The 72,089-nt window shown below is 18.6% G+C and overlaps 17 protein-coding genes across 17 annotated transcripts in view; 9 read left to right on the top strand and 8 right to left on the bottom strand.

The window, feature by feature from the left end:
- PRELSG_1457000 (tetratricopeptide repeat protein, putative) overlaps positions 1-296 on the bottom strand; it is a gene marked incomplete at both ends in the record, with an annotated part of 1,854 nt that extends 1,558 nt beyond the window's left edge. The window contains one exon of the mRNA XM_028679664.1: positions 1-296. This exon is cut by the window's left edge and continues 1,558 nt beyond it. Within this exon, the coding sequence (XP_028535356.1) occupies positions 1-296 (296 nt within the window).
- An 878-nt stretch (positions 297-1,174) lies between these two features.
- On the top strand, positions 1,175-3,349 carry PRELSG_1456900 (DEAD/DEAH box ATP-dependent RNA helicase, putative; the record flags this gene model as incomplete). The annotated part of the gene is made up of 1 exon (XM_028679663.1): positions 1,175-3,349. One exon carries the CDS (start codon positions 1,175-1,177, stop codon positions 3,347-3,349), a length of 2,175 nt encoding a protein of 724 aa, XP_028535355.1.
- Positions 3,350-4,043: 694 nt separating this feature from the next.
- Positions 4,044-5,402, bottom strand: PRELSG_1456800 (replication factor C subunit 4, putative; the record flags this gene model as incomplete). The annotated part of the gene is made up of 2 exons (XM_028679662.1): positions 4,044-4,889; positions 5,238-5,402. The coding sequence occupies 2 exons, from the start codon at positions 5,400-5,402 to the stop codon at positions 4,044-4,046; spliced, it is 1,011 nt and encodes a 336-aa protein (XP_028535354.1).
- Positions 5,403-7,161: 1,759 nt separating this feature from the next.
- PRELSG_1456700 (mitochondrial carrier protein, putative) lies at positions 7,162-8,922 on the bottom strand (the record flags this gene model as incomplete). Its single annotated transcript, XM_028679661.1, has 7 exons — positions 7,162-7,326; positions 7,450-7,511; positions 7,611-7,673; positions 7,743-7,942; positions 8,019-8,097; positions 8,508-8,720; positions 8,910-8,922. 7 exons carry the CDS (start codon positions 8,920-8,922, stop codon positions 7,162-7,164), a joined length of 795 nt encoding a protein of 264 aa, XP_028535353.1.
- Positions 8,923-9,837: 915 nt separating this feature from the next.
- On the top strand, positions 9,838-11,196 carry PRELSG_1456600 (conserved Plasmodium protein, unknown function; the record flags this gene model as incomplete). The annotated part of the gene is made up of 1 exon (XM_028679660.1): positions 9,838-11,196. One exon carries the CDS (start codon positions 9,838-9,840, stop codon positions 11,194-11,196), a length of 1,359 nt encoding a protein of 452 aa, XP_028535352.1.
- Positions 11,197-16,776: 5,580 nt separating this feature from the next.
- Positions 16,777-22,200, top strand: PRELSG_1456500 (RNA-binding protein, putative; the record flags this gene model as incomplete). Its single annotated transcript, XM_028679659.1, has 1 exon — positions 16,777-22,200. The coding sequence occupies one exon, from the start codon at positions 16,777-16,779 to the stop codon at positions 22,198-22,200; it is 5,424 nt and encodes a 1,807-aa protein (XP_028535351.1).
- Positions 22,201-23,563: 1,363 nt separating this feature from the next.
- On the top strand, positions 23,564-25,243 carry PRELSG_1456400 (conserved Plasmodium protein, unknown function; the record flags this gene model as incomplete). Its single annotated transcript, XM_028679658.1, has 1 exon — positions 23,564-25,243. The coding sequence occupies one exon, from the start codon at positions 23,564-23,566 to the stop codon at positions 25,241-25,243; it is 1,680 nt and encodes a 559-aa protein (XP_028535350.1).
- A 963-nt stretch (positions 25,244-26,206) lies between these two features.
- Positions 26,207-32,313, top strand: PRELSG_1456300 (conserved Plasmodium protein, unknown function; the record flags this gene model as incomplete). Its single annotated transcript, XM_028679657.1, has 3 exons — positions 26,207-26,261; positions 26,381-26,483; positions 26,745-32,313. The coding sequence occupies 3 exons, from the start codon at positions 26,207-26,209 to the stop codon at positions 32,311-32,313; spliced, it is 5,727 nt and encodes a 1,908-aa protein (XP_028535349.1).
- An 893-nt stretch (positions 32,314-33,206) lies between these two features.
- PRELSG_1456200 (conserved Plasmodium protein, unknown function) lies at positions 33,207-34,905 on the top strand (the record flags this gene model as incomplete). Its single annotated transcript, XM_028679656.1, has 2 exons — positions 33,207-33,291; positions 33,575-34,905. The coding sequence occupies 2 exons, from the start codon at positions 33,207-33,209 to the stop codon at positions 34,903-34,905; spliced, it is 1,416 nt and encodes a 471-aa protein (XP_028535348.1).
- Positions 34,906-35,591: 686 nt separating this feature from the next.
- Positions 35,592-37,037, bottom strand: PRELSG_1456100 (3-hydroxyisobutyryl-coenzyme A hydrolase, putative; the record flags this gene model as incomplete). Its single annotated transcript, XM_028679654.1, has 1 exon — positions 35,592-37,037. One exon carries the CDS (start codon positions 37,035-37,037, stop codon positions 35,592-35,594), a length of 1,446 nt encoding a protein of 481 aa, XP_028535347.1.
- A 1,078-nt stretch (positions 37,038-38,115) lies between these two features.
- On the top strand, positions 38,116-40,926 carry VPS16 (vacuolar protein sorting-associated protein 16, putative; the record flags this gene model as incomplete). Its single annotated transcript, XM_028679653.1, has 1 exon — positions 38,116-40,926. One exon carries the CDS (start codon positions 38,116-38,118, stop codon positions 40,924-40,926), a length of 2,811 nt encoding a protein of 936 aa, XP_028535346.1.
- Positions 40,927-41,890: 964 nt separating this feature from the next.
- PRELSG_1455900 (conserved Plasmodium protein, unknown function) lies at positions 41,891-57,631 on the bottom strand (the record flags this gene model as incomplete). The annotated part of the gene is made up of 1 exon (XM_028679652.1): positions 41,891-57,631. One exon carries the CDS (start codon positions 57,629-57,631, stop codon positions 41,891-41,893), a length of 15,741 nt encoding a protein of 5,246 aa, XP_028535345.1.
- Positions 57,632-60,079: 2,448 nt separating this feature from the next.
- Positions 60,080-62,887, bottom strand: FTSH1 (ATP-dependent zinc metalloprotease FTSH 1, putative; the record flags this gene model as incomplete). The annotated part of the gene is made up of 1 exon (XM_028679651.1): positions 60,080-62,887. The coding sequence occupies one exon, from the start codon at positions 62,885-62,887 to the stop codon at positions 60,080-60,082; it is 2,808 nt and encodes a 935-aa protein (XP_028535344.1).
- Positions 62,888-64,313: 1,426 nt separating this feature from the next.
- Positions 64,314-65,240, top strand: PRELSG_1455700 (hydroxyethylthiazole kinase, putative; the record flags this gene model as incomplete). The annotated part of the gene is made up of 1 exon (XM_028679650.1): positions 64,314-65,240. One exon carries the CDS (start codon positions 64,314-64,316, stop codon positions 65,238-65,240), a length of 927 nt encoding a protein of 308 aa, XP_028535343.1.
- An 837-nt stretch (positions 65,241-66,077) lies between these two features.
- GyrB (DNA gyrase subunit B, putative) lies at positions 66,078-69,041 on the bottom strand (the record flags this gene model as incomplete). Its single annotated transcript, XM_028679649.1, has 1 exon — positions 66,078-69,041. The coding sequence occupies one exon, from the start codon at positions 69,039-69,041 to the stop codon at positions 66,078-66,080; it is 2,964 nt and encodes a 987-aa protein (XP_028535342.1).
- Positions 69,042-70,311: 1,270 nt separating this feature from the next.
- On the top strand, positions 70,312-70,842 carry PRELSG_1455500 (conserved Plasmodium protein, unknown function; the record flags this gene model as incomplete). The annotated part of the gene is made up of 1 exon (XM_028679648.1): positions 70,312-70,842. One exon carries the CDS (start codon positions 70,312-70,314, stop codon positions 70,840-70,842), a length of 531 nt encoding a protein of 176 aa, XP_028535341.1.
- An 827-nt stretch (positions 70,843-71,669) lies between these two features.
- The window catches only part of PRELSG_1455400 (conserved Plasmodium protein, unknown function), a gene marked incomplete at both ends in the record, with an annotated part of 621 nt that continues 201 nt past the window's right edge, over positions 71,670-72,089 (bottom strand). Inside the window, one exon of the mRNA XM_028679647.1 lies at positions 71,670-72,089. This exon is cut by the window's right edge and continues 201 nt beyond it. Within this exon, the coding sequence (XP_028535340.1) occupies positions 71,670-72,089 (420 nt within the window).

Raw genomic sequence — 72,089 nt, 5'->3', positions numbered from 1 at the left:
GTACTTTCATTTTTAGATAAGTTATTCATATATTTTTCATTATTTGTTTCATTTATATTTGAACTTATATCCATTTTATTAAAAGATATATCTATTTTTTCTTTTCTTTTAATCAAATTTTTATTTTCACTTGATAATAAATAACACTTTTCATCAAAAAATATTTCTTCTTTTTTCATAAAATTATTATTTTTTCCTTTTACTATATTTTTTTTTTTTGTATATTTTTTTTCTTTTTTTAAATATAGCCATGTGCCTAAAATTATCAAAAAAAAAAGTAAAATGTAACACAACATTTTTATTTTTTCAATGTTATAATACAATTGTTAAAAATCACCAAAAATTATAAAAAAAAAAAAAAATCAAAAATAATATTTTTATAAATATAAAAAGTATTTATGCCTTTAAGAAAAGAATAAAAATTAAATTTTATATGTTTGTATTTGTGTACTTATAAAATATTTAGGGTTCAAATAAAAATAAAAAAAATTATATATATATATATGTATAATGCAATTAATAAAAAGAATAATACAAATTAAAAAGCAAAAATTAAATATTGCAAATAAGAAAAATGTAATCATTCAATTTCATTGTCTTTAACTATTTTAACTATATAAAAAAAAAAAAATAAAATAATAAAATTAAGAATAATTTATAGAATATTTGTTATAAATCTAATAACTAAAATGAAGTAGCAAAAGTAAAAATTATACTAAAAAAAAAAACGAAAGAAAAAAAAAAAAATATTTTAAATTCAGTAAACTTTTTTATGAAATAAATTTCTTTTTTTTTTTTTTTTTATTGTATCGTGAAATTATTTGTATTTAAATAAATTACAAATATATTTTTTAATTCATTTTTGATTTTAAATAAAATTAAAAGAAAAATATTCTATACAATTTTTCTTTTATATTTTAAATAATTTTGTAGTTTTCAAATAGAAATTTATAATATATTCATTAATAATAATATAAATAACAAAGGAAATAATACAAACTTAGTGACAAAGGATGAATTAAAAAGAATATATCTATTAATATTTAAAAAGTTATGGAATATATATATATATATATATATTTTTTTTTTTTTAATTAAACAGAATTATACATGCTAAAAAATTCTTTGTAATAATTAACAAAAGATAAAAAACCTATTAAAAAAAAAAAAAAAGATGAATATGAAAAAAGATAATAAAGAGAAAATGAAGTTAAAGAATAAAGTGATAGATAAAAGCGAAATGAAAGTGAAAGAGGAAAAAAAAAAAAAAGGAATAAGGAAAAGCCTGATGAAAGATGAAAATTACGATGAATTATTTGATAAAAGTAACAACTTTTTAAATTTTGATAATGTATTATTAGATGTAAGATTGAGAAAATCCTTATTATATTTATTTAAATTCAAGCATCCAACAAAAATTCAGAAATTATCAATTCCACCTATATTAAAAGGAAATGATGTTATTTTAAATTCAAAAACAGGATCAGGTAAAACAATGGCTTATTTAATTCCATCACTTCAAAATTTAATTAAATTAAATCTAAATGAAAAAGAGCATTTAAAATTTTTTTATAAATGTATTATTATATCTCCAACAGAAGAATTATGTTTACAAATCTATGAAGTAGCACAAAAATTATGTATTTATCTTAAAGATATAATATCAATTAATCATAATATAAATAAAAAGTTTTATGAACATCCTACTATATTGGTAAGTACACCAAAAAATTTATGCGATTATATTTTAGAAAAAAAAAAAAAAAACTTAGATGTATTAATGAATTTAAAAATACTAATTATTGATGAAGCTGATGTTTTGCACACTGAAGAATTCAAAAAAATTATGAATAAATTAATAACTTATTTACCAAAAAATTTCTCAAAAAAATATCAAATCATCATGGCATCAGCTACATTAAAAAAAAGTATTATAAAAGAAACAAAACTTTTTTTACATAAACCAATATATTTGAGTATAGAAAATCAAATTGAAAACGTGATTGAAAATAAAGAAAAAAAACAGAAATTTAATGGGAAATCCTTTTATTATATATATGAAGATAATTTAACAAAATACATATATCTATATAACTTAATAAAAGATAAAAAGATTCAATATAAATCTATTATATTTACTAATACTGTGCATGATGCTTATAAAATAAAAATATTTTTAACTTACTTCAATATTTCTTCTTCAATACTTAATCCAAATCATCCTATTTTAATAAGGCAAAACATTATTGTAGCATTTAATAACTCGAAATTTTACTTTTTAATATGTCCTCAATATGAAAAAAATACATTTGAAAACAAAAAAAATAAGAATAATTTAAACGAACAAATTAAATTAAGTGAAGGAAATTATTTAGAAGATAATGATGATACAAATGAGATTGCTTCAAATGATGAAACTAATTCTAATGATAAGATTAATTCAGACGACGAAATTAATTCAGACGATGAAATTAATTCAAATGATGAAATTAATTCAAATGATGAAATTAATTCAAATGATGAAGGTGAATATAATGATGAAAATGAAATTAATAATAAAAATAGTTCACGTAATGAAGAAAAAGATTTTTTATATAGCAGAGGATTAGATTTTTATGGTATAAAATGTGTTGTCAATTTTGATATGCCTTTAGATGAAGAAACATTTTTACATAGAATAGGAAGAACATGCAGATTAAATAATAAAGGAATAATTATTTCTTTTATAAATGAAAACAGTACTTCAGAAAAAGACATTTTACGGAAAATAGTTGATAAAAACATTTGTCTTATGATTAAAAAAGATATGAAATTCATTAATGTAGAAAAATATAGATATAGAGTGGAATCTACTTTAAATAAGTGCACAAATAAAAAAATAAAACTATATGTACAAAAAGAAATATTATATCAATCATTAAAATCGAAACAACTAAAAGAGTTTTTTAATTCACATGCAAATGAAAAAAAAAAAATTAGTAAAATTGTAAGGCAATTTAACAAAACAATTGTACCACAAAAATTAATCAAAGATAGAAATGAAAGTTTATTTTTAAATAAAAATAAAACAAACAGTAAATTAATAAAAAAAAATAATAAAGAACAAATTAAATCGTACGTTTTAAAAAAAAATAGTGGATTTATAATTACTGAGAAAGGGTATGAAGAACAATTAAGTAAAGAACCTGAAACGGAAGTAGCCGATCCATCCAAATTACCACCATTATGCGGAAGAAAATTAAAAAAATATATATATGTAAAATACATTAAAAAAAATAAAAACAAAAATGATAATACCTCTAAAAATAAAAAGCGTAAAAAAATGAACAAAAAATTTCATAAAAAATAAAAAATAAATTACATATTTATTTGTATAAATTAGTAAAATTATAAAACTTCAAAACATATCATAGTTAAAGAAGAATACTACTACAATAAACTATATATGAAAACAATTTATTTTTAGTACACTTTATTCTTAAAAAAAAAAATTCATTATTTAATTTTTTCTCATAATTTTTGTATTTGTTATATATAGATTAATTTTATTTTACTTTTTCTCATAATTTTTGGATTTGCTATATATAGATTTATTTTATTTTGTTTTTTTCATTTTTTTTTTTAATATTATTATAACAGTTTTTAACCTTTAAAAAAAAGAAAAAAGCCAAAAAATTAAATTATTAAAAATTATAAAAACATATAGAAACATAAAAATTTAATAATAATAAATTATCAAAATTTCATATATTTTTTAAAATCATATATCCTGAAAAATTAAAGTTAAATCATGAGCAAAAAAATATATAAAATAAATAAATAAATAAATAAATAAATAAATATATATATATATATATATTTAATGTTGATAAGAATACTGATAAAAGATATTATATACTATAAAATATTTCAAATTAAAGTATTTTTTATGTAATATAAAGAATTTTTTTTAGTTACAGAAAATTTTAATATTTTTTTAAAACATATTTTTAGATAATTCTTCAATATAAGTATTCTTAACATTATTTATTTGTGTTTTAATATTAACATTTTGTTCTAAAAGTTTTAGCAGCTGTACACCAATCTGCGAGTAATTTATCTAATTGTATTACAGTTGCTAATCCACTAGCCATTGTATTGCAAGCCATTGCACCTATCTTTAAAAATTCAATTTGAACAGATTCAGAACCCAAATCATATCTTCTTAAAACATTTGATGAAGTTAATGCAATATCATAAGGGGTATGTCCTTCTGTAATCATCTCATATGCAACATCATGAGCTTTCTTCCATTCACTATTAATACAATGCTTTAATAATTTCTCAATTCTTTCAGGAGAAGGAATATCACATATATTTAAAACATTTTCTTTATTTATAATTTCCAATCCTGCATGAGTAGATTGTAAACAGTTAACAGCTTTTCGTAAATCTCCATCTGCTATAAATAGTAGTGCTTCTAATCCATCATCAGTATATTTTATATTTTCAAGCTCACATATTTTTAATATTCTTTTTAAAACTTGATCATCACTTAACTTGAAATATCTTATAATTGCACACCTACTTTGAAGTGCATCAATTATTTTTTCTGACTGATTGCAAGCTAATGCAAATCTTGTTGTATCAGAATACAACTCCATAATTCTTCTTAAGGATTGTTGAGCTGCAGTTGTCATTGAATCAACCTCATCTAAAATAATAATTTTATGTCTGCCTGGCGGTAAGCTTATAATTTCTTTAGCAAAACTTTTTATTCTGTCTCTTATTACGTTTATTCCTCTATCATCTGATGCGTTTAACTCAAGAACAGCTTTTTTTGCTTGATCTCCCAGCATTTCGCTAGCTAGACATAAAATACTTGTAGTCTTTCCAGTTCCAGGTGCTCCCTTAAGAAATAATAAAATTCAATTAAGAAATAATATTATTAAAATAAAAAAAAGTAAACAAAAAAATAAAAAAAAAATAAAAAAAACACATTTACCAAAAAAGGTATAAACTTTTACATTAAAACAAAACAATAATTTTAAACAATAAAAGAAAAAAAGATTATATAAAGTAACAAATAAAAGTTAAAACATAAAATTTACTAAAAAAATAATTATACATATAAAAAAATATTCAGGAGAAAGATACATACAAAAAAAAAAAAAAAAAAAGTTAGTAAAAAAACATCCTCACGAAGAAACAGATAAAATATAATTAAATATTGTTTTTATATAGAGTAAAATAGTTACAGCTAAAAGCAAATTAGGCATATTTCCTGAATTAATAATACTTTTTAATGTATTTATAACAAAAGGATTTCCTACTACCTCATCTAAATATTCTGGTCTATATTTTTCTATCCATATATCAATATCTCTTTTCAACAATCTATTTTTAAATGATTCTTCCTCCATTTTTATTATAATTTTGTTATAATTTAAATATTTTTTTTTTTATTTTTAAATACATAAATTATAAATGTATGCATAAAAGTATTTTTTTTTTTTTTTGAAGTATCAATAAAAAAATTTTTAATTTTTATAATAAAAAAAAAAAATCTAAAAATGTTTAAAAAATGTAAAATTAAATTCTTTCATAATTTAAGATTGATTTATTCAAATTTTATTTTAAATAAAAAAGAAAAATATATAAGTTATAACTTAATGCTTTATTTTCTTCTTTATTCAAATATATGTACATATATATATATATATTTTATAGATATTTTAATGTCTACATTGTTTTTTTTTTTCTCTAACGAAAATAATCTTTATATTATGCAATATGTATAATTAACATAATCATACATCTTATTAACCAAAAGAATAATATATATTTTAATTTTTATTTATTTATTTTATGATTTCAGTATTTTAAAAAATAAGAATTATTTTAATCAATAAATAAAATGTTTTTTTTGTTTTATTTTTTTTTTTTTTTTTTCCCCATTTAATAGAAAAACTGATAAAATTTTTGTTTCATTTATTTTTAATTGAACAATGCAAAATATCTTTTTATTTACATATATATATTTTACATGTGTTTATTTACCTGTTTTTAATTTATTAGATATATAAAAAGAAAATTAATTTCCCTTACTATTTAATATTAAAAAGATATATTTTTTTTTTAATTTTTCATTGCACAAAAAAGTAAATTTTTATTATAAAAACATATTTTCTAATATTATTAATACGTTTCTTTAAAGAATTCTTTTAATTTTTATGTTTTTTTTTTTTTTTTTTTTGAATTAGATGTTGTGTTTTACACTTTTTTACATCCAAGATTATAATATACATAAATTTAATTCAAATGAAATTGAATGTCTCACATAAAAAATATATATATTTAAAAATATGTTTCAATACAGAGTTCTTTAGATACAAACTCATATTTTTATATAGCAAACTTCCTTTTTTTTTTTTATTTAAATTGATTTACATTTAATAGAAAAGAAAAAGGAGTAAACAAAAAAAATAAATTGAAAATAATATTGAAGAATTAAATAACAGCTAAATTAACAATTAAAAAAAAAAATTAACCAATAACATAATGGGTTAGAGAGGAAATAAATATGTTAATAATGGAATATGTGATTTAACAAGATAAACATAATAATATAGTTAAAATAAAATTGAATATTATTCCCTTTTAATTTTTGTCTTAATTGAAATGAAACATAAGTATTATTTTTAACCATAAGGAATTTTTTGGAAATTGATATAAACCAAAAATATAAATCATATTTAATGTATTAACTAAAATTTAAAGAAAAATATGAAAAATTATATATAATAATACATCGTTTTCCATTTTAATTTTATGTTTAAAACTTACATTTAATATAAAATGATAGTAAAAGCAATGAACAAATGTAATTACAAAAAATTTTAAGTTAAAGAAATAAAACTATTTAATTAAAAAAATATTAAAATATTATAAAAATTAGGATTTATTATAATGTAATAAAGAAAAAAAAAATGCAATTAAAGAGAAATTTTCTGAAAGTTACAAAAATTATATAAAAAAATTATTTCCTAAATTCTTCACAAAATATAGATTTTGTCAAACAGTTTTTATATAATTAATAAAAATGTAATATATTATATTATATTATAATAATAGTACAAATATTTTAAAAAAAAGTAATAAATTTTAATAAGTGAATAAATGTCAAAAGCATATTTTATTCTCTAAAAGTAAAGAAAAAAAGTTTAAAGACCCAAAAAATAAAATACCACCAAAAAATAAATAACTTGTTCTAAAATAGCATCCTTTATAAAATGATAAATACCCTTCACTTGCTATTTCTCTAATAGTTTCTTTTAAATGTTTTCCCTATTATTTTATTAGATATAAAAAATAGATAATATTTTTGAAGTTCATTTTAAGATAATATCTTTTATAAAAAAAAATATTAAATACATTTTAAACTTGCATTTGTTTTTATTTTTGTTTTACATATATCATCTGTCTAGATTTTATAACGTCTATTGGTGTAGTAAGGAACCCAGCTATTCCACCTAAATAATAAAATGTAAATATATATAAATGTAATAAAATATTATTTAATCAAAATGATATGCTTATAAACTTATTATTTCCTTTCTTTTTTTTTAAACCTGCCAAACCACCACACATGGAGGACATAACAGTGGGATATTTATCAGAGAATTTACCAAAATCTTTAAAAAAAAAAATAAAAGATTCAATACATTTTTATTTTTTAATTATTATTATTTTTTTTTAATTACCTTTTTTTGCTTTTTCCTTAAACGTTTCCCATAAAAAAAATTGAATACAATCAAAGGGAATTTCTCTTACTATCATAATTAAATAACTTTTAAATAAATATTTGCCTAAACCTTCTTTTTTTGAAATATCATATATTATATTCATCATAGAATTATTAGAAGATATTTGCATTTTTTGTTTCACTACCTCAAATGGTAATCTATTAAAAAAAAGGAATTATTTTTTTTAAAACCCTTTATATTAGCTAATCTTTTTTTTTTTTTTTTTTCATATACCTCACTATACATGATGTAATTTCTGCTGCACTTGTCGAAATTAGGTATAAGTGACTTTTGTTAATATGTTCATTGTATTCTGTATATAAAAAAAGTATGTATTTATTTAATTAAAAAAATTATCTCAAAATAAATCATTCTTTTTTTTCATTTTTATTTGTTATAAATATATGACTACATTATATTATAAACTAGTTTCTCATTTTAAAAGGTATAGGTTCTAATTATAATTTGTTAATAATTTTACAACATTTTATCATTATAAAAAGATATTTATTTCTAGTTGATAAAAAGAAAACCTTGTAAATAATTTATAATAATATAAATATAAGATTAAAAGTAATTTTATTATTTTAAAAATATAATATTCGATGATATAACTTTATTTTAAATTAATTTTAATTTATTTACTACAATTTCAAATAAATATCTTATTGTCATAAGTGAAAACAATTATATAATATTAAAAATATAAAAAAAAAAAAATACCTGTTAACAATTTTTTAGACAATTCATAAAAACAGTAAAAAAAAGCACTTGCTGGAACAGTACCTATTAGGGTTGGTAAAATTCCACTATATAATTTTTTTGTTTCAAAAATGGAAAAAGAATTTTTAACTTGTGCTTTTGTTTTTAAATTATCAATTGGAAATAACACACTATCAACTACTACACCTGATAAAGCACCTGCTATTAAATTTTCTTTTAAAAAAAAGGAATAAAAAAAAAAAATGAACATAAATAGCCAAAGGAAAATCACTAATTTTTATTAAAAATTTCTTTTTATAAAATTGTATTTTTGTAAAATTGATACTTTTTATAAAGTTTTTATTTTTTTATTAAAAAACTCCTAATCTTATTATATATAGATATTCTTTTTTTTTTTTTTACTTAAATGATCCATATTTATTTGTAAAAAATTGAAAAAAAATCATTTAAAAGGGACTAAAAAAAGTTTATATTTTATTTTTTCCTTCAATAGTTGTAAAATATATTTCTTTCATATAAAAAAAAATAAAAAATATATATTACCTAAAATATATACTACAATATAAATATGGCATTAAAAATATTTTTAATGTTAATATCATTTTTTTATGTTTTTCATATTAAATTTTATCATTCAACAATTTTTTTCTATTTTGAACTTTATGCTAAAAATTTTATGTTAAAAATGATATAAAAAATAATACTATTTCTTTATTTTCTGAATAGCTTTTAAATATTCTACTATATGTTAATTTGTTCTTTTTACATTATTCATGATATATTTTAACATGTTTATATGAATTATTCTATCTTAGTAAGTATTTCAAGATTCTTGATGGAAAATGTAGATTAATCTAACATAATTCTCAATTTTTACCATATTTTTTCCAACTTTTTTTTTTTTTTTTTTTTATTTCAATAGTTCCTTATAGAAAAAAATAAAATAAATAACTTTTTACTTAAATTATCATAAATTAGTAAAAAAAGATAAATCAAATACATGCAATGAAAATCATAGTAAAATTTTACAAAAAGAAATTGAATAAAAAGTGAAATATTGATTTAAAAAAACATTTTTTTTTTAAAAAAAAAGAAAAAAAAGTAAAAAAAAAAAAAAACAAATTTTATCAATCTTAAAAATATACCAATATATAAATAAAAAAAAAAAAAAGTAAAATAAGAATATTAATATTTTCTTTTTTACAAAATGACTTAAGATATTTCGGAAAAAAAAAAAATTTAATAAAATAATTCGTAACTTCAGCATTAATACTTATATAAATATTAAAATTAATAATTTATATGAAACTTCAAATATGTAAAAAAAAAAATGGATAAGAAACTAAAAAGGGGAATTTCATTAATTCGAAAATTTGCTGAAAAATATAAAAATGCCATTTTGCAAACTTTAAAATTAAAATCTAGAAAAACAATTGAAAAAAAAAAGTTAAAAAGAAAGAAAACATTTAAAACCATTGAAAAAAATAGTAACAAAAAATATATAGAAGAAAAAAAAAGAAAACTAGATATTTATTTAATTAATCAAGAAAAGGAATTAGATTTTCAGGAAAATTACGCTTTTTTTAATAAGTTTCATGACAAATCAGATAACATATTTTATAAGAATGAAATTGATAATATTCAAGACCCCTTAAAAGTAAAGACAGAGGAAAAAAAGAACGAAGAACAAACTTTTAACTCAATTAATGACAACTTTCTTAATTCATTGAATTCTCTTCATTTTAAAATTAAACAAGAAATCGAAGAGAATAATGATCTGCTATCAATGAAAGAACTTACTAAAAGTAACAAATATACTGAAGTAGAATCAAAAGAAAAAAATGTTGTTAATTTAAAAAAAATATCTCATGCCAATAAAGATTTAAAAACAATTTTCAAAGAAGAAAAAAATTTCAATGAGAGACAATTAGTTGACTCAAGTAAAAAAATTAAAAAAAGAAAAAAAGATTCCGCACATATACAAAATAGCAATTGTGAAAAGAAAATTAACAATAGTTCCAGTACTGAATTAAATGAAAATTATGAATCTATTTATTTAAAAAAAAAAGATTTAAAGATACTTGAAAATAAAGATGAAACAGAAAATAAAAAAACAATTAGCAACTACAATATAAGCCAAAAAAAGATTATTGATGATATTATACACAAAAATAATGAAATAGTTACAGAAAAAAAAAAAAATGATTTAGTGTTCGGAAAAAATAAATTTGAAAATATAAATGAAATTTTTCAAAAAGTATTAGAAGAAAGTGAATATGATAAAAATAATATAAATGAAATAATTAAGCATAATAATCAAGAAAATTCTGAAAATAATATAATAAACAATGAATACAGTAAGGAAAATGTGAATATATGCGATAATATTTTAAATAAAATAGATGGAACTCGTGTAAATGAGTATTTTAAAGATAAAATAATTTTCCTAGAAAATAAAATTATTTCGGAAGAAAATGATAAAAATTGTAACGATAACGAATATAATTTAAATTACGTAGAGAAAGGCAGATCTAAAGATAACCAAGCAGATATTAACTTTGCTTGTGATCAAAATAACTCAGAAGAAATTAAAAAATATTATAATATATTAACACCATTAAAAGAAGACAATTCTTTCGATTTCTTTTTTAATGAATCATTGGGTACACCATCTATATTTCAAATGTAAATATTATAATTTTTATTAGAATAACTTTATATATTTATCCTTTTTCTTTATATATATAAATTTTTTTTTTTTTTAATATAACAAAAAATGAAGAAAAATATAGCAATTAAAAATTATTATTAATTGCAAAATTTTTGTTTATATTTCATTAAAAAAATTTTTTTTTTTAAATTACTAATATATATATTTATAAAGCTTTAATTATTACATATTTTTGATGAATTATTACACTCTTAATTTTTAAATTAAACAAAAAAAATAAAATATATATATATAATTTTTTTATACATAATATTATGTAATAAATAATATATAAATATCAAATTTGAAAATCTTTAAGATATTATTAGGGAATGCTTTTAATTAAAAGTAATTGCACTATTTTTGATATAGCATATAATGCATAAGCCAGTAAATAAGAAAAGTATTACATATTATAATGTGTAAGTAAAAAAAGAAAATGCCTATATAGAATATTTAAAAATTGTTACGATTTTAGATGAATTGTTTTATTTCGAAATTAGTATTACATATATATATATTTATATTTCTTTTATTTTTTATTTTTATTTTTTTTTAATTATTCCGTATAAATTCTTTGTAAATTATTTAAATAATAACTTTCTATTAAAAAATTCATAGAAGATTCACTATTTTATTACATTATTTAAAAAAATATATTTGATATACTTTTAAATATTTTATATTTACATTTTTTCTGATTCTTCCTGATATGAATCTTCATATGTGTTTGATACTATGAAAATAATTAATATAGTTTTAATTATTATATAATATTTATTTTTTTTTTTTTTATATTAAAAAACGTAGGTTTGTTTTCCTCAAAATATTTTATTAAAAAATGATGAAAAAAGTAAAATTATCTATAGTAATAATTAGATTAATAATATCACCCAAAATAAATTGTAACTCATATATCATATATTTTAAATATAATAACAATATTAAATGGAACGATAATAGTGGAAAATATTTATGATATTATTAATACGTATTAAATATTGCAGTAAGAATAATGAAGACATAATGATACATATATTTCTTAAAAATACAGTTTTAGTTAATAATATAAACAATACGAATATAAGTTGAATGAATAAGTATAAATTCAATATAACAAATGATACTTTTTTTCAATTAAATAATATCTTAATAATATTTTTAAAAAAATAATAGCAATACCATCAACAAAATTTATGTATATATTATAATTTCTTAAATTTCCCAATTTTCTAATTTTGTCTTATATTACTTTCCTTTTCATAATAAAATTTGTAATTTTAACTATCTTATATTTATAAAAAACCAGTAAATTGAAGAAATATATTTATATATAAATCATTAACATTTTCAATTTTTTTCTATAGTTTAGCATCATCTATATATTAATATCTAAAAAAAATTAAGAATATTAGAAAACTATAGTTAACATATTTTTTTCCTACATTTTGCTTTTATTTTATTAATTTATATACCCATTTTTATTAGTGTTTATTCATAAAAATTAAGTTTTATGATTAGTTTTTTTTATATTTTTTCATAATATATTCTCATTCATTTTAATTGAACAATTGCAAATTTAAATTTGGTTTTTTCTTTTTTTTAACTCAAATTTTACTTTTTAATAAATATTTTAATTTATTATTTTCAAAATATATATATATATTATATATCATAAATTTTTTTACGTATACAAGAACTAGATCTTCACCAAAAAAAAGCTTTAATTTTCAAAGCCCAAAATTAGGGCTTGTACACAAAAAAATGATATTTTTTAATGAAAAAAAAATAATAAAATAAAAATAAAATAAACAAAACAAAATAAAACAAAACAAAAACAAAACAAAACCATTATAAATGTATAATTTCTTATCAAATTATGCACATTATAATATACACACAAAAAATGAAAGAAAAAAAAATACTGTGTAGCTAGATATTTTTGTGAAATTATTTGTGAGCATGTTCATAACTTTTTTTTTTTTTTTACATTCTTATGCAAAATAAGTAAATATGCTAGCTAATATTTATAACATGTTTGCTATGCGTATGTACTTTTTTTTTCCCTTTCCCCATATAATTTTATATTCAGCTGTACTTCTGATCATTAAAAAATTAAAATTGAGAGCAATAGCTCTAAAAATAAGTAAACGTTTTTTTTCAAAAATTTTGTTTTCGACATTTTTATAATTATCATTGAGCGACGTTATTTTAAAAAAAAAATTTTAACATCAATGTTATAGTTTTATTTTATTTCATTTTTTATAATTTTTTATATTTCATTTTTTTTTATTTTTTATTTTTTATCATATTTAAATAACTCCTCAATTCATATGGAACTTTATAAATTTAAAATTATAATTTTAATTTTTTTTTTTTCATGAACACAATACCACATTCTTTTTATTGTCGTTTGTATTTTTTTTTATTTTTATATAAGTTATCATAAACTTTTATATTATTGTATCTTTATAGGATTAATAAATCTTTTTACAATTTTTTATTTTAGTAATAATATTTAACATTTGACCTTTTAAGTAGAGGTATTTTTCATTTATAAATTTTAAACATTGAATTGTTTAAAGTTATGTGTTTATATTTTTAAATCTATATTCTTTAAATCGAAATAATTTTATATTTCATAACTTTTTGTCAAATAACATTATTGTAATATATCAGAATATCACATGTATAACATAAATTATTTATCTTTAATTATAAAATTCATTAGAACAGTATTTAATGAAAAATGCTAAAGTTTTGTATTTTATAAATGAATATCTAAAAAATAGAAGAAACATTTTATATAACAAATACAAAGCACAATTCTATAATATTAAAAGTTAATATTGAAACCAGGAAGTATATATATATATTTTTATTTTATTCATATTTCTATTAATATATTTATTTATCTCTTAATTTTTTTTTAATTTATTGTAACGTAATTGATAACAGATACTTTTTCTATTTTATAAAAACCTGTATATTTTTCACCTTACACTTGAGAAGTTCTTTTATAACTTATACTTCATTATATATATGTATATGCATACATATTTAAGTATATATGTATATACTTAAAATTTTAATATACCTTGGCTCTACGTAAAACATAACATGCACAAAAATATAAAAAATGTTTGCATGAACAAGATTTATGAATGCTATTTATATTTGTAAATATTGTAATCTAATTTTTTCTTTTTCATTTAACTTAAAAATACATATAAAATTTTTGTACTATAAAAAATTATTTAAAAGAATATGTACATAGAAAAAAAATACAAAAAAATTTGCATAAAATAAATTATAACCATATCAGAAACTCGAATATACATTTTATATATCATCCTTATATTTATTTTTATATAAAGTTGCATATATGTAGAAAAAGTTTTTATAATTATTCTTCTGTTTTATTCATATAATATAGCAACAAAGATTATATATATATATATATATATGAGCATGTACATAAATTTTCTTTTTATTTTTTCGTGTAGTATAATTTTTTTTTTTTTAGCAATTATATTATTTATATTTAAAATATTTAATATTTTTTGAATAATAAAATAATTATTCATTCTTTTATAATTTTTTGTATTTGCATATGTATAAATTATTTATATGTGAATGATGAAATATTTTTTTCTATACATATATACTTAGAAGAATGTATTTTATATATTTATCGAATCATTGATATATTCTTTTCTTTTTTTTTATACCTTTTTTGTTCATTAAAAAATAAACTTGAAGTTTCTAATTTTTATACACATTTTTTTTTTGTCCATTTTTTTTGCGTTTTAACATTTTTTATATATTTCATAATTTTGTTTAAAAATAATACCTAGATTAAATCTAACATTTTAGATTAATTCATAACACTAAATGGTAATTTTAAAATAATTGGATACTTTTATTTTTGCATTGTGTAAATAATACAGTTTGATATTATATTAAAAAATTTTTTTTTGTTTTTTTTTTCTTCATTTTTTTTTTTTCTTTCTCTATAAAAATACATTTATGTATATTTAAAATCCTAAAAAAATTTTTTTTTTATTTCACTTATTAGTATGTACTATATATGTAATAGTTTTGTATTTATTATGCAATAAATGTGTTTAGCTTTAACACTTTTCATCTTAATTTATATTTTATTTATTTTTAAAAATAATTAATAGGATATAGGTCATATTTTACATAAAAAAAATGTAATACATTTTTATTTAAAAATATTATTTTTACAACTATTTTTTTTAAAGATTTATTTTATTATGAATTTTTTATTTTACTTGAATAATTTGATTCATTTCACTTTTTTTTGAATAGTTATGTTTTATGGCTATTTTATATATGTCAATTATTTTTGTTTAAGTTATTTTTTTTTTTATCTTAGCTACCCATTTTTAACAATATACATAGATTTTTTTTTATATTATTATTATGTTTTAATAACATTAATAATTAATAAAAAAAAAATTTTTTTTCTTTAATTTTTTATTGCCCTCTATTTTGTTTAATTACTACTTTAAATTAAATTAAAAAGAAAAAATTTTTGTAATAAGCATACTTTTAAGGAATTTTAGCTTTATTTAAATGATTTTATTCTATAAAAATGCATTCATATATATATATGGATAGATATTTTATGTGTAAAATAAAATAATATATGAAATTATTTTTAATTATAATTTAAAATTTATATGTTGCAACAAAATTATTTAATTTTTATTTTTAAATATAGTTTCATTTACATAAAACATTCTTATATTTCTTTTTTTTTTTGAATACTATAATTTGTATATATAATATCATTTTATTTCTGAACAAGGATTTTTTTTTCTCCATTATTTTAATTATTCCTATTTTACACTTCATCTATATATTGCGTTTAAAATGTATTTATATTTTATACTCTCTTTATATTTTTACTACCATTTTTTTTAATTAAATTTGAAAGAAGTTATTTATCAATGTTGTATTATTTCATTTACATATAACTAATAAAGCTAAATATTGTAAATTAAGAATTTTGATTAATAAAAAAAAAAAAAAAAACAGAAAAGTGAGTGTTGTCTAGAATTAAAAAAAATTATATATACATTCATATAATTGTGTATAGTAAGTAAAAAAAGAAAAAAATATGGGATATAATTGAAAGAGGACAACAATAATAAAATAACAAAAAATACATTTTATATTTTTATCATATGCTAATTTTTTTTTTTTTTTACTTCTCAAGTATTTTGTAACAATTAAATTTTTTATCTTTATATTATTATGATATAAATATAAACAAATATATATGTTAATAGAAAAATCATGAAAAATTGTCTATATACATATATTAAATGCATTAATTTTTTTTACATTTATTTACTTATTTTCTATTTTTTATCTAAATTTATATAATGAATAAGAGTTCTGTAGTATATTTAAATAAATAAAAAAAAAATTTAATCATAGAATAATATGATTTTTTTAGATAAAAAAAAATAAATTATAATATATATGTTTTTTTAAAATTATCATTTCATTAACAAAGAAGAAAAAATGAATAAAATTACTACAGCCAATAATTTTTACAATCACAATTTTTATTATATAAATAATAGATTAATGAATAATGAAGATTCTCCTTATTATAAATGCGAAGAAATCCACATAAACACAAATATTGATAATAATATTTCTTTAAATGAAAACATTAATATAAATTTATTTAATTTAGTCGATCAAAATAAAAATGATTCATTATTAAATAAGCCTGTAAATAAATTACATATAAATAGAACTAATGAAAATGGATCCTTTGTAAATGAAAAAAATAACATTACTTCAATGGATAACATAATAAATAAAAGAAACATCCAAAAAAATAGAAATAACAATACCATTAATAGCAATACACATGAAAACAATAATATTAACATAAATGATAATATCATCAGTAGCATAATAAGTAACACTTTGAATAATAAAAATGGAATAGATGGCCATTTAAATAATTCGAGAACAAATAATAATAGTAAAGAAGAAAATACGAATACTATAGCTAATAAAAATAATATAAATAATAGCAGAAACATTATTATTAGTAATAATAATATGAATAATAATAGTATTAATAGTAAAAGTTATAAAGATATAAATAATAATGATAGTAATAGTATAATTAATAATAACTCTAATAGTAATACATATAATAATAATACAAATAACAACAGTAAATATTCTAATTATAATTATAGTATTAATAACAACAAAATAAATTTTTTTGATGAAAAAAATAATAATTTTTACTATAAAGAAAGAAATATAAGCGGCTTAAATAGTGATTTTCCATATAACTTAAATGAAAATAGTAAAATAAACAATAATAATGTTAGGAAAAAAATAGAAAATGAAAATAATATCACAAATATATTTAATGACTTAAATGCACAAAAACAAAATGGACAAATATATGAAGTAGAAAATACCAAATTTTTACATAACTTTTTAAATAATTTTAATTCTATAACGAATAATTCAAACAATGAATTAGAAATAAACACAAATAATGATGCAAAGTATCCCAGTAATTGTGAAAATAGTGAACAAATTAACATAATAAATGATAATTATAAAAAATGCCTAAATAGAAATTATGATGAAGTATATAAAATTATTGAAAATCAAATAATTTTAAATTCAAATAAAATTTCTGATTATAACAATAATCGTAATACGGATATCAATTATATAAAAAATATTAATAATAATTATAATAATGGTAATAATGATAATTGTAATTATAATGACAATAATAATAATGAAAATAATCATTGTAATAATAATAATGAAGATAATGATCATAATAATAATAATGAAATAAATAATTATAATAAAAATAGAAATAATGATCATAATAATAACAGTAAGGATAATTATAACGATAATAAGAATAATTTTGACAATACTAATAATAATGATAATACTAACAACAATAATAATGATGATAATACTAATAACAATAATGATAATAGCAATAATAATAATGATAATAATGATAATACTAACAACAATAATAATGATGATAATACTAATAACAATAATGATAATAACAATAATAATAATGATAATAATGATAATAATGACAATAACAATAATAATAATAATGACAATAACAATAATAATAACAATGAAAATAACAATAATAATAACAATGATAATAACAATAATAATAACAATGATAATAATAATAATAATAACAATGATAATAATAATAATAATAATAATAATAATAATAATAATAATAATAATAATAATAATAATAATAATAATAATAATAATGATCATACTAATGCAAATAGCAATAATGAAGAAGATAATGAAAATAGTAATGAAGAGGATGATGACAATAATAAGATTGATAATGACAATAATAATGATAGTGTAAATAACAATAATGAAGAAGATAATGAAAATAATAATGAAGAGGCTGATAACAATGATAATAAAAATAATAAAAATAATAAGAATAACAGAAACAAAAATATAAATAAAAAGAATAATAAAAATAGAAATAGCGTTAACAAAAATATGAATAACAAAAATGAAAACAAGAATAATATAAAAAATAATAATGATGTAAAAACGAAAAATTTGCATTTAGGCTTGAATAACATTAATAATGCAAATTTTAAAAATAATATAGAAATAAATAGCAACAATTTTTTGAAAAATATTATTAATAACACTGCTTTAATTAAAAATAATGTAAATAATAAAAATAATTTGAACATTTCAAAAAATTATTTAACTGGCAAAAACCATGATTCAGATAACTTAAACATTCTGAAAAATAATACTCATAATAATGAAATGGATATACTTCTTAATGAAACTAATATTCCATTAGATGAAAATTACGTATTATTCAACGGGATAGGTAGTAGTAAGATTAATATAGAAGAAACAAGTAGAAATGATCTAATTAATTTAAACAATACATTGAATATACTAAAAAATAACATGTATAATATGTTCAGTGATAAATATGAAGAGAAAAATGAATCAATAAATAATGGATCATTAAATAATTCTAAAAATGCTATGAATGCAAATAGAAATAGAACAAATGAAGGTATAAATTTTTTAAAAATAAAAAACACACATAATAATAGCATAGTGAACAATGTATCAAGTTATTTGGGTAATATGCAAACATACATAAATAACAATTCGTTAAATAAATCAACAATGAATGATATAAATAGTAATTTAATGAATAAATATAATTTAAATGATGTGAACAGTAATTTATTAAATAAATCATATATAAATAATTTGATGAACACCTCATATATTAATGATATAAAAAATAGTTTAATAAATAAAGCCTTTATAAATGGTCAGAATAATTCTATTGGTAAATCAAATGTAAATAATACAAGTGTAAATAAAAATGCTGTAATCAATACTACAAACAAATATAATTTAAATAATTCTATGAGTAAAGCTACAGGAAATGATATGAATCATAATATTCGCAATAGTATGGCTAATGCAAAAGAAAATTTTGATTCTAATACCCTCAAAAAACATTTGAATGAAAATATGTGTGTAGAGAGACCTGTAATATTAAATAATTCTCAAATGTTAGAAGCATTTATGCAAGGAAGATTATGTTTAAGTTGTGATTCATTAGATCACCCCATGCCCTTATGTCCTAATAATTCTTTTGTATGCCCCAACTGCCATAATATATCTCACAGAGGAAATGACTGCCCTATGAAATGTAGATTTTGCCTCAAGTATCACGTTGGTATTTCTATAATGGATTGCTTAAAAAAAGCAAGAATACAAAATGAAAAAAATTCATCTAAGGAAGAAAAAAATGACTCTAATAAATTAAATAAGAATTCGAGAAACAATGAAGAAAGAGCTAATATTGGACCTAGATTTGATATAAGTACAAGACCTGATAATTCATATGGTAGAAGCGTTTATGTATCCAACCTAAGTGACGATATCACTAATATGCAATTAAGAGATACAATTAATATGAATCTAGATAATGGATATGTAGTTAATATTGATAGGCAAGATGGATATGCGTTTGTTGAATTATCTAATCTTAATTCTACATTTCAACTTGTGCAACGATCTATTAACATTAATTTCAAAAAACTTAAAATTCAATTCAAGAAAACAGGGCAATTTTTAATACCAGATAATCTATCTATGAATTCTAATAATTCAGAAGAATATAATTTAAGTAAAGCTTTAAATTTACACAATAAATTAACTAAAAACTCAATAAATAATATGTTAAATAAAAATATATCCAACAATCCTAATGTAATAAACAATAATATAGATTATAATAGCAAATCAAATAATAATATAAATAAATCTGGTATTACCTCTAATGGAACAACCAGTAATATCTTAAATGAAGATACTATTGACGGCAAAAATAAATTTCCTTACAAATCAACTTTTTCAAGAACATCTAAATTGCAGCAGCAACAACTAAAAAAGAATAACCAAAAAGAAAACTTTAAAATTAATTCTAATTACAATTCTCCAATAGATAAAGATCTCAATAAAACGTTCATAAATAAAAAAGAAAACAAATTATTAAATGAAAGAAATGATAATAAAAACAAGAATTTTTATACTGTAGACACTATATTAGATCAAACTAAAGAAAACATAGTAAATAATAACTCATGCTTTCAATTAAAATGTTTAACAAATAATTACATTTTACAAAATCGTTGTGAAAATATCAGCAATTTATCAAATAACTATGATCTTATGTACATTGATGATAATATTTTAAATGAGTATGTAAAAAATACTATTGATAATAAAATACCTTCTACGTTTAATAGCGAGTTATTTAAAAGTAAAGAAGAAAAGAATAAAGTAATGTATGAAGAAAATAAAAAATTTTTAAACAGTTCTAATGAAGTAAATGAAGAAAATCATTTAAATAAGAACATGACAACTGAAACAACAAAAACAACAGCTACGACTACTACAGCATCTGATAATATATTAAACACCCATCTATACAACTCTTTATCACTAAAAGAGCATTTTCATAAATTTGATGAAATAAGTAATGAAGAGGATTTAGATATGTGTACATTAAATAATTGTAATAATAATTGTAGTAATATGAATCTAAATAAAACATTAAATAATCCTCAAAATAATATAATTAATAATCCTATAGATAATAACATGCATATAAATAAAAATGTTTTAATGAAATATTTAAACGAAAAAGAAAAAAATTCAGAAAATTGCACAAATTTAGATATACAAACAATTATTGATAATGCTATTGAAATCAATGATAACTCCCTAAATTATGATCAATTAAATTATAATAATAATTATATGAATTGTAATGCATTAAATTATAACAAAGAATCAGAACAAGAAAAAATTCATAAGCAAAATAATATTCCTTGTTATAATTTTGATGCTAATAAAAATATTAAAGAAACAAAAAAAAATAAAAATAATTTGAAAGAAAAAAGTAACAATGTAAATAATGAAAATTCTTATAACATTTGTAATGATATGTTTTTTGGGAATAATGATATTTATGATATTTTTTCAAAATTTAATTCTCTTAAATTATGCGATAATAGTAATTATGATGTAAACATGCATAATAATTTTAAATTAAATAATTTTAACTCAGAAAAAAAGGATGAAAATAATTTACAAAAATTGCCATCAAGTTTAATAATAAATGAAGATAGAACAACTTTTTTAGAAAATAGCAGCATACCTGACAAATCAAAAATAATTGATAAAGAAAATTTAGAATTCTTAACGAATTCATATATGAGAAATATGAAATATAAGGAATTGGATGCAATAGAAAAAGATTTAGAAAGACATATTAAGGCATTATGGAATATAAGAAAAATAAAATTAGTTAAATCATTTAGTGTTCAGAATAATTAATTTATTTAAATTACTGAACTTAAGTTTTTATTTTTATATTAGATTCCAAATAAACGTTCATCTATTTTTTTTTTTTTTTATAGTATTATATATATATATATGTATATATATATATTTATTCATTAATTAGGAATTAACATATTTTAATATATTTTTCATTAAATACTCATTTGAATATACATATTTTTATTTATCAAACTTTGAATTAAAAAACTTTCGTGTCTTTTTATTTACTAATTTGTATTTGCTTTTCAATACATATGATGTATTATATTATTTTATTATTTATTTTTTTTTTTTTATTTAAACTTTCTTTTAGCAATGTTTGATTAATAATAATATATATATATATATATATATATGCAAAATTTTGCTTAGTTTTTAGGATGTTCATATATTTTTATTTTTTTATTTGAGAAAATTATAAAAGAATTATTCTGATGTGAAATAATGAATATTTTATTTATTTTTTTACACAGAAAAGAAATAATCGTAAAATTTTGGTTAAATTTTTCATTTTATTAAGAAAAAAAAAAAATTATTTTACATAGAAACATTTGAGTTTCTAAAAATGCTTTAAAAAAATACTTATATGTACATACATAATAAAAAATGTAATGTTCTTTCTATTTTTTCTTTTTATGTTATTTTTTTTTTCTTTTTTTTTTTTTTTTTTTGGTTTTATAAATTAATATTATATTTAATTTTCTTTAATACAAAATTCACTAAAAATAATAATAAAATTAACTATTTTATTATTTTCTTAAATATTCATTGAATGATTAATCTTTTTATAATTCAAACACATAAAAATAACAATGGCATATTTAAAAATGATGTAGTAGTTGCTATTTTATTTGGATATTGAAAAATTAAAATAATATTTTAGTATATTTAAAAGTTTTTATACATGCTGTGTTATTCTAAGAATTATCCTTTTGTATAAATAATATTTTTGTTATTAGCTTTTGTAATACTTTTGTAGAAATTTTTTTAAAATTTCATATATTTTCTAAATTTTTAATATCATTTACCTATCAATTTTTTATCTTTATTAATTGTAGATTAAAATTAAATTTAAGAAATTATGTTTCTATTTATTTTATTGTATAAAATGATATTTAATTGCATTAAATTTTTAAGAATATCACACAAAATAATAATGCAAGAATAAGAATTATTCATATAAATAAAAAGATAATTATAAATGAAAAATATACACTGCTACAATAAAATGCGAAATAAAAATTTAAAAGGCTTATCTTTATTTATTTATTTTTTTTTTTTTATTGAATATCTTTTGATATAATAATTATAAAAATAATTTTTTTTATTATTATTGAAGGATATATTAATTGTAAAAATGATTTTAATAAAAGTTGAAAATCTTATAATAAATTTTTCAAAAAAAAAAAGGTTTTTTTTTAGCACATTTAGAGGTAGTAAGAAAAAAGAAAAATACGATGATTTAGAAAGTAAACATTTATATTGGTGTATTAATAATATGAAAAAGGATTATTTAAATGAATCCAATGAAAATTTTTTTCAAATGATTGAAAATGACAATATAGAGGAGAATCTTTCAGATATAGTTGGTTTAAATAATTCAATTCCTGCTAATAGTAAAATAAATGAAAAAATGAAAAAAACTTTGATGAAAAAAGGGAACTATGTAGAAAATGATAAATTAGAAGAAATAAAGAAAATTTTTAATCCTTCTATAAAAACATTGATAAATAAGGAAAAAAGTGTTCCAAATGATTTTGATAATTATTTAATAAATGGAGATACAAAGAAAACTCTTTGTAATGGAAGTAATACAAATAATAGTTCATTGGAAAAAGAAGGTACATGTAATGATTACTTTAATAATTTCAATAAAGAAAGTAATAAGTCATTAAAAAATAGTTTTATGAATAGAAAAGTAGAAAAAATGATAAATGCTAAAAAAGTAGATGAAAATGAAGAATTTCTAAAAAAAATGAAAAATAGTAACTCTACGTCAAAAAATTATAGTTTTTTTTACAATGATAAAATTGATATAAAAAAGGGCAATGCATACCCATATGATGATAATATAAAAAATATAAATAAAAACATTTTAAATAATATAAATGATATAGATGAATATAATTTTAAAAATGTTAATAATAGTGAGAAAAAAAATATTTTTGATTATGAAAGCCTAAAAGAAAAAAGTATGTATCAAGATTTGACACATGATGAATATAGTTATATGAATAATTTATACATTAAAAAATGCGATTTAGATAGAAAAATTAGATGGTTTAAAATGAATAATATCCTTAATCCAGAGAAAGAAGCTAAGAGCATTATAAACTCATTAAAATTAAGTAAAGATGAAGAAAATAAAAGAAAAGAAGAAAATCAATTTCTTGTAAAAGAAGATATTAAACCTTATTATGAAAATGAGGGAAATTTTTCTTATAAAATTGAAAAAATATGTGAACAAAATCAATATGATGAAATTGTTTCAAGAATAAGAATGAAAATAAGAAAAGAAAAATTAGAGAATTCTAAAATAATAAAGGAGAAAATACCTAATGTAGCTCGTCATATATTAGATCCAATAAAATATCACGTAAATAGAAGAAAAATAAGATTAGAAAAACTTTTGCAAACTCATTTAGAGCAGTTATTAAATTGTAACAATTCATACTTTAAATTTTATTTATTAAATGGGTTATCTATTTCTATTCATCACCTTGAAATGAAATCAACTAGGTCTGTTTGTAAAATTGTTTATTCATTATTAAATAAAAATGTCAACCATGAAATGATACAAGAAAAATTACATAAAGTAGCATTTGTTTTAAGAAAATTATTAGCTAAAAAACTTCAGTTAGGATATACACCCCCTTTGAAATTTATTCCCTTAAATGATCAGCAACAAAAAAATATTAAACATTTACAATATTATAAATTATATTCAAAATATAATTTTCCATCAGATATAACTGATAATAAAATAAAAAATACAAAATTAATTGACTTCTATAATAAAGACTTAGCTGGGTTTTAAATCTTTGTATATTAAAAAAAAAAAAATAAAAATAAAATAAAATAAGTAGGAAAGTTTATCACAAGAGAAATATATATAAATGTTAGTTTTTGGTAAAATTTTATTTTAATAAAAAAAATTTTTTTGTGCAAAAGCAATTTTTTTTAATTATTTTAATTTTTCTTATTTTATTTTACTTTTATTTTATATTCTTTTAATGCATTTTAATTTAAAATTTTTTTGTAAACCTGGCTATTTTAAAGTAAAAACTAATTTTTTATCTAATTTTTATACAAATAACTTTTTAATTTTTTAGTTATTAATTTAAACTTATTCTCATTAAGTTTATAATTTTTTTTTTTTTTTTTCATAAGACAAAGTTTCTAAATATTTTGAATTTTATATTTCATGGAAATTTTTATTTTAAATTTTATTTTTAATGAGAAATGAATAAGTTTTTTATTTTTTGTTGAAGTTAATATTTTGAATTGTTAATTGAATTACTGAACAAAAAACAATATAATTAATTATAATTACAGTAGTAATTCGACAAAGTTATTTTTCTTCACATAGGAATATTTTAACACTATTAAAAATATATATAAAGTTAAAAAGGGAAAAAAAAAATTATATATATATTATATTTCATATATGTATTTCCTTCTTTATAAATATGTATTTTCATCTTTTCATTTATTAGTGAATATTTTTATTTCTTTTTTACTATTTATTTATTTGTTTATTTACAAATAAATGTTCTTTCTCTTTATTTTAAATATAATTTTTAAAAAATGTAATAGTCTTGATAAATATTTAATATATATGCTCATATTACTTGTTTATATATTAATTTTTTTTTTTTTTTTCCTTAATTATTTATATATAAATTGCTATGAACAATTGCTTTAAAAATATAATTCTTAGAAAATATTTTTATGTTTTAAAAAAATAAATAAATCATTAAAAATTAAAATAATAGAAAAAATGGAAAAACAGAAGCTTTTGAATATTTTAGAAAGAGAATTAAAAGAATATGGAGGTATAATAAATTAAAAATTAAAAATTAATAATTTAAGAACAAAAATATGAATGATTTATAATAAAAGCTTAATATATATTTAATTTTTTTTTTTTCTTTTTTTTTCTTAATCATTTTAGATGATGAAATGCTATTATGTTTTCATAAATTTTATAAATCTATTGATGGAAATGAAATTAACGTTGCAAAAAAGGTGTTCAGTGAATTGATTCAGCAAATGAAGTAATTTAAAAAAAAATTAAAATAATATTGGTTCTTCCTTGTTTTACCTGGGATTTACTTCTAATTTTATTATATGCTTTTAAAATTTTTTTTTTTTACTATTGATTTATATATGATACAATTTCCAGTTGTTTATTTATATAATTATTTCATTTATTTAGAATATTATTAATTAATTATTGTTTTTACTCATAGAGCTTTATAAAGTTATTTGTAACAATTTGTATTTCAAGTTTTTTTTTTCTTTTTTTTATATTTTAGAAAATTCTTTATAATTTACGATAAAAGAAATAGAAATGATTTAATTGAAAAAATAAAGAATTTACTCAAAGAGGAAAGTAATGAAGTTAATATAATAGATATAGAGAAGGAAAATAACGCAAATGATAACATAGTTGATGAAGATATAAATAATCTTAATGAAAAGGGAAATAAAAATATTAGATTTAATAAACAAAAGGAATATAATAATTTTAAAAATCATTATTCTTTTTTATGTACTGATATATTTAATGATATTAATTTAAAAGATTTAGAAAAAAAATTATATGATTTGGATATATTTCATTTATATAATTCAAATATTAAAACTATATTAGAAGAAAATACACTTGATGAGAAATGTTTTTATGAAACATTTCAATACTTTCTAAATTTATTAAGTCTCTTATATTTTTTTAAAAATGTATACTTTGATTTAAGTTATAAAACAAATGAAAATTCATATTCATTTCTTTTTAAAGGTTTTGAAGAAAGGAAAAGTAAGGTAATAAACTATTTTTTTTTTTTTAAAAAATTAAAAATAAATAAATTAATGGACAATGAAATCATAAAAATATATTGTAATTTTTTTCAATATATTTACATAAATGAGTATTTAATTAGAAACATATTTGATATAACAACGAATTCATTTATTTATACATCTGTTAAAAATTTTCAATCTAAATATAAGATAGATTGTATTAATGAAAATAGTAAGGAATGTTTAGAAAAAAAAAAAGATTCTGAGAAAATATTATGTGGTGACACTAGCCTTAATAATATAACTATAAAGAATTCTAATAGTGATAATCATAATTGTAATAATAATAAATTAAATAATAAGTCGTTGGAATGTAAGGATAATAATGATATTAAAAATCAAGATAAAAATAAAGAAATAGGAGAACAAGCAAATAAGGAACATAAAGGAAATTATTTGAATGATGCTTGCTTGTTAAAAAAAACAAACCAAGAAGATTTTTTGAATAAAGAATTAAATAATTTTTTTATTTCTAATAATCCTAATAAAGTAAACAAAAATTCTTTTATAGAAATAATATATGAAAATGAAAATTATAAAAATATTTATTCAGGTGAAATAATTAATTCTTTATTTTACTTTTTTAATAATCCTTATTTAATTTTTTCTTTTCATAAAAATGTGTTATTTTATATTGAAAAAAAATGCAAAGATAAAAGCTTTTTTCAATCTAATAAAAATGCTCAAGCTTTAATTGACTATTTGAATCATTGTGTAATTACTATCTCTAGAGTGCTTTACATATTTATAAGTGCAGGATTATTTTTTAATAAAAATATTATGAAGTTAGAAGCAAATAAGTATTTAAATTTTTATAAATTATTAAATTTTTATAACTTTCCATATAATGAAGATTACGAGGATATTAATATATCTGATCGAAATCCTGACAAAGATGAAAATAAGAAAAATTCATTAAATGTTAAAAGTTCATCTTTTTACGATGGAAATGCTGAAAATTCCTATGGTGGTAATTCCTATAGAAGAGATTTGAATTATAAGAATAAAATAAATCGTAATAACTTAAAAGATACTGATTTTTACGATCTTGACATTATAAAATATTTAATGAAGTATAAAAATACTGTTAGTAATTTAGGCCAGGGAGAGTTTAGTAAAACGGATTATAGTCAAAGTGAATGTGAAAGTAACGATTTTTTATCAGATGAAAGTTATGTAATAGATGAATCTAAAAATGATGAAAACAAAAATATACTAAAGGATAACAATAGAAGAAATGAAAATGAATATGAAAATGAATATTATGAAAGCGAAAATGAAGAAAATAGTAGCATAAAAAGTGATGATAATAACAAAATATCTAAAAAAACAAAAAAAATCTTTCATAGATTATCAGATGAATATAATATAAATCATGATGTTTATCAGAAGACATGTACTAACAAAAGTATTTTCAATGATATACTAGAAAAAGCTAAAACAAAAAAATGTTTTTATGATTTTATAAGTAAAGCAAACAAGTTGAAAAACTCTTTTGATATCAATAATGTAAATAAAAATAAATATATAGATTTAAATTACATAGAAAATATAGATACTATTTCTTATTTCATAAGTATATATAATTCAGATAATATATTTCAGTTTGATTATTTCTTTTTAAAATTTATAGCAGAAATAACATCAACTTATAATAATTATATTAAATCTTATTTAATTAACTCAAATAATATAAAATATAAAAAGGAAGAACTTGATGCGATAATGAAAAAAATGAATAACTTCCTAAGTGAAATCACAAAATTGATTTACATATATACTTGGTGTATATTATATATATTTGGGCATTCCTATTCTTATGTTAAATACGCAAAATATTTTTATCAAAAAAAATCCTTTTTTGTATTAGAAAATAAGGATCAGTTTTTTTTTAATAATTTTAATTATTTTACACAAGAAGCAAGTAATAGTAGCGATTTGTATATTAAAAGTTTTTATACACCATCTAATATTGTTGAAAACTTAAAGTATAATTATGAATTAAAAAAGAATATAGAAGAATTTGAAGATTTTAATTTTAATAACTTACTGCATATATATAAGAAATCATATTTTCAAAATATAGTAGATAAATTACATTTAAATTTAAAGTTCGTAGAAAATATATTATTTACAATGAACACAGTTTTCAAGAATAAAATAAGTAAAAAAAAAAGTTTCATAGAATATTTGTGTATAAAAGATCAGAAATTAGAAGATATTTACAACTCAATTGAAAATTTAAAAAGAAACATAAATAAATATAAGAAGACTTTTCATTACTGCTTAAATTTTAATAACATAAAAAATGTTATAATTTTAACATTAGAAGAAATGAATATGAGTTCTGATAAATTAGAATTAAATAAATTGCTAAATGAATACTTGACTAAATTAGAAAACAAAGGTCAATTGAAAAAAAAGCAAAAAAAAATAAATGTAAAAATAATTGATAATAATATTATACTTGATGCTAACAAAAGAAAGAAAAAAGAAAGAAGGAACAATTTAGATGCTTATAAAAATTACATGTATACTTTTATGCAAATGAAAAAAATTTCAAATAATTTAATTAAAAAGAAAAAAAAAAGAACTATTGATAAAAATAATAGCGACTCAAGTTCTGAGTGTGGAAGAAATAATAATAAAAAAAAGCAAAAAAATTTAAAAAAAAATATATCACTTGATAATAACTTATTAAAAAGAAACCAAACTAGACTGAGGAAAATAACCTTTTTTACAGATAATGACTGTTATGATAAAGAAGAGGTAAATGAAAATTATTCTGAAAATAATAACAATTGTAAATCTATCAATGATATAAGCAGTCATTATGTTAAATGTGAAGAAAGTTCTAACAAGGATACATTAGAAAATCAGAGTAATTATTACGATAGTAGTGATGATTATAATAATAATAATAATAATAATAATAGCAATAATATATGTGATAAATTTCATTTCCATGATGTTGATAATAGATGTATGTTGTATAAAAACAAAAATAAAATTAATGAAGATGATAAAAGTGATATGCTTTTAAATTGTGAATACAATACAGAAAGATTGATATTCTTTTTTAATTTATTAAATGGTAATACTTTATTCTATTATTTATCATTACATTATTTAGTTAAAAATGAGCAGCTTATGGAAATATTACACTTTCTTCCTTTAAAATATTTGCTTGATTTGTTAGTTTTATATGATTTAAAAGATTATATAAAATTTAAAACAATTATTAGGGTCTTTAGAATTATATATGAATTTCAAGACTTTTCTCCTATGTTAAAACAAGAAATATTTTTTAATAAAAATAATTATTGTTTAGAAAATTCTGATTTTATGAATTATGAATTTTCATGTAAATTTTTAACTATTAACAAAAAATATAAGGATAGAAAAAATAAGATGAAAAAAGATAATAATGATGATAATAATAAAAATATTTTTTTATCACTTAGCAAATCAGCAACAAATTATCAAGAGAAAGAAAAAGAAAAAGAAAAAAAATTGGATGTTTTTGACAAAAATATAATGAATGAAAAAAATATGTTTTATGAAAATAAAAAGGAAGTAAGAAGCAACTTATTGCATATTTTAAAAAATACATTTTCTATTTTTAATTTCTCTAAGACATTAAAAAGCTATCCTCTTCTCTTAAAAGATGTGCTAAGTAAAACATTAATGAAAAAAATGGGAAAATGTATTTCTTTAGAAGATGATATTCATAATAAGGAATGTGATAATATAAAAAATTATTCTTTTAATTTTATATATAATAATATACAAAATTTATCTGTTGACTGTCACTCATCATCTTACAATCATAAAATAAACACTAATGAACTTTATAATATTAGCATTCATAATTTTATTTTATATCATATATATGAATTAGCTATAAGAACAAAAGAGCTTATTATAAAAAGTTCTTGTTTTAAATTGATTAAATACTTACTAACTGAGTATTATTATTATCCAGATATATTTAATGAAAAATGTCATGAATTAATTAATTCAAATATAAGATTAAATGATTTTTATATTAAAAATGTCATATTAGATTTTGTTTCTTTTAATATCATGATTTGCCATCTTCAAAAAGAATTAACGTCAAATTTAAATGTTTTAAATAATTTAGATTTATTTAATTATTCATTAAGATCAATAGCAAATTATTTAATTGGATATAAAAACAATTCTTTTTTTTTTCTAATAGATAAAAAAAAGGTAAAAACATTATTAATAAAATTAACTTTTATGATTCCATTTATTTATAAATTAAAAATACCAGCTTGTGTTATAAGGTTGTACATTCGCGTGATTAAATCATTAGATAAAGAAATATTAGACATGATAAATAATTTAAACAAAGTAGAGCTTATAAATGACAGTTTATTTTATATTATTATAAGCCATTTTATTTATTTTTTTTTAAATTTGAACATTGAATTAGACGAAGAGGCCTCTAATTTACTATCATGCAATTTTAAAAGTAGTTTTTCTCACAGTTTAAGCAAAAAAAATAATTTTATTAAAATCACGAGTAATCATACTGAAGGAAAAGAGGAATTATCCTATGAAAATAATACATTGCATGAAATTAAAAGGGAAGAACAAAGCAATTATTTACGTGTTGATAATGAATATCATATAGATAACGAAAACTACTCCAGTAGCAGTAGTGATAATTTGGATAATAGCAATGACAATAACAATAATGATTCAGAATGCTACGAAGATAAAAGTTACGAAGGTACAGGTGATTCAAAGGACGATAATGAATCAAATATAAATAAGGAAAGTGAAAGTACTATTATCAATCCTATATGTAACAAAATATCTGAAGTTCTACATTTAAGAAAAATAATAAATGAGAAAAATTCTTTTAATTTAGAAAACAATTATTTTATAAATTATTCATTATATATATTTCATAAAGAACATTATTCAATATATGTATTTTTTTCTACTTTCTTTAAAAATGTTTTAAAAGAATATAATGAAATAAGCAAAAGTTAATATAATAAAATAATTTTTTTTTTTTTATAATAATATACATTAATATTTTCTTATTTATTTTAAAACAATATTGTCTTATAATTAAAAATTTTATAGAATTATATGATGCACTATATAAAAATATATATATTCCATACTAATTTTTTTTTTTTTTTATACATTAGTAAAAAAAAAAAACTTTAAAAAAATTAAATATTTTTCTTTTTTTACGTGATTATTTTATTTATTTATTTCTTTTATCTAATTCTTTTATATATATATTTATGTATTTTTTTTTTTAATTGGCAGCTTATTTCAGTTTTCATTATATTTAAAGAATTCAGCATATTTTAATACCAATATATTTCATATTTATTTTATTATATAAACATTACATGTATATATACATATGTATTTTTTAATTAAATGGCAAAATTTAGTTTTTTCAATTTAAAATCAAAATTTTGAATTTCTTGAAATGTGTATTTTTGAATTTTATCAATTTAAAAAAATAAATAAAATTTTAAAATTAACTCTTAAAATATAAGTGTTTTCAGTAATAAAATTTTTATTTGGTAAAAATAATGAATTTAATAAAAAACAAAAAAAAAAAGGAAAACTGTTTTTTTAATAACTATGATATTTATGTTTAAAAAAATTAAATAATATTCGCATTGAAATTTTTTTTTTAAAAGTGTCATATATTGTACAGAAATAAAAGAGGAAAAATTTACAATATATATATACAATTTAAACTATTTTTTTTATAATTTAATAAAGAATTTATTATTATCATTTGTAACTATAATATCTATAATGTTATAAGTAATATCGTATATAACAATTATTTTCAGTAAGGTTTTTATAAGAATAATTGTATTGAAACTTTTTTAATAAATTGGAATGATATAAAAATGCTTAATGAAGAACAAAATGTAAATAATTATTATCCATCGAAGTTAGGAATAGATAGACCTGCTGTTGATTTTAATTCTTCAAGTATTTAAAAAAAAAAAATATATATATATATATACATGTAAAATAAAAACAAAACAAAATAATAAACTTTATAAAATAAGAAGATATAGACATAAATTTAAATATCATTGTCATTATGTATAAAATGAAGTTTAAATAAATATAATTTCCTATATCTATTAATTGATAAAAAATAATAAAAAAAAAATTTTATAATTATATATATATGTTTAAATTGAAAAAATTTCTTATTTCGATTCATAAAGACATGCTTTCATTATTTTATTTTTTTATATTTTTATAGTTTGCAACTTTTTAAAAAATGATATATACAAAAGTCAATTTGATAGGAGATTATATGTGAATCATCCTATTTTCTTAAGAAGAATAAAACCGTTATTTTGTTATAGCAATATGATAGATAGATTTGATGGTGTTTTATCTCATTTAGCATATACATGTTTAAATAAAAGTAAAGGAATGATAATGAGTTTAAAATGGTTTAATGATGGGAAGAGATTACTAACGGGAACACAGTTAAGTGAGTTAGCTATTTGGAATGGAGTTCATTTTAATTTTGAAGATATGAAAAGAATACCAATAGGTGGAGGTTCGGTTTCATGTTTAGAGTGGTCAAAAAATGATAATTTATTTGCTGGAAATTCTTTAGGGCAAATAGTTATATTGTCATCTGCTCTAAATTTATTGGACAATTATGCATTTGAAGGATTAACAAAAAATGTATTAGATATAAGTTTATCATGTTGCAATACTAAATTAGCAGGATGCGCTGATACTTGTAACCCTATCATTTGGGATATTAAAACAAGAAAGGTGATAAAACATTTAAAATGCAAAAATATTGATACTAATAATATTAGTTGCTTATCATGGAATCCTATAAATGATATTGTAGCTAGCGGTAATAGAACACAAACAATTTCATTCTGGGATATAAGAATAAATAAGCCAATTATTTCTATTAATGCACATAAAGCTAATGTAAATAAAATAAAATGGAATTATAACGGTATGTATTTGTTAAGTTGTAGTAAAGATAGTTTAATTAAATTATGGGATATCCGAAATTTTAAATTATTATATTATTATAAAAATGATAACATTTTTAATAATAGATATGGATCAAATTATGAGCCTACTTATATCGCATGGAATCCTATACAAAATCACATTTTTGCTGGTTGTGATAATAAAGGATATATCAAATTTTATAGCACTAATGATAATAAATGTATTCAAACTATTTCATCAGCTCACGGATATGATAAACCTTGTTCTATTACTTTATTAGACTGGAATCCTCTTGGGCATTTACTTACATCATTTGGAGAAGATAAATTATTGAAATTTTGGTCAGCTTCTAGTTGTGATTCTGTCATTTCAAAAGAAATAGATGCAAAGCATCTAACTAATATTAATAAAAATGGCTCCTTTCCTAATTCTAGATATATAAATGATGAAAACATGCTAGATGTTAGTAGTAACCAATCTATTTGTGATTCAGAAGAAGATTACAAAAAAAATAAGTTGAATAATAATTACTATAAAAAATTTAAGAAGAGTAAAAAAAAGAAAAAAAAAAAAGTTCATTCTAAGGTTAATAGGGAAAATTAAATATTTCTGGTTAAATATATTAAATTAACAAATATAATATATATATACTAAACAATGTATGAAAGGACATACTAAATAAACAATTCTTTTGAATACAGAAATTTTTATAATATAATAACATATTTTTAATATAAGTAAAAGAAGGTAAACATCTATATTTATATATTAATTTTATAAAATATATATTTCAAAGGATGATCAAATCAGTTAAGAATTATTAATTATTGTAGAAATATTTATTTAATTTTTTTTAAATAACCTATTAAACGTTAAAAATATGAATTTAATATATTAATAGTAGATTGTTTTATTTATCAAATGCATATATGCAGTAGTGTTCTCATAAAAATTGTAATTTAAAGTAAGAAAAAAAATTAGCTAATTCTATTTAAAAAATTATTTGTAATATAGCTTTAAAAACATTCTGTAATTTGTTTTTTTACTCTTTTCACATATATAATTACATTATCATTTCACGAACTTCAATAAATTTTACATATATAATCCATTGTTATTTTTTTAATTGTTTTTTCTTTTATTAATATTTCAATATTTTTTATATTGTTATAAAACTTTATTGTTATTTTTCTTTTTTTTGCTTTTTTTAGTTTTAAATAATAAATTTTTGTCATTTTTTTCTATTACATAAAATTTTAATATTTTATTTTAACATTTTTTAATGTACTCTATATAAACTCTTCTTTAATAGACAACAAATTTTTATTCATTATTATATCCTCAATATTTTCTAATTGCACAGATTTATTTTCCTCTACGTTGCTCCATTGAAAATTTTTATTTTTTTTTACAAGAATTTCAGTTACACCTTTTTCAAACGTTTTTGTATAATATAAAATATATTGAGAAATTTTAAAATCATTATCTAATATATCTTCTAGTGATTTATCATAATTATAATGAAAATAAGAAAACCACAATTTACAACTGAAATAGCAATTGTTGTTAATATCAGATAATAACTGTTTGCAAAAATCATTGTTATCTTTTTTTAAATTGCTTATTAATTCTTCTAAATTATTAGAAGAATCATAATATTTATTGATATTACTAATTAATTCATCTGTTAATATAGGAGTAGTACTACAATTTTTTAAAGAATACTTACTCAATATTCTATTATATTCAATATTAAAATCCATTTGATTACATTTATTAATGTTTTTTAATTCATCTAAAAATAAATCAATATTTTCTATGTAAGTATTGCATACTTTAAATTTAGCTAAATCTGCTTCGTTTATTCTTAAAGAGGTTAATCCTAAATGTAATCCAATACTTCTTCCAAAATATTTTTTGAAAAAATAGCAACAACCAATATCAGGGAAGAAACCTATTTTATTTTCTGGCATTGCAAAAATTGCATTTTTATGAATAGCCAGATATTTTGAATATATAGAGATTCCTAGCCCTCCTCCCATAACAAATCCATTCCATATACATAACAAATTTTTTTTCATTTTTGATATATAATTAATATACAAATAAAGTTGCCTTAAATACAATATACCATCTTCTTTGTTTTCAATTATTGCCCTTACATCAGAACCTGATGAAAAACACTTTGTGTTAATACTTCTAATTACTATCATATAACATCTATTATCATTATCTAAACTTTTTATCATATTTAATAATCCAGTTATCATATCTTTATTTATAGCATTCAATTTATCCGGTCTATTTAAAATTATTTCAAATATATTATTTTTATAGTTTACTATTAGTGTTTTTTTTGACCAGATATCAGATAATTCTAAATCTATTATATCAACTAAGTTTTTTTTTTCTTCATTTTTATTTTGATTATTTATATTTGAGTCAGTTTTATTAGTATTACTTTTATTTTTTATATTTTTAATAAAAGTATTACACATTTTTTGATTGGATATATTATATTTAACTATTTGATGTATGCTATTTTTTTCTTGATTTAAAACTTCTATTTTTTTTTTTGTGGCAAAATATAAATTAGTGTTAAGTTTATCAATAGCGCTTTTGTATTTTTTTGGATAAATAAAAAATTTACTTAATTCCTTTTTTTTTTGATAGCATATATTTTTAAAAAAAAATAATGTATCAAAAATGCTACCTCTTTTAATTAATTTTGCCATATAAAGAAAAAGGTTTATTAATTGGTTTTTATTCAAATTAATGAAAATTTTAGTGTTATTCCCATATAAAATATATATATGTGTACCAAATTTTATCTTTTAAATATATTTAGATTTTAGACTTTTAAGAAAGAATTAATAAAAAAAGTTACTAGATTTATATAAAACTATGTATATATATATATATATATATATCAAATATTGTTTTATTTATTAGTAAAAATTTATTAAAAGGGTTCGTTAAAAATATACGAAAAATATTTGGTATAATTTATTTAATATATGGTAAGCTTAAGAAATAAAAATTTAACTAAATCTGAAAAAGTAATTTTACTAATTCTATAAAAATTAATATCTGAATATGCAAGCGTATTAACAAAATGCCTTGTATACATATAAAAATTAAGATACCGATAATGAAAAGAAAAAAAAAATTTATATTTAAACAATTTTTTTATAGGAAAAAAAAAAAAAATGAAATTATTATATAAAATATTTTTAATTCTTCTCATCTTTTTTATTTTATTAAGAGTTAAATGATAAAATAATAATCTTTTAATTAAAATTACCGAATATATAAAACAGATTTTTATAATTAATGCATGTATGATAATTTCCAATACATACCAAATCATATGAATTTTTTTTTAGATCTTTCCTCTCACCTATTTTTTTTCTTTTTTTTCATTAAAAGATAGAGTCACGCTTTTATATTTATGTATTTTTTAAGAATTTTAACATATTTAATATAACTATGAAAACTTTGAAGTTTAGAATAATTAATATGTAATGCTTAACCATTCATACCCTACATATATATATATATTTGTTTGATATATTAATCTTTTATAAAATAGTTTTTAGTATTCACATATAGAATATGTATTTTTATTTGTATAATATTTGCATATCTTTTCAATATATTCATCTTATAATCTATATATATATATTTTTTATAGATAATGATGTTTACTGAAAAGTGGGATAAATAAAACTTCTTACGAAATATATTTAAGTCCTTTTCATAACACATTTTAAGTTTTTTCATTTTAATAATCTCTTTTTTTTTTTAATAACTATGAATACAAATGAATGGAGTAATATTGATAATACATATTATGGAAAACAAAAAATAAGTAGTATGATTTGGAGTAATGAAGATGTATTGAAAGATAGTATTGTTTGTTCAGGATATTTGGGTTTAATAGCTGTTCTAATGAACAAAGATAAATTTGATGATTATAAAAAAAAAGATAATTTAAAAATATATACAAATATCGGTAGACTAGTATCAAGCTGTAGATTAAGTTATGATGGATTAATATGTTTTGGATGGAATAAAAATAATGATTTAGTTTTATTATTTAAAGATAATATAGTTAGAGTATATTCGTGCTTTTGTGAGAAAATTTTTGTTTTTTCATTGGATGAAAATATAAAGAATGAAGGAATACTAACAGGGAGCATATGTGGAGACGGTATCATTATAATAACAGAAAAATTAAATATATATGTTAATTACTATTTTAGTGGTAATAATTGTATTAAATATCCTAATGTTGACTTAAAAGCAAAACCAAATTGTATTTGTTCAATTGATGGAGATAAATTGAATAATGATTTGAATATTCAACAGAACTATTTTGATAGTAAACCAAATAATGATATATTGAAGTTAAATTTAAAAAATTATATAACAAATACATTTGATAAAAAAGAAAATGTAAATGAAAATTTTAATTATAAAAATAACATCCTTATTGAAAGCAAAGAAAAATATAATATAAAAGATGAAAATGCAATAGAAAGAAAAAAAAAAAAAATATTAATAAAAACAACTACATATGATTTAAATAAAGTAGATTTAAATTCCAATAACAATAAAATACAGAGACAGAAAATGGATGAAGAGTTAAATATACACATATTAATAGCTTTATGTAATGGTGGATTTGCATTAGTAAATAGATATCATTACAAAATTTATGATATAGATTATAGTCACCCTTATATAAATATGTCTATATCAAAATCAGGAACTATTTTAGCATTTTTATCTAATAATGGTATAATTAGAATATATTTAATTAAAAATTTAAATAAGTGCATTGAAGAAACAATTTTAGACAGCAAAAAAACTATCAAACAAATAGTTTGGTGTGGCGATGATTGCTTAGCTGTTTACACGCCTATGATTACTCCATCTAATGATATACAACATATGTTATTTGTAGGTGGTCCAAAAAATCAGTGGATTCCTTATCAATATAGGCATAATTTGTATCTAATTGGAGATATATATGGTGTAAAAATTATAAGTAAAGAAAGCTTTGAATATGTCAGTAGGATCAGAAAATCTATTTTTAATATTTTTAGTATAGGAAGTTGTACTCCCTCTGCTATGTTATTTTATTCATATGAGAAATATAAAAATGGAAACATATGCCTTGATGATGAAATTAGAGCATTTAATAATAATTTGGATATTGCCATTGAAGAATGCTTAGATGCTGCTACCCATGAATATAATGAAAATATAATAGATTTATTACTACAAACATCTTTATTTGGAAAAAATTTTATGAAAATTAGTTACAATTGCAAAAAATTCTTATTATATTGTTTGTATTTAAGAATTTGTATGAATGTTAGAAAGCCTCCTTTGGACATTTTTATTACAGCCTCAGAACTTAAATACATGACTATACCTACTTTTGTTCAATATATTGCTAGAAGAAAAGAATATTTTTTAGCTTATAGAATTTGTGAATATGCAGGAATTAAAACAGATAATATATTAATTGAATGGTGTAAAGAAAAAATTGAAAAGTCAATTGAATTAACTGATGAACAGTTATGTTGTGTTATTACAGATAAAATAAAAAATGAAAAAAATATAGATTATTCTTATATTGCCTTTATTGCAGCTAAGTGTTTAAGACCACAATTGGCTACTATAATTATTCAGTATGAAGAAAACAAAAAAAAACAGGTTGATATGCTACTTAAATTAGCTAATTACAATTTATCAGTTGAAAAGTCAATTCTTTCCAAAGATATTGAACTCGTTTATTTATGCATCATAATTATTTTAAGTCAAGAAAAAGAAACTGTAGATGGAGAAAAAGAATTATCTACTTTAACAGAAGTTTTTAAGAATAATATTCAAGCTTCTAATTGTTTTTATGTTTATTGCAAAAAAACAAAGCAGTATAAGTTGCTTAAGCAATTTTATGAAAAAAATGGACAACATTCTCAAGCTGCTTTTGTTACATTGGATTTAGCTTTATCCAAAAAAAATTATGAGCAAAAAAAGACATGGCTAGCTTATTCAGCAGGATTTTTAACAACAGATAAAATGAATAGTCATATAAAATTTGTTCACACATCAATAATGAATAATATAGATTTATTAAATTATCAAAAAGAATTAGAAATGAAGTATAATAAAAAATCAGTAATAGGATATCCTCATAAAATTCAAGGGTTATCTTTAATGAAAACTATTGAATATATTATATCTATTGGGGAATTTTTAGATGCAGACAACCTTTGTAAAAAATTTAAAATATCTGAACCTAAATATTGGAGATGTAAAATATATGCATTAGCTAAAAATAAGTATTTTGACGAATTGTACAATTTTGCAAATTATAGAGTATCACCAATAGGGTTGGATTATTTTATTGAATGCTCATACGAATTTGGTTCAATTCCTTTAACTATTAAATTAATTCAAAAAAATAAAGATTTAAATACACAATATAAGTGGTTTACTAAATATAATATGCAACAAGAAGCAGAAAATGTATTAAAACAGTTGAAATCTCAAAAAATTACAAGTACAATATTTCAAACAATTACTGATGCTATATCAAATATAAGATAATAATTGACGCATATGTTATTTTCATATGATTCATATATCTTATTTTTGTAAACAAAATAAATTATATAATAACACATCTTTATTCTTAAATAATATAAATATTTCTCATTTTCTTTTTTTGTAAAAAATATATATATATATTTTTATAATTATACTTTATTTTTTATTCATACATAATATAAAATTATAATTTTTTTTTTAGATATAAAAAAACTTTTTTTTTTTTTTTTTATGTTGTATAAGTTTACTAATAATTTTTTTTAAAAATTTTTATATTTTTCTTTTTTATCTCTAATAAATATTGTATATAAACTAAAAATATATTTGTTTTTTCATTATTAATCTTATATAATATTTATTGTTTTAAACAATTTTGAAATAAATTTATTATATTTATTTTTTTATTATTGTTAATATTTAACTGAAAAAAAAAAAAAAAAGAGTTAAATATTTAGAACTATTAAAATATAATTTATATATAAAAATATATTATTTGTAAATATGTTTAGCTTTTGGACATAGAAAACAAAAAATATGTAATAAGAAAAAAAAAAAAATGTAACTTAAAAAAATATGATTTTTCATTTTATAAAAAAAGACATTGAAAAATAAAGATATAATGAAATTATATTTTTATTATGTCATTGAAAATTTAAAAAAATTGTTAAAACTTTATCTATTTGTGAAAATGACACAAATTAAATTTTATGAAAATACAAAAAAATAAAAGAAAATAAATAAAAAAAAATAATAGTAAAAATTCTCTTAAAAGTAATTTTTATTATTTTTTTTTTCTATTTTAAATAAATATATATAAAATTTTAGTGATAAATTCTTATTTAAAAAAATACAAATGCATATATACATAAATTTTTTGTTCTACTATGTTTTTATGTTAATAGAAGATACATTATTTATATAATCCAATATATTTTTTTGAAAAATGTTAAAATAATTAAAGTGTTTAGCTGATTTTTAATTGCAAGAGCTGCAATTTTTCTCTTAAAATATGTTTTGATTTAAGAACAGATTGGAAAATATTATCACAATCTATTTTAGAAAATTTAAAACTTTTTATCATAGTGTCTAATTCTGCTTCTGATTCATTTTCATTTCTCAATTTTAAAAGAGTCAATATCTCAAAATACAAGCTATTAGTTGGATCAGTAAAAAATAAAATTTCACTTATAATAAATAAAACACTTTTAAATAAATTAATATATATACATAAACTGTTTTGAATGTAAGTCATATTATTTATATTTATTATTTCTTCAACTTTATTATTTTGTAAATTTAGACAATTTTTAGAAATTTCTTCAAAATTATATTCTTTTATTTGATATTTCAAAGATACAATAGTTTTCGATTTCATATTCACTTCATCATGCAATTTTTGAATTTCTTCTTTCAATTTTTTTATGAATACTTTTAAATTTTCTTCATTGTAGTTTTCTATAATTTTTAAATTATTATTATTTTCATCTATATTGTCTATTAAGATAGTTTCTCTTTCTTTATAATAATTGCAACTATTTTTTAACAAGCTATTTTGCATTTGAAAAAATTCTAAATCTAATGTTATTTCATAATTTTCTTTCATAGTATTATTTAATTGACTTCTTATTTCATTTATACTATTTAAAAGTTGTTTTTTATTTTCTTCTTCTGATTTAATAAGCTCCTTAAAATTTTCATTCTCTTTTTTTAAATGTTCACACAATTTTATATAATACGCATTATGTGATTCTTCCTTATTGAATTCATTCATTAACTCATCATGTGTAGATTTATAAAAATCAAGAGTTGAACTTAAATTCTTTATATCATTCTTGTAAGATTGAACTTCATTTTTCAGTTTAAATATTTCATCATTCATAATGTTCATTTCTATTTTATATTTTTCATTTTCTTTTTTTAATTCTAATATTTTATTAAAATTTTCAGAATTTTCTTCTACATATATATTTACGCATTCATCTACTGTTTTATTTTGTACATCTAATTTTTTTTGTTTATCTTCTAACTCCTTTTGTAATATATTTAATCTACTTTCACATAGCATTAAATGTCTTTTGGTACCTTGAGTATTTTTTAATTCATCTTTTAAAAATTCAGATTTTTCTATTAATTCATTATTTTCTTTTTTTAGAATTTTTATTTGTGAATCCGCTTTTTTTAACTTATCATTTAATTCATCTATTTCTAATTTCATTTCTTCAAGTTTTACTTCATTTTCATCATAAAAATTAAAATGCTCTTGATTAGTATAATCAGATAATCTTTTTTTACTTTGATCAAAAGCATCACTCTTTTTTAATATATCTTCACTCATATTATCTTCATAATTTTTCTTTTCCTTTTCATTATCTTTACTATATAAATTATTTTTAAAGCTACTTCTTTTTATAATACTTCTAAGTACAGGTGATAATTTAACATTATCTATATCAAATAAATTATTTTCATCAATGTTATTACATAATAATTTTATCTGATCTTTTAAAAAATGGATATAATTTTTATTTTTTTCTAATATATCATCTTTATTTTCAATATCTTGTTGATTTTTAATTATTATATAATCTTTATTAGTAATTTCTCTATTTAAATCTTCTATATATTTGTTCAGTTTCCAAATTTCTTCATTTTTTTTTATCAACTCTTCATTTTTTTTACTCATTTCTTCAATATGTATAACTTTATCTTGATCTAGACTTATTGTATCATCTTGTAATTCATTAGATTTTTCTACTTTATTACTATACAACATACTTCTATGGCAATTTATAATATCCATTATTTCTTCGTCTTCATTCTCAAAAATTGCTATTATTTTTTCTCTTATATCAACTATATTAAAGTCTTTATTAAAACATATATCTATTATTTGTATGCATTTAACTTTATATCTTTTTAATTCTTCTATTATTTTTTCTTTTTCTATTATAACATCATTTAATTCTATTTCTTTTTTATTTAATACTATATCGTTACTATTTATAATTTCTTCTAATTCGTTTTTCTTTTCTTTTAGAATACCAAAATTGCTTTTTAAAATTTTCAATTCTTCTTTTAGTATATCATTATCATCTTCTAATTTGTTTATTATTACCATTAACTCATTCTTCTGTAATTTATCATAAGTTTCATTTGCAAATACTTCTTTATATATGCTACTTATTTTATTTTTATTAATTTTTCCTTTATTGTCATCTTCATACATGTTTTTATTATGTTTATTATCCTCATTTTCATTTTCATTTTCTGCCTTTTTAATTAAAACTTCGTTGAATTCTTTTAATTCATTTATTATCTGATTTCTTGATTCTAAATTGTTTTCTAGTTTTTCTATAACTTTGTTTTTTTCATGCATCTCATTTTTAAGAAAAATGTTTTCTTCTGTTAATTCTTTTAATATTATTTTGTTTTTTATATTTTCATTGTTTAATTCATTTAAATTTTGTGTTGCTTTATCTAAAGAAGTATTTAAATAGTTTAAGTCCGTTTTAAGAAAATGGTTTATTTCTTCTGTTTTTGTTTTTGTTTCATTTTTTTCAATTAATTGCTCATGCAAATTTTTTAGTTCATACTCATTATTTTGAATAATAACTATTTTATCATTATAATCATCATTCAATTTCTTATATAACATACTTAGCTTCTCATTTTCTTTTAATAATATTTCATTTTTTTCAGATTCTTTTGTTAAAAGATGGTTTAGTCTATCTAATTCTTCTATGTTTTTATAAAAATCGTTGGACAAAGAATTAATTTTTTTCTTTAATATTTTAACCTTCTTTTTTAATTCTTCCTTTTCAATATTTGTATTTTTATTCATCTTTTTAATTTCATTTATAACATTATTTAAGATATTTTTATAATGATATTCTAATTCATTTAATTTATTATATAAATTATTCCAGTCTTTTTTCTTATAAAAGTTATGTATTTCAACGCATGAGTTTTCAAAATTATCAAAATCGTTTTCCATCTTTTTTAATATATTATCTAAATTGTCTATTAACTCTTCATTTTGTTTGTGAAATGAATTTAAATTTTCACTATAGTATAATTGGTTATTATTTATAGTATCCCCCATCTTCTTAGAATTTTTTTTTTTTAATAGACTTAATTTTAAAGTTTCTTTTATGGACGATGTATCTTTACTTATTGCCTCAAACAAACTTTCTTTTATTAAAATAATTTGACTATACAATTGGCTTTCGTAAAAAATTTTATTCAATATTTTTTTATATATTATAGAATCTTTCAACATTTGTAACACATTTTCATAACTGCAATTGTTTTCATTTATAAATTCGTTTAACTGTATCAAAAAATGTAAATTATCTTCAAATATATGAATTTTACTTGAAATATTATCAATTATATTTTTGTATTCATCTATAACTTCTTGCTTTTTTAAGTTTTCCTTACTATAATGAGAAATTTTATCATTTAATGATTCAATAATCATATTTTTTTCATTCAATGCATGAAAAACATTATCTTGACTTATATCTGATTTATCATAAATACTAACAATACTATTATTAATATTGTTGTTTTCAAATCTTCTATCATTCTCTTTTTCTAGTGCTAATTTTTTTTTCATTTTTAAACTTAACATATTAAAAATTTTCTTACATTCTTCTACTTTTTCTTCATAAATAATTTTTAGTTCATTATATTTGATCTCATCTTCTTTTAATTTTTTTTCATTAATTGTTTTTTCTTCATTTATATCCTCTATATTTGCTAGTAAGATATCAATGTCACATCTCATATCTTTATTAGTTTGTTGCAATTCTATATTTATATTATATAGTTCCTCATTTTTATTTCTTAAATTTACTATCAATTCATGAGCATCATCTAAATCATCTTTCAATTTTTTAATATCTTCCCCATCATATATAATTTTTTCTATTGATTTTTTAGTAATACTTAATTTTTCATTATTTAATTCATTTATTTCTTTTTCATAATCTCTAATTATTGAATTTAAATTCTCTATTTTTTTCTTGTAATCATCGTTTTTTTCTTGTAAAAGATTCTTACTATTATCCAGTAAGTTTATTTCATATGAAGATTCAATCAATTTTTGTTGTAATTCTAATATTTCATTATTTTTCTCATTTAGTAATTCTTCTGATTCTTTTAAGGATTTTAAAATATTAGTATCATCACTTTTATATTTTGCTAGTTCTTCGTCAATATTTTTTTTATTCATTTGTTCTATGCTTAATAACTCTTTTAATTTTTCTAATTCTATTTTATATATTTCTTTTTCTTTTTTTTCAATTTCAAATGTTTTCTTATATATTTCTAAATCTTTTTCACGATTTATTAAATCACTTTTTAAATTTTTAATTCTTTTTTTAAACTCCTTAAAATATGTAGTATATTCAAGTGAATCTAAATTTAAACTTTCATTTTCATTATCAGTATCATATTCCGATATTTTTCTTAAAGACAGAGAATTATTTATATTATTATTTGATGAATTATTTGCTACACTTTCATTATTATTAATATCCAACAATTCTATTATGTTATGATCTTTTAATTTTTCATAAATTTTTTTTAATTTTGTTTCTTTGATTTTTATATCATTTTGTGCTCTATATAGTTTTTCAAATTTAATCATTAAATCATTTTTTAACTCTTCCATATGCATCTTATCATTATTTAATTCTTCTCTTTTAATCATTAATTCATTATTTTTATTTATTAACTCTTCCTTATTTTTTACTAATTCATTTTCTCTGTTAATCAGTTCTTCTTTGCTTTTTATTAATTCTCTTTCTTGGTTCATAAATTTTTCATTTTTAAGCATTAATTCATTTTCTTTATGTTTTATATTTTCTTCTCTCATATCAATTTCATTTAATTTATTATTTATTTCTTCTTTTTTATTTACAAATTCATTTATTAGATTATTCAATTCATCATTATAAGAATTTTTTTTATCATACAAAATATTTAATTCTTGTTTTTTTTCATTTATTTCTTTTTCATAATTATTTTTTTCTAAAATCATATTATTTAATGTTTCTTCTAAGGTTGTTATGATTTCTTTTTCTTTTAAGAATTTATTACCATTAATCTCTTCTTTTAGATCTTCATTCATATACTTCTGATGCATTTTAATCATTATATTTTTTATAAACGATAAATATTCTGTTTTTGTTTCATTACTTATTTCATTTACCAATTCTTCAATATTATTTCTTTTAGATTCAATAAAATTCATAATTACGTGTTCAACTTTTTTTATATCATCTTCTAATGTTTGCATTTCTCTTTTATTTTCTTCAATATTATTTTCAAGATCTTTTATATACAACCTTTTTTCTTCTATATCATTTTTGAGAATATTTATTTCTTTATCCATTTCTTGTATAGCTATTTCAATTAATGCATATTTTTTATCTTTTTTTTCATTCTCTTCTTCTATTCTATTCATATAGTATTTTAAATTTTTAGCCTCCTTTTCATATTCTTCAATTTTTTTATCAGTATCAAATTTTAATTTATTATAGTTTGTAAACGAATTTCTTAATTGAGTTCTTAACTCATTTAATTTTTTATAATGCATATTATTTTCAGTAAGGTTATTTTTTTTTAAATGATCGATTTCACTTTCATAGCAAATTACCTCTTCTTTTTGTATGTGTATTTCTGATTCATCAATATTTCTACTATTTGCATCTGGTTTTTTTTCATATATGTTGTTATCATGTACATGATATACAGAATTACTCAATTTATGTTTCAATTCAACAATTTCATTTTCTTTTTCATTCAGTAAGTTTTTTATAAGATTCATTTCCTCCTTTGAATCCTTTAAAAACTTATCTAGTGTATTTATTTCATTATTTAAATTAGCTATTTTTAGTTCTAATTCTTTGATGTAAGAATCATTTGTATACTTTTCATTATTCAAAGATTTAACTTCATTGTTTAATTTATCAATAATTTCTAATTTTTTTTTTATTATATTTTCTTTTGATTCCAATTCTTCATTTAGGCATTTTTTAGTTTCATTCACTTTTTCTTCAAGTTTATTTAAAATCAATTCTTTGTCATTTATCTCCTTTTCTTTTGATTTTTCAATTTCTTTCTTTTCACTTTCCAACTTTTCTAATTTTCTGTTAGCTTCTTCTAATGAGTATAAAGATATATTATATTCATTTAATAATGCTTCATAATCGTTTTTCATTTTCAAAATCATTTCTTCATTTTGTAATAAGACATCAGGATTTATTTGTTGCTTACTTTCATCAAGTTTTTTTTGTAAATTTTCTTTCATTTTTAATTCTTTTTCGTAAATATTCTTTAAATTGTTAATTTCTTCTTCTTTATCATCCAAGCATAGATTCATATTATTTATAACAATTTCATAATTTTTTACTTCATTTTCCTTTTCTTTTATTTTTTTAATCAATTCATTGTAATAATTATCATTCAGAATGCTACTAATATCCTTTTTTAGTAGATTTATATATATTTTAAGTTTATCGTTCCTTAAGAAATCATTATTTAAAAGTTCAATTGAATTTATATGCTCATTCAATGTTATAGAATCATTGTTTTCTAACATATTAAATGATCCCGTGTCATGTTTATTATTTTCCTTATTTATTTTATTTTCTGAATTATCATTTTCTTTTAAATCAGAAATGCTAACTTCTAATTTTTTCTCTTTTAAATATTTTTTTAATGAATTATATTCATTTAATAAGTTGTTATAATTGCTATTTATTTCATTATTAAATTCTTTTAATTTTTCGCAGTTATTCTCTAATTCATTATTTTTTTGTTCAATTATTAAAATTATTTCCTCATATTCTCTCATTACATTATTTTTTATTTCTTTTTCTGAATTTTTTGATTTATATAAAGTCATTTGTTCTATTTCAAAATTTTTATTATTAATTGCTATATTTTTTTCATTTAATTCATCTATTAAATTATTTATTTTTTTATCCATATTTGTTATGACTTCTTTTAACGTATCATTTTCTGATATAAATTTATTATTTGCTACTAATAACTTAGAGTTACTTTCTAATAATTCCTTATATTCATCTAATAAAATAGAAATTTTTTTTAAATTATTATTGTTTTCTTCATCCTTTATACTACTATTATCAATATTTTTTAAACTTAGGGATCTTTCTATTTTTATTTGATTTTCCTCATATATCTTGTTTTGCTTATTTTGAGTGTTTATTTCTTCTAATAATTTCTTGTTTTTATTTACTTCTTCTTCAAGTTTGTTCAATAAGCTATCGTTTACTTTTGAGAACTCCTCAATGTTCATAGAGTTTTCATTAATTATTTCATTAATTCTATTTTTCAATTTTGTTTCTTCTTCTTGATACTTTTTATTTTGTTTTGAATAATTAAATACTTCTTTATTTAATTCTTCAATAATATTTTTTTGGTTTTCTGCTAATATACATTTCTTTTTATATTCTTCTTTTAACTTTATAATACATTTATAAAATCTTCTTAATTCCATTCTATTTATAATAATATCATTTTCATATTTTTCATTATTATATGTTGAAAAAAAATTTATGATTATTTTTGAGTTTGTGCTATTGTTATCATCATCTATTGAATGATCACTTGGGAATTTTATTTTTGGTGAAATATCATTAATACATTCAAAAATATCTTCTATAATCATTAAATTAGTTGATTTTAATTTGTTTAGTTCTGTTTTAAAGAATTCATAATTAAAATTGTTTTCACTGAATATTTCTATGAAAGTTTTAATTTTGTCATTTAAATAGAATAAATAATTTCTTGCTTTTTTATTACTTTCTTCATAATAAGAATTTTTATGCATAATAATTTCATATTCATTAATTTTACATTTTAGATTATTAATTTCTAATTTTAAATTTGCATTTTCTTCTTTTTCTAATTTGTTCTCATTCATCAAATTTTGATAATTATTATGGTTTTCTATTTCTAAAATTTTCAGATTGCTATCATTTTTATCTGATGCATTTTTATTGTCATTTTCCAAAGAAGAAATTATTTTGATTAATTCTTTATTATCATTAAATATATTTTTATTCAAATTTTCCAATTCATTAATTTTTATCTTTAGTAAATCATTTTCAATATTTAAATCACTAATTTCATTTTTTATTTCTTTAATTATAATATCCTTTTGTTGTTCTATATCTTCAATTTCCTTTTTGTTATTCTGATTATCAAAATGGAATTCTTCCTTATTATTTTTACTTTTATCATCATATTTGCCCATATTATTTAATTTCATCTCCAGATTTTTTTCTTTTTCTTTTATTTCTTTTTCTATTAATAGTAATGAATTCATTAGTTTATCATCGCCTTTTTTTGAATAACTCTTCTCATGTAAACTTGATGAAATGTTATTTAATTCTTCAGAGGTTTTTAAATACTTCATAAATAAATCAAGTTTTTCTTTATCCAAATTTAAAAATTTCATATTATACTGCTCATTTTCTTTAATTAAATTTTTAACGTCTTCAGATAAAGCATTATTTTTTTCACTTAAGCTTTCGTTAATATTTTTTAGCTCATTTATCTCTTGATACAACATAGATTGAATTTTTAATTTTTCATCATATAACATTTTTAATTCATCATATTTATGCAATAATGTTTCTTTTTCATCTAATAGACTTGTTATAATATCATCATAATTTTTTAATTTTCCAATTAAATCCCCTTCTTTTTTTCTTATTTCAGATTTACCTTTTTTCTCTTTTTCAAATACATCAAATAGTTCATTGTATTTATTTTCAAATGATCCATATTTAGTTTTCATATTTTCAATATACTCTTTCAATTGTTCATTTTCCTTTATGTGTTCCTTTACATCTTCGTTTAATTTTTTAATGATTTCCTCATATTCTTTAATTTTTGATTCTTTTTTAAATATATCATCATTCAAGGATAAAAACTCTTTCTCTAATTTTAAACTTTTAGAATATTCTATCTCTATATTTTCTTTATCCTCTTTTCTTTTTCTTATCAAATTTTCTATGTATTTATCTTTTTTTTCTAATTCTTTTTCCATTTTATAAAATTCTTCATCGCATTTTTTTTGTTTATCAATGATATTTATTATCTCTTTTTGTAAATTATCAATTATTTCTTCATAATTTACTATTTTTTTTTTTAAATATTCATTTTTATTTTTGCATATATTTAATTCATTATTTACTGTTTCTATTTGCAACTTTAAGTATTTGTTTTCAGCTTCAAATGTGTAATCATTTTGTTCATTACCATGTTCATTATTTTCTTTCTTTTTTTTTAATTCATTTACATTATTCTGTAAATTATATAAATTACGTATTTGTTCATTTAAATATTTATTTTCTTCTATTAACTTTTCATTTTCATATTTTAAAAACAAGTTATTTTTTTCTTCTATCATTTCACTCTTATTACTACTTTTTAATATTTCAAAACTCGTTTCTTTATAATTAAGTGGAGATTTATTATTTACATATGTATTATATTGGTTATTATCATAATTATTTTTATTGTTCAAATTATATTCCTCATTTTGTCTTAATTTTTTTTTTAAATCATTGATTAACTCTCTATCTTCTTTTAATTTTTCCTTAAAATCATTATATTTTTTTTCTGCATTTTCTAATTTTGATTCAAACACTCTTTTTTTAAATATTAATAATCGCACACATTTTAAAAATTCATTTATGTAATCTGATATTTCACTGGTATCATTTATTTTTAAATTAGTTATTTCATTACTGAATGAATCATTAATATGACTCAAGTTTAATGAATTAATGAGTTCTTCATTTTCCATATGGTCTTTTGTATTTAATTCTTTTTCGATATACTTTTTATAATAAATAATATGAGAACATATTTTATAATAGAAGTTTAGAGTTTTATTATATTCTTTAATTATATTGTTTTTCTCATATTCCTTATTATCATTTTCTGCTTTTTTTTTATCTAAATCATTTAACAACTCTGATTTTTCTTCAATCTGTTGTTTAAAAAATTCTATTTGCTTTTGAAAAACTTCATTTTTTATTATCAATTTATTTTTAACATCAGTTAATTCATATAATTCTAAAGATAATTCTTTACATTCATCACTCCTTAAGGCCAGTAATTCATTTACTGCACATAATTCTGAGTTTATTTGATTCGTGTCTTTTTGTAAATTTTTAATTTTTTCGTTACACGATATAATTTCACTATTCATTTTTCGTATAATTTCATCTCTCCTTTCTATTGTTCTTTCCATTTCAATATTTTTTCTTTCATCAATTAATGATTTATCTTTTAATTTTCTTAATTCTTGTTTTATTGTGTCGTTTTCTTCTTTTAAAAATAAGCTATATTTTTTTAACTCTTTTACATTTATGTTATTATTATTATTATTAAAAATACATAATTTGGAATTAACTAAATCATTGAAATCTATATCTCCATTCGTTTTTAAGCCTAAATCTTCCTCAGTAAATATTTTATGTTCTAATTTTGTTTTTTCTATTTCATTTATTTTAATGTCTCCAAACACTGCTCTTCTTAAATTATTTTCTAATTCTTCTATTATGTGATCTTTATTTTTTTTTATATCATTTAATATTATAATTTCTTGATTTAATTGCTCTTTTTCATCTTTTAATTTTAATAGCATAGAATCATGTTCATGTATTTTTTTCTCGAATAATTTTATATCTTCATTTAATGTTACTATATTTTTCTCTTTTTCTTCACCTAATATTTTTTCTTTTTTTAAATCTATACTCAATTTTTCATTATCTTTTATTAACTCATCAATTTTATTTTCTAAATCTTGAACTAACATTTTCATACTAGTATTTTTATCTAATAGCACTTTGTATTCAAGCATTTGAGCTTCTAAATCAGAAACTGCCTTTAATTTCCTTTTGACTGAATTATTAATTTCATCATTTTTTATTTTTAATTTATCAATTTCATCTATATATTTTTTTTGTTCCAGTTCATAATTTAATTTTAACGTGTTAATTTCCTCTTCTTTTGTTACAGCATATAAATGTGCTTCTTTTATTTCTTTTATAAAATTTTTTTCATTTTCTTTTAGTATATCATTAAACTTTTTCTCTTCTTCCAATATTTCTCTTAATTTATCTATTTCTTTTTCATACTCATATTTTTCTTGGTTTAGATTATCTACTGTATCTTTTAATTTAATTATTTCCTTATCTAAATTATGAATAACATTTCTTAAATTATATACATCGTCTTTTAAATAATCATTCTCTTTTTTAAAAATATCTATTTGTTTATCTAGACTAGTTTCAATTTCTCTTAATTTTTCTTTAAGACTATTTTTCGTGTTTTCTAAACTTTGAACTTCATTACTTAAAAAAGTACATTTCATATTAACTTCGTTTAATTCTATATTTTTTTCTTCTAAATCTTTCATTAAATTTTGTATTTCATTATTTTTCTTCTTTACATCTTCTGAAAGAATTATGCAATCTTCTACTCTTTCATCTCTTTCAACTAATATATTTTTTAAGTTATTTTCATATTGTTCAAATAATAAATTATTTTCATTCATTTTTATATTTAACTTATTTTCTAATTCTTTAATTCTATTTATCATTTCTTTTTTTTCCTCCTCATATTTTGAATTAAATTCTGCTAAAGATTCTACTGTTTTCACAATTTCTTCTGCATTATCTAAAAACCCTTCTTTTTTATTCATTAGAAAATTTGAAACATTCTTTTTATAATCATTATCATTATATTCAAAATCTTCATAAAGTTGATTAAATTTTTTTATTTCTCCCATTTCAAAATTTTCACACATTTCTACAAATGTTTTATTGAATCCTCGAACTCTATGCTTCAAATTTTTATAAAAATATTCTTTCGATTTATAAGATTTATTTATATTATATAAAAAGTAATCCCTTTTTAAAATTTGTTCTTTCAATTTATCTATATTCATTTTTCCTTCATTTACTTCTTTTTTTAGCTTTACCGTTGCTTCATTTGTTCTATTTAGTTCATCATGTGCTTCCTTTAAATTCATTTCACTTTTATAAGTAGCTGACTTAAGATAAAACATTTCATTTTCCATATTTTTTTGAATTAATTCCAATTCTTCGATTTTTGACAATCTTAGTTTTAATTCTGTTTGCATACTATCCCATTTCTTTTTATATAATTCTATATCTTCCTTGTATTTAGAATTTAAATTATCTAACGAAATATTATCTTTTGTTAATATATCAGTCTTTTCCTTTTCTTCTTTATATTTTATTTCCATTTTTTTTAAATGTTCATCAAATTCTTTTATTTTATTTTCTTTTTTTTTCATGTATTCAACCAACTCGTTACATTCATTAAAAATTTCTTGAGTCTTTTGTTCATGCATCTTTATTTCATCTTGTGTTTCATTGTATTTTTTAAATAATACGTTATAATTTTTTTCAATATTTGATAAGTTTTCAGTTCTTTCTTTTATATCTGAAATTAAAGAGTCGTGCTCATTTAATAATTTTTCATACTTTATATTAGTATTATGTAATTCTTTTTCATTATCTATTACCTTCTTTTGCATTGATAAAGTTTCTTTTACTTTTGATTCATATTTTCTTTTTATGTAATTTATGTCATTTATCAACTTTTCTGTTTCAAAAAAAGAAAAATCATTTCCTTCTTTATTTTTTTTTTCGTGATTTATTATTTTTGAATCTGTGCTATTTGGTAAAGAATAAAATGTTTCAAGAGTTTTTATATTTTTCGATTGGGCTGTTAATATATTCAAGTTATCATTTTTTTTTTCATTTAAAAAACATAAAGTACTACTTAGTTCTTTGTATGCCTTTTTATATTTTTTTAAATTAATTTTAAAATTACCACATATAGAAAATCTGTGCATTCTTATTTTCATGTAAATAATCTTTCTTTTTTTTTTTTTATGAATATTTTTTTTCTTATCAATAAATTTTAAATGGTTTGCATCTTCAGAAAGTTTAAGAACTTTAGTGGACTTGCTTTGCATACTATATTTTCCATCAATACTTGTATTATTATTGCTTCTTTTTGATTTTGCAACAGATGATAAAAACAATTGGGTATTAGAATTATCATTTGCTGATAAATCTTCTTCAGCATTATCTTCAGAAGAAGAAGAAATAAAAAAGGAATTATTAATATCATTTTTTTTATTCTCCTTGTCAATTTTTTTTATGTTTATAACTAAATTCTTTACTGTACTCACCATTTTGTTAAATGCAGTTTTAATTTTTTTATTTTTTATTTTTCTTTGTTTTAACAATAATTTATATTTTAACTTTTCTTTTTTTTCACACTCTAAATGAAACAAAGATTTTTCTGCATCCGCTTTAGCACATATTAATTCATTATTCAATTTTACATTTTCTTTCGATACCATTTGTAATTTATCAAACACTTCTTCATTCTCTTTAATTAATAAAATATTTTCATCTGTTAGTTTATCAATTTTAACTTCTAAATCATTTTTTTCTTCAACTACCCTTTTTTTGGTTTGCTTTAATTTTAAAATATCCTTGTAAATATTGCCTTTTCCTACTATGCATTCACTATCTGAAATTTTATTACCAATTTCCTTATTCTTAGTAAAAGAATTTTCATTTAAATAATATGCATCATCTAATAATAATGCACTATTATCAAGTATATTATTTCTTATAATATTTCTTTCTTTTCTCAAGCTGTCATTCTCTTCTTGTATTTCCTCCAATGCTTTTATTATTTTTTCATTTTCGTCAACCATTTTATCTTTTTCATCTTTTAACCTCTCATTATAATCTTGAAAAATAGCTATTTCTTCTTCTTTTTTCTGTATATTTTCACTTAATTCATTTACCTTTTGTTGATAATATTTTACATTGTCATTAAAATTTTGAATTCTGAATTCTGATAATTCTAATAATACTTGGTTATCTTTATTTTTTTTTTCTGATTGATTTAATTTTTCGGTAAGATCATCTATTATATAGTTTTTTTCTTTAATTTCTAACTCTAGTTTCGAACAAATATCTTTTAAATCATAACATAATTCTTTTAGCTTCATAGATTCGTTTTCTGTGCACTCACTTTTTTTATTTTGTAATAACTCTTCATTTAATATATCTATTTGTTTAGATAACTCTAAATTTTTACTTTCCAATTCTATAATTTTAATATCTTTATCTTTGATATCATTTTTAATTAATTTCATATGATCAATATCTAACGTTATAGTATTTTTTTTTCTTATATTATTATTTTCATATAAATTATTTGTATCTTTATTATCCTCATTAATTTCATTAACTAAATTCATTAAATTTTTATTTTTTTCTTCGAGATCACGAACTAATTCTTCTAAATTTTTGTAATCATTTTTTAATACGCAATATTTTTCATAGGAATTTTCTATATATGTTATATAATTGTCTATATATTTTGTTAAAATTTCCTTATCTTTGTTTTGAGTAGATATGTGAATTTTCAAATTATTTATTTCTTTCTTTTGATTATATATTATTTTTTCATATTTTTCATTTAACAAACAATTCTCGTTTTTTTCGTAAAGAAATTTATCATAAAGTATGTCATATTCTGAATTTAACATCATATATTTTTTTTCTTGCTTATGAAGATCTATTTGATATGTTAAATTTATTTTACTAATACAATCTTTTAAGTATTGACAATAAACCTCATCTGTTATAAATTTTTTCAAAAAATGGGTATTTTCTTTTTCTAATGAATAAACAATTTTTTCTTTTTCAAGTATGCTTCTTTGATCATATACAACTATTTTGTATAATACATTATATAAGACACATATTTTCATAAGATTTTTTTTACAAATAGATTCATCTAAATTATTTTCTGCGTTAAAAATGTTTTGCATTATAAAACTATTTTCATTATCCTTGTAATGATCCACTTCTTCTTTCAGAAAATTTATTTTCTTTTCTATTTCTCTGTTTATTTTCTTTAGATTTTCATATTTTTTTTTTAAAACTTTTAATTCATTATTCTTTTTTTCCAATTCTGTTTTTATCAATTCTACTTCTTTAATCTTTTCTTGAATTGATTCACCTTCTTCCCCTTGTTCACTAATATGTTTTTTTTCATTTAATAATTTTTCTAAATTTTTTATTTTCATATCTTTTTCTTGATTCACTTCTGTTTCCTGTTTATAAAGTTTTTCAATAATCTCTGCTTTTTTCAATTCTTCTTCTTTATATAAAATTTCGTCTTTTAAGCAATTTAGCATTATTACATTTTTATCTAATTCATCTTGTAATCTTTTTATATCTTTCATTGATTCAATTTTATAATTATTATATTCAATTTGAATCATTTCTTTTTTATCAGATAATTCATTTAGCACAGAAGCATTTTTTAATGCAACTAAATTTAATTTTTCAGTATCTTCATTATATTTTCTTTTTAATTCTTTATTTTCTATTAAAACATTTTTCAATTCTGTTTTTAATTTTAATACTTCATTTACAATTTCATCTTCCATATTCACTTCTTTTATATTATTTTCTTCATTATGATTTATATAATTTATATTTTTATTAGTGTTATTTTGTGTCAATTGCTTATAAATATTACTGATGTTCTTATTTTCTATATTATTCAGAGAATAACTTTTCATATTTTTCTTTATTTTTTTTTTAATTTTTTTTAATAATTTAACCTTTAAAAATTATAAATATAAATATATACAAAAAAAAAAAAAAAAAAAAATAGTTTTAAAAATTACATCATTGTTATAATTTAAAAATACATTTCTTTTTAATATATAAATTATTGTATCCAATTATTCTCACATAATTTTTTTTTAATATTGTATATATATAACTTTTAATATGTTTTCATGCACATTATAAAAAGTATATATATTGCATTTATGTATACTTTTGAACAAATTATTTTAACAAAGTATAAAAAATTTTAAGTTACAATTTAAAACAAAATAAATTTTGACATTAAATTTTAATACAATAAAAATATATATATATATATATAATATTATGCAATGTAAATTTTTAAAAATATATTTTATAATATAAAACCTTTTTAAAATTTCATACTTTATGCTTTTCAATTAAGAAAGTATATATTATAAATGTATTTTTTATTAAAAAATATTTTCTTTTAAATACATTTTTATTATAATATTTTTAAATTGATAAATTTATATTTTCTAAACGGTATTTTTTCTGCATAATGCATATTATGATGAATTATAATTTTGAATTGTTCTTTAATTATTTTTTCCCAATAATTTTATATTTTTTTATGATTTCTTAAATAATTTTTTTTTTGAGAAAAAATGGAAAATACATCAACTTTTTATGAATTTTATTTTAGTATTAAACATATTTTCATTTACATGACCCTTTTATTGTATCATTGTAATATATATAATTATCTCTTATTGTAAAATTTTTAATATAATGAGAAAAATAAAGCTATATGATTTTATGACAAATTTTTTTTATGTTTTTTTTTTTTTCAAAATTTTTTTAATTATTTATTGTATTAATCTATATATTCCATCCATGTGTATTACATTTATTTTTTATATTCATTATCGAATAAAATTAAATATTACAGGTACTTATTTTTAAGTTTATAAAGTGTTGTTTTTATAAAAAAAAGTCTCGTACTTTTTTTGAAATGAAAAATTATATTCTATTTAATTTATATAACATTATTATTCCTTATTATATCAAAAGAGATTAGTATAAAAATATTCACTGGATTTTTCTTTTGTTATTTTTTAATTATTTCCATAATAAAATATTAAAAATTTATTAGAAAATAAATGAATATCTTTCTTTAAGATAAAGATCATTCTTCTTACATGTATTCATTACATATAAATACAGTTGTAACTTGTAAGTATATATTTCATATTTAATATTAAAATAAATATAAATATATATGTTATAAATGTTGAAAAAAAATAAAAAGTTAATTTTATTATAATAAAATTATTATATCCTTTAGACAAATATAATAATTAAGGAAAAGAAAAAAAACTAATTATATATAAAATATTTTAAAGGAAATAATATGCCCCTAATAATATACATATACCTCAAATAATTTTATGAATACGAAATAATAATTCATTCGTAATTTTTGATTCATTTTTTAATGAAAAAATTTAAATAATAAAATTATATAAATATATAGAATTATAGGAAAAGAATCTATCTTAACTAATATATATATTTATATGTATGTTGAAATTATGAACGACATTAATATTCTTTGAACTCATAAAAATGTATTTTGTATCTTGAACGAAAATATTAAATGATGAAAAATATATACTCTTTTTTATTTTTTTTCAAAGTTTAAAAGTATTTGCTATTGTTAAAGAGTTAAAAAAATTAAATAATAATATTTGTACTATAGCTTTTTAAATTTATTGTGTTATTTAAAAAAAAAATAATAAATAAATAAAATAATAAATCAGCATAATGATTAAATACATTTTAACTTATTTTTAATGAAACAATTTTATAAAATAATAAAGTGATTTGTCTTTAAACAATAAAAATCTAGGCTTAAAAAAATAATTGAATGAATATATATTTATTAAACAATAAATCACTATTAAATATAAAGAAATATATATTGAATTAACTTTTTTTTATGATTAAAAAAAGAATAAAACAGTGGTTGTGTATCCTAATATAAAAAAAGAAAAAAGAAAAAAAAAAAAAAATTAAAACTTAAAAGCTTTACATAAATACGTATACTAATAATTCCTCAAAAATGTAAAATAAAGAAAACTAAAAACTAATAAAAATAAAATGATTAAAATATCTAAGACAATAAAATAAAAATATGTATATTATCCTTGAAAAAAAAAAAAAAAAAAAAACTTTATATGCAGAAGAGTAGTATTAAAAATAATATATATTTGCTTAATATAGATATTGAGTTTTTAAAACATTAAAAACACATTAAAATTTCTTATAAAATGAATTTTTCTTTTTTTTTTTTATCAAATAACATTAGAAACATAAAAAAAAAAAAAAATTTATACATTAATTGGATTACATAAATATATATATATATATATTTAATTATTAAAAATATCAAATAAAAATAATTTATTTAAATTGTGTTCAAAAATGTTAAACTTTTTCATTTCGTCAATATTTTTAATATGGGATATATCTATTAATTCATTAAAATTATCAAAAGCTTGTTCTTTTGTTTTTACAAAGCCATCATTGTCATTATGCTTATCTTCAAAAAGACTAGATTCATAAAGTTCATTTATATTTTTCACAATATTATTATTATTTTTGGGAATAAAATTTCTAGAATTACTTTGATTTAAGTTTTCTGATTCCTTTTTATTGCTTTCTACTTTTTCATTATCTACTTCTTTATCCTTGTTATATGAATTATGCTCATTAATTATCTTTAATATATTTTTTTTTTTTTTATTAGGATCCTTAGAATATTTTTTTTTTAAGTTTCTTATATTCTTTTTGGCATGTTCCTTTATATTATCTACTTTGCTTTTATCATTTCTAACACTATGTTTTTCATCTTTTTCTTCATTTTTACCTATATTCTTTAGTTCATCTTTATTTGTGTTTTTATTCATTATTTCATTGTTGTTATATGTTATTATCAAATTTTCATTTGAGTAGTTTTTCTCATTATTTTTCAATTCAATATTTTCATTGTAAGAATTTTCACTGAATACTTTTGAATGTTTGCTTTCATTTAATATTTTATGATTGCTTTTTAGGTCATTCTTTTTAATTACATTATTGAGATTTTCGTTAATATTACTTATTTCATCATTACGATCTTCTATTCCTTTATTTTTATTTATTTCATTTTCATTTGCATTAGAACATTCATTAGTGTGCACTTTATCATTTTTACTTGATATGCAATCTTGATTTCCAATATGCTGTATATTTTTTTTATTTTCTATATTATTTTCTTTGGTTTGCGTACTTTTCTTAATAAAATTATTCGTATTTTGATCATTATTAATAAAAAAATTATTTTCATTTTTATTATTATTATCATTAGTTGTTTGATCTTTTTTTGTGTTATTGCTTAAATTTGGAATATTATTTGAATAATCTTTTGAATTATTAGGATCGATGATATTTTTTATTTCTTCTCCTGATAAAGTTTCTTTGTCCAGTAACGCAAAAGCTAAATTATCTAATTCTTTTCTATGTTTTCTTAATATTTCTTCTGATAAACTTTTACCTTTTTCTACAAAATGTTTTACTTCTGTTTCTATTGTAGAAATGGTTTGAGCTGATAATCTATTAGATGAATATCCATCTCCCATTCTTTTTTTATAATTTAAAGGCCCCAATTTATCAGACATTCCCCATTCTGTAACCATTTTATAAGCAATTTCAGTAGCTCTAGAAATATCACTAGAAGCACCACTGCTCGTTTCTGATTTCCCGAAAACAATTTCTTCTGCAGTTCTACCTCCCATACAAACTGCCAGCTTTGCCTCCATTTGACTTTTAAAATAATTATGTCTATCATCAATTGGTATTTGTTCTACATATCCAAGTGCATTTCCTCTTGAAATAATAGTAGCTTTATGAATAGGATCTGTTTTAGGGTGGAGAAAATATGCAACAATAGCATGACCGGCTTCATGATAAGCAGTAATTCTTCTTTGATGTTCTGATTGCCTTAATGATTTTCTCTCTGGGCCCATTGAAACTTTATCCCTTGCTTCAAATAATTCATTAATTGTAACTAAACTCTTTTTATTTCTTGTTGCTAATATAGTAGCTTCATTTACTACATTTTCTAAATCAGCTCCTGAAAAGCCAGGAGTTAATCTAGCTATTTTTTCAATATCTTCTTCTTTTAAATCACTTTTAATTTTTTTAATATATATTTCGAGAATTCTCTTTCTACCATTTATATCAGGTAAAGGAACATAAACTATTCTATCGAATCTACCAGGTCTAAGTAAAGCACTATCAAGAGTATCAATTCTATTAGTTGCCCCTATAACCATTATATGTACACTATTACTAAATCCATCCATTTCAACTAATAATTGATTTAATGTTTGGTCATGTTCCCTCTGACCAGCACCATTTAGTGATCCCGAACTTCTCTTTCCTCCAATAGCATCAATTTCATCAATAAAAACTATAGAAGGAGCTACTGATCTTGCATGAGCAAACAATTGCCTAATTCTTTTAGCACCTTGTCCTACATATATCTCAATAAATTCAGGACCTGAAGTATATATATAGGGAACATTTGCTTCTGTTGCTACTGCTCTAGCTAACATAGTTTTTCCTGAACCTGGAGGACCAACTAACAAAACTCCTTTAGGCATTCTTGCTCCCATTTGATGATATTTTTCTCTATTTTTAATAAAATCAACTACCTCTAACAATTCTAACTTAGATTCATCTATTCCTGCTATTTCATCAAACTTTATAGGTTTAAAATGGGGAGATATACTTTTTTTTGATTGATCTTTCATAGTTACTTTTGTATCATTCTTTTTATTTTTCTCATTTCCATAATCCTTTAATGATGCAGAAGAATTGTTTGTTTTATAATTTGAATTATTATAGTTATCTGTGTAAAATAGTTTATAAGTTATAATTGTCATGAAAAAGGGCCATATTGCAAAACCAAAGCATATTCCTAAAAAAAATATTATAAAATAATTCCATTTTTTATTTCTCCTTTTATTAAAATTTTGTTCATGATACTTCATTTTTCTCTCATAATTGTATTTGTTCACTCTTCTGTTATTCATATATTCATCTTCGTCATTATGTAATAAAACAGAATCTTCTCGTTCATAATATTTATTAGATCCTGTTGATAAAAAGCTTTCATTTTCATATTTTGAACTCATAATTTTACTTATGATATTATTAAAATAAACATATGTAATTTTTTATTTCTACCAAAAAATATATGAAATTTCTATATATAACAGAAAAATGCTTTATAATTTTATATGCAAATCTTATTATATCTAATAATAGGAATTTACATATATATATATAAATGTATAATATACAAGTTAATATAATTGATTAAAAATTTATAAAATTTTCTTTATTTTTTTTTAATTATTTATATTTCTACAATTTCTTTTATTACAATATTAGAATTACATTTATTAAAAGGAAACAAAATAAATAAAATATATTATATATAAAAGATAATTTTAATTTTTCTCATGAAAATTAAAATGTAAGTTTGTATATATTGTAAAAAAATATGAATCTGTTCATATTTTTTATAACAATTAATATATAAAATTATATATTTTATTCAATGTTTTTATGTAAATTTAAGATTGTTATAAATATTTTTTCATAATATTTCATATGAATCTATTTGTATGCATTTAAAAGAATGCATCTGAAAAGTTTGCTAATTTTAAATATATTTTTTTAATTATATCCACAATTGAAATGTTAAAAATTTAAATACTTTTTGTTTTAATTGTTTTTTTTACTTGTAATTTTTATATTCTTCTAAATGCAGATAAAAAAAAAAAAAAAAATAGGTAAAATATTACATTTTAAATGAAGATATTATTTCTACTTCGGTATTATTTTAATTTTTTTTTTTTTTTTTTTTTTTTTTTTTTTTGATATATCCAATACTTAATATCAATTTGTTTTCATTTTTTATGATGCATCCGAAGAATATAAAATTAAAAGGCTATGTGAAATAATTCATTTTATTTTATTTTTTTGTATATAATTGAAATATATTAGGAAATGTAGTTATACTTCATTTTCTTTTTTAATATCTACACAACAAAAATATATTATAAATTAAAAAATAAAACATATTATCCTTTTATTAGATGTACATCTAATATTCTATTATGTTAATAAATTTTTAATTGTTATATTACACTTTCTCTAGTTTTATAATTTTTAAGATTTTTTTTTGTTGTTTATTAATTACTTTATCCATTTATTATGCTGTAAAATACTTCTTTTATTTATTAAATAATGGGCATTTTATTTTTTGATATACTACACTAAAATTACAATATATGTTTTATTATATATTTTTTTTTTTCTCTTCCATACATATTATTTCATATTTTTCTATTTTAAGTTAATATAATTTTTCTTTAATAGTATATGTTTTTTTAAATTAGATAAAATATTTTCAAAAAATTTATTAAATATCAAGAACATTTTCTTTTAATTGAACTATATTTTCTATATAATTTTTATTTGTTTGTAATGTTGTGAGTAACACATTCTTCTTATTGCCTATTCTCTTTATAATTATTTTTTTTTATTGGTAGAATGTCTATTTTCAGGGTTTCTCTAAAAAAATTTAACTTGAATATAAGATATATGTTTTTTTCCTCGTTAAGTAAATTAAGTAATGCTAAAGATTATTATGATGAAATAATAAAATGCATAAAAAAAGTAAAAGAAGTAAATCCATTAGTTCACTGTATAACTAATAGAGTTACGACTGAAAAAGTGGCAAATAGCTTGCTAGCATTTGGTTCATCTCCTGCCATGATTGATAATCCTGAGGAAGTAGAGGAGTTTGCTAAAATATCATCTGGTACTTATTTTAATTTGGGTTTACATACAAGTCAAATAAATAATATAAATGTATTAGAAAAGTTAAGAAAGGAAATAATGAAAGATGATTTAATTTTAGTAATGGATCCAATAGCTGTCGGAGCAACAAAATATAGGACGAATACTATTAAAGATATAATTTTAAGATGCAAACCAGATGTCATAAAAGGAAATGTAGCCGAAATTTGTTATTTGGATAAAGAAAAATTTGTTGGAAAGGGTGTCGATAGTAATAATAAAGAATTTAATGAAGAAGATATAATTGAAAGTGCAATAAAAGTAGCTTTAAAATATAATTGTGCTGTTGTTGTTACGTCAAAATGTGATTATATCGTAAGCAAATGCTCTTCTTATGTAGCTAAAATTAATTGTGATTTAAAAATTCTGACAAAAATTACGGGATCTGGTTGTTCAGTTGGTGCATTATGTGCAGCAGCAACTTCTGTATTTTCCCAAAATTCATTCATAGCTTGTACAACTGGCACTCTAATTTATAAATTAGCTTCTTTTAAAGCTTATCAAAAGGAAAAATATCCTGGATCATTAAATCATAAAATTATTGATTATATTTATTACTATTCAAATTATCCTCAATTTTTAAATTTTCAAGTGTTAGATATTTACAAAGTCATTTAAATAAGATTTAAGAGAAACTCTTTTTATATTAATATAAAAAAATTAACCAAATTTTATATTGTTAATATTAACTTTATAAATATCCTTAATTTTTCTTTTTTTTTTATTAATCTTTAATTAAAAGGATATCTTAATATAATACCAAAAAATATAATTAAAAATGTAAAAAAATATTTGATATATATATATAAATATCAAGGAATGGAAAAATTACAACATCTAAAAGAGTTAACATATATATATACAAATATATAAATGATATATTCTTACTATAATAATACATTTAGTGTATACAAATAAAAATTATGATATTGTTTGATTGCTTTTTTTATCTCGTTACTTTCCGTCAAATTGAAAAAAAAAAGCTAAAGTAAATATCTTTTTTTTTATTATATTTTCTCTTTTAGTTATAAATTTTAAAGAATTAAAATTTTCATTATTAAATTGAAAAGGTAGCAAAAATAATTAAGGCAAAAAAAAAAGGAAAAAAAAATAATTTTATCACAATAAATGAAATTTTTTTTTTTTCTGTGTACAACAACAAAAAAAAAAAAAAAAAAAATAGCTATATATATATATATTGATATTTATTCTTCAAAATATATGATATTTTTTTTAAAATAAACTAATAAAAAAAAGTAGGATCACAATATATATTATTATTAGTGTGTATATATTGAAATTTTTTTTAGTAGTATAACAAAATTTTGAACAAAAAAAAAAAAAAATTATAATATGTTTACATACACATTAAAAAAATAGTATAATAAAAATATCCTATTAAAAAAAAAAAAAAGGAAGAAAATAGGGAAGATTGGAAATAATTAATTTTGTAATCTACGTTAATGGAATATTAGAATTTTCTAAAATAAAATTTTTACGTAATTTCGAATCTTCACCCATAAGAGAAAAAATTAAATTATTAGCTTTTATTGCATCATTAACTGTGACGCGTATTAGTTTCCTTACTTGCGGATTCATTGTAGTATTCCATAATTGATCTGCCATCATTTCTCCTAACCCTTTGAATCTCTGAATCTCATATTTTTTAGAAAAAGTGAAAAAATTATTATTGCTAATGTGTGTTGTTTTACTTTCATTCAAATCAACATTTGTGTCATTTTTTTTTTTAATTAGTTCCATTTTTGTAAACATTACATTTTCATCCTTATCGTGTGTTGTATCATCTAAATTAATGCTATTTAAATTTTTTTGTTCAAAATATTTCTTATCCTTATCTAATAATTTCAACAACTTATTTAGTTCCTCATCTGAATATGTATGAATAATAAATTTTGAATTTTTGGGGCTAACATTAAATTGCTTCATAACAATTTCTTTTATAGAATTATCATAAAATTTATTATAAGTAATTTTATATAATGGTGGACAGGCAACATATACATTCCCATTTTCTATGATTTCCTTTTGAAATCGGTATAAAAATGTTAAAAGTAAAATACGTATATGCTCTCCATCCACATCTGCATCAGTCATAATAATTATTTTACCGTATCTTAATTTTCTGTCTATAAATGGAATTTTTTTTTTTTTGATGAGAGAATCATTATATTGAATATTTTCATTTTCCAAGTTTTGTAAATCATATTTTTTTTTCATTTCTTTCTTTTTCTTATTCAGAAGGTTATTTGTTTTTATATTTTTGCTATCATAATTGACACTCAAGCCAATGGCTGTAATTAGGGATTTCAGTTCTGAATTTTCAAAAATTCTCTTATTATTTTTAATTTTCTCTACATTCAATATCTTCCCTTTTAAAGGAAGAATAGCTTGAATATCTCTGTTTCTTGCCTGTTTTGCACTTCCTGCAGCACTATCACCTTCTACTATGAATATTTCATTTCTACTTATATCATCACTAATACAGTCTACTAATTTACCGGGCAATACAGTTGAATAAGATTGACTATTTTTTGATCGTATTAAATCTCTAGCTGCCTTAGCTTCTTCGTCGCTATTTTTTGCTTGCAAAGCTTTCATATATATTGTACTTAATAAATTAGGTTCAAAATCAAAAATTTCTGATAATTTTTCAAAAATTATACTTTCTAGTATTGGTTTTAAATAGTGAGATCCTAATTTACCTTTTGTTTGTCCTTCAAATTCGGGGTTATTCATTTTAATGGATAAAATAGCTGTTAATCCTTCTCTTATATATTCTCCTGGAATGTTAACAAAGTTTTTACTAACCTCATTTTTTTTTATATTAAAATTTATGCATCTACTAATTGCATATTTTAGAGCATCGACATGAGTACCCCCATCTATTGTATTTACATTGTTTACAAAACTAATAATATTTTCATTATACTGATTAATAATCCATTTCATTTTTATATCAATATATATATTTTTTTGATAGCAAGATATACTTATAATTTTATTATCTTTAAATAAATTACTTTTATTTTTTGTCAAATGATCTATGTATTCATTCAGACCCCCTTCATGCTTTATTATTTCGTAATTATAAAAATCTAAATTATTATAATCAGTAATTATATTTCTATTTTTTGAGTTAATGTCAGAACCAAGATAATGATTATTATAACTATTATTATTATTTTTAGATAAATTTAACATATCTTCATTCATGGTCTCTAAATCATTTATAGAGTTATTTATGTTTATATCTTTGTCATTTTTATTATTTACTATATCTTTTTTTTTATTTATTATTATTTCATCACTTTTATTTTCTTTTGATAAATTAATACTTGTTTTATTGCCAATTCTTTCATCATAAAAGTAAAAAGTTAATTTATCATTTAGATATGCTAATTGATGTATTCTATTTTTTATTAGTTCACCGTTGTGTTTTATTCCATTTTTAAAAATAGTATTATCAGGTTTGTAATGTATTTGTGTACCTCTTTTATTAATAGGACAATGCTTCACACTTAGTTCTTTTATCACTTTTCCTTTTTCTAATTCAATACTATGCATTTTATTATTTCTAAATACTATAACTTTCATATAGCTACTTAAGGCGTTAGCAACAGATAATCCAACACCGTGTAATCCAGAAGAATATTTATATTTTTGTGAATTTTCTTTTGAGTTATTTTTTAGTTTTTTTTCTGTATTCTTTTTTTTTTTATCTTTACAATTTATATTATCTATGGACTTATTTTCTAAATCATTTTTTTCTTTATCATTTATTTCATCATCAAAAAATTTAGCACCAGAATGTAAAACAGTTAAAACTGTTTCTAAAGCTGATTTTTTTGTTTTTTCGTGAATATCGCAGGGGATACCTCTTCCATTATCTTCTATAGTTACACTTTCATCATTATGAATAACAACTTTAATTTCATTACATTCATAATTATTGTATTCATCAACCGAATTATCAATAATTTCAAATAATATTTGATGCAATCCTTTTACATCAGTATTTCCTATATACATACCTGGCCTTTTTCGAACAGCTTCAAGGCCTTCTAAAATTATTATATCTTTTGCATCGTAATTACTACCATATAATTTCCAATTTTTTTTGTACTCGAATTTTCTCCTTTTTACAGGAAAACCCTTTAAATTATTTATATAAAAAAAAAAATTTTTTTCAAAGGTCTTTTTATCATTACATTTTCTTAAAAATATTCCATCATAAATAAGAAATGATTTTTTTTTAATTAATTTTTTTGTAATTAATTTGATAGTACTTAAATATTTGATCTTGTAACTTTTTAAATAACTTAAATTCCCATGAGTATATATGAAATTTCTCATAAATATTATGAAAAAAATAAATGACTTGATAAGCGATAGGTTCATTTTTTTTCATTCATTTTCATTTGTTTAGAGAAAAAAAAAAAATTAACGATAATAAAAAGGAGAATAAGAATTACATTTTTAATTGGTAAATTTTATGTTTTATATTCAAATTTCATTTTTAATATTTTCTTTTATAAAAATTCGTAGTTGAATTATTTTTTTTTAAATATGAATATATATATATACATACATATATATCATAAAAAAATAAAAAAATTAATAAATAATTGGGCGAAAAAAAGAATTTCATAAAGCAAATGATAAAGGAAAAAAATTACCTTTCTAGGTTGAAAATAATTAATTTAAATATAAGGCAAAAAAATTATATATATAAATATATATGTAAAATTTTCGAGTTTATGTTTTTATAAATAAAATAAAAAAGAGCTATAATAAAATAAAATGTAATTTTGTAGAATTTTTACATAACATTAAATTATTCTTATTTTTCCCTTTATTTTTATATTTTTCTGAAGTTTAACAAGTAATTTATTTAGTCATAAATATATCTATAGTTTCATAAGCATTAACACTATTTACTAAAATGATTTGGATAATTATTTAAATTTATTAGAAAGAGCATTTTAAAAATATCTTATTAATAGCATACATCTTTTTATTGCTTTTAGCAATGAACATAAGAATTACTCTTGAACATTTTATTTAAAATATATGCCTCTTTCTTTGTTTTGTTGAAGTAAAAAAAAAAACAAAACAAACCATGGAAACGTACGCAAGACAGTAAAATAATAACATTATTTTAATAGTTTTTTTTTCTATATAAAATGTTATCAATGAAAAAATTAATTACTGAAAATTTTAATCTTATAAATTTAAAAACATTTTGTTTAATAAAATTAATAGACAAATTTTAAGTTTTATAAGTATAAAATTTCTATATTAGTATGATTTATTCATATAAATCATATATATATATATATATATATATATATATATATATATTTATTCTTAACATATTATATCACAATATATTTAATAACACATTAATGTCTTTTATGTAGAATACAAAATGTAAATAGTGTAACTACATATTTATGAATATTACCAATATTATATATATATATGTGTATTTATTAAAATAAATGTATTTTTTCTCTTAATCCAATTTTTTTTTTGGAATTTTAAGTTCAAGTAACACCTATTGCTCTATATAATCTTGCACTGCAGTTAAAAAACATAAAATTTGTCTTTTCTTTTTATCCTTATATATTTTTGAAAAAATTTTTTTTTTTTTTTTTTGAAAATAACAATGAAAATTCTTAAAATTTTATTTTTTTTTTGTATGTTTATTAAATATGTATATAGTATGAATCCAGTAAAAAGAGGAAATGAAAATTTTCCTGTTAATAATATTTCAGAAGAAATAGAAAATTTTGATTCAGAATATCCATCTTTTAATGTTCATTATAATTTTGAGCCAAAGGATTGGAAAAATATAGAATTAATAAATAAAAAAAATAATGACTTTTTAAATGATATAAAAAATGAAATAATAAAAATGGATGAAGATAAAATGAAAATAAATCACATACTAAATATTCAAAAACAACAACTAGAAGAACTAATTTTTTTAATTAAATATGTACATTCCAACAAAGGTAAACATACAATAGATGAAATGCCTCTATATTTAAGAAGCGGTAATTTTGATAGTTATAAATTAAATAATAATAAAGTAGAAGAGACTTATAATGATATAAATAATTATATATTGAACAAATCTAAATTCATTGAAAAAGACAACTTTTATTTTAATTTAGCAGAACAATGGATCAGTTAAAAAAAAAAATCTATATAAAAATTATTAAAAAATAACAGATATAAACATGTATATGTATTTATATATACGCATGTAGTCTTAATGGTATTAAGTGTTATTTAATTAAAATTTATATTTAATATATTACAATAAATAAAAAAAAAAAAATGTTTTAATTTTAATAGAATAACATTTCATTTTTTTTTTTTTAAAGTTTGAAAAAATAATAATTTTTTAGTATTCAAAATTTCTTAATTTTGTTTCCTGTTATTTTTTCTTTCTTTTTTTTTTTGTTCAACTTTCATAATTTAAATCATAGCATTTATTTATAATTTAAAGATTATTTAAATAATTGATCGATGTTAGATAACTAAAATTTTACTTATTTAATGATATAAAACTTTAATACATTATCAAATTAGATGAATTAATTTTTAAGGTTTATCAGTTTTATGCTTTTAAAATAAGGAACATATTAGAAAAAAAAAAATACAAAAAAATAATTCAATAATTAAAATATATAATTAAAAATAAAATAAAAAATATACGGAACAACAACAATAATATAAGTATATATTTATATCTTAGTAATAAAAAAAAAAAAAATGTAAATAAAATATCATAAAAAATTTACTGTGAAGTTCTTTTAATATATATTTTGTTAAAAGAGCATGTTATAATATCTCTAAAATATCATAATATTTTTTGTAAATATGTAAAATAATAATATCCTCAATGTAATGTCAATAATACAATATTTCAATTATATTTATATACGAAATAAAATTCTCATAAATTTAACGTATAATATAAATCTAGGATAAATTTTATCAATAACATATAAAATTTCATACGATAAGAGAATTGTTTTTCACTCTAATATATAAGTATAAAACTATTTGAAGCACAATAACCTCATATAATATGAAAAGTGCTATTAAAAGAACATAATTAATAGTAAAACCAAAAACCATTATAAAAAATAATATAACTACTATTAATACAATTAAAAAAATAAAATTAAATGAGAAAATATATCTAAAATGCACATTAGGAATATGATTATCATTATTTTCATTATTTAATAATGAAGCAATCGTCCTTAATAATTCATCTTGTAAATGTTCTTTGTTGCTATTATCATTAATTATCCAATTAAAATCATTTTCTTCTTCTATTTTTGCTATTCCTGTTTTACATATTGTACATAATAAGGGATCAGATTTATTTAAGCCTAATAATTTCGATCTTAAGGATCCTAATTTTTG

The sequence above is a fragment of the Plasmodium relictum genome, assembly GCF_900005765.1.
Source record: "Plasmodium relictum strain SGS1 genome assembly, chromosome: 14".
NCBI classification, from domain to species: domain Eukaryota; phylum Apicomplexa; class Aconoidasida; order Haemosporida; family Plasmodiidae; genus Plasmodium; species Plasmodium relictum.
The sequence above is the reverse complement of the archived record's forward strand: the minus strand, read 5'-3'. Positions and strand labels throughout refer to the sequence as shown.